The sequence below is a fragment of the Arvicanthis niloticus genome, chromosome 14 (genome assembly GCF_011762505.2).
Source record: "Arvicanthis niloticus isolate mArvNil1 chromosome 14, mArvNil1.pat.X, whole genome shotgun sequence".
Classification (NCBI taxonomy): Eukaryota; Metazoa; Chordata; class Mammalia; order Rodentia; family Muridae; genus Arvicanthis; species Arvicanthis niloticus.
In genome coordinates this window covers 41372665-41433696 of record NC_047671.1, presented here as the reverse complement: position 1 = coordinate 41433696, position 61032 = coordinate 41372665, and the positions used below count along the sequence as shown (strand labels likewise).

Genomic DNA, 61032 nt, shown 5'->3' with positions numbered 1-61032 from the left:
GTTAAGGAGGAATCACATATGCATTGATGCATGCATGTGTTTAAAGTCTCAGGGAAAGGATATATGGGTAAACCGATCAAAGTGCTGACAGGACCTGCTAGTTGGGGCACTGAGAATGGAGGGGCAGATACAAACAACTCTCTCCTCTGCGCTTCCCCCTGAACGAGCATGTGTGAGCAGAAAGAAAACAAGCATAGGGGTGCTTACATAGAAGCTACAAAAAAAAAAAAAAAAAAAAAAAAAAAAAAAAAAAAAAAAAAAAAAAAAAAAAAAAAGAGCTGCATGTATGTGTTTTCCACCCAGAAAGAAAGAGAGAAATGCAGTTAGTTGACAAACCTATAGCTGCAAACCCACTACTGAAGTGCAGCATGTGTGAACCGACTAACGGAGTATGGCATGCCTAGACCCAGCGACTAAGCGCGGTGTGCAATCCATTCCTAAGAGCACAGTTCTTAGCAGATAAGATTGTTTTAAAGAAATCACTGGGAAATCAATAACTAAAGTCTTGATCAGCTCCAGAATTTGCCTTGCTTCTCAGAATTCTAGTTCATTCCTTCTGTGCAGAACCAACTGTAGTGACAATTCTGGAATTTCGGTTTCTTCTTCTTTTTTTTTTTTCCCAGTTTCTTTTAACAACACAGAAATATTACAAGAATGTTTTATTTTAATCCCAGGTGTAGGGATGTGGGGCTGCATAGGACTGTCCACAGCAGCTGACTGCGATTTGCTTTGTGCTCTACTCAAGGTATGGTTTAGCCAGCTGAAGATAGTTTCTGTGATTGTGTGATGTTTAAAATTCCGGAAACTTTTCTTCAGAGGGTAAATAAATGGGAGGGTCCCAGGAGAAGCGTCCGTGGTTGTTGGTCGCAGTTTGCTATTACCCGTGGCCAAAGAGGAGACAAAAGGAAAGAAATGAGATTCACAGATTGTCCTAATTCCTCTCTCCCCTCTCCCTTGTTTCTCTCCTGTCAAGGGTTAGGGGGTGAAACTGGGTGGGGGATCAGGGATAAAGGGTCGGGAAAAAGAAGAACATACAAGGTAGCAAAGACCAGCTACAAGCAGCACCACTTTCTTCTAACTGAGATAACCATTTCTCCAAACTCTGTCCATGGAGTCAGGAATCAATGTGGCCAAGAAGCAAAAAGGTGTCACGTGCTTTTCGAACAGCAACACAGGGCAAGTCACAAGAAGGAGCTTCCGTCAACTTTGTGAAAATGTCTTACATGTACTCATAAGCATGGAAGAACAGATCTACCAGGGAAGAAGAGGATTCAGGGCGTGATAAATGTGAACAGGAACCATAGGAAAGAGGAACCGAAACCTATGTGCTCCCAAAGGATTCACATTGTTATTTTGTTAGCTGAATACTACTATAACGGCGAAATTAAGAATTGCAGGAAATTGTTGATAATCTGAAATTATCTGGGTAAATGCTGTTTGTTTTTGTGCTAGGGATTGAACCCAGAGCCTTGTACATGGTTAACTACATGCTCTACCACTGAGCACGAAGTACATAAATTTTTAACTAGTAAGGACGAAGAAAGAATAATACCCATATTTCAAGAAAATCCAAAATCCTTCAAGACTGTTTAAATGTTTCTTTTTAAAACATTGGCTTTTTTTTTAAAAAAAAAAAAAAAAAAACTGTTTAAAATATGAAGTGAGGATTAAAAAGGTGCTTAGCTCAAGGACGTAAAGAACACTTTCAGAAAATCATGGTGCTGACAGACACGAATCACCACACTCATCCCCAGGGCCCTGATTATGTGCTATGGTTTCTAACAACTGCCATGTTAAGAAAAAGTAGTGAATTTTGAGTTCAGTGTTTGTCTCTTCTCTCAAGAGAAACCTACCCTGGTACATCACCCTTCATCATTCCACAGGAGGAAAGTAAGGACAGAGGAAAAGGAGCGATGAAGGAAAGGGTGGGCTTTCCTTGCTAGGACCGAGAAGGGGCATCAACTGTATTTAACATCCACTCCCTAAAGAGCATTCAATTTAGCAAGAACAGCTCAGCGAGACACTCATCCTCATCCTCTGCCTTCCCAGAATGAAAACAGGAAGCTCCCACCTCAAGCCCTTGGGTGCTACCTTGGGATGAGATGGTGGAGGGGTGCCAGTGGAGGAGAGGATGTTTAAATCCCAGACTGGCTTCTAGCCTCGCTTCTATTGGGGTCAACCTAATTTCACACATGGCCTATATACCCTGGTGCTCAAGTTAATTTGTAAGACTGGCCTACATTTTCCTTTGGAGGGCAACTATTTGAAGGCACTTCGTCATCAGGGCACAGTCTTCTCTAAGCCAGGCCTGTTTCTGCTAATTAAGGAACAGTGAATGCAGGAAGAAGCCAGGAGGGCAGTCTTTCTCACTCACTCTGTGGTCTCTTTTGTCTAAGGACCATGGAGATTCAAGGAAGAAAAAAGATTTTTTTTAAAAAGGCTGGCATCACTGTTGGGCTTGTTGGGAAACATCTGAACATGGAGTCTGACCCAGAAACAAGGTTTCCACAACTGAAATGTGTTCACTCATCTAAAACAAGTCTCTGCCTCTTCCCTCTCCCAAAGTGTCCCCGGAGCCACAAAAATCTCAACTCAGATATTTCAGAACACCTCCCCTTGGCAGAGTAGGACCAGAGCTGTCTAATTTTGGGTCTAACAGTTGGCATGCAATTAAAACTATATTTATATGGGCTTTGGAGGAGAATAATTTATTTATGGGTAAATTAAGATCATTGCAACATAAACATGTTCCCACAGATCAGGAATTAGCTCTGCTCCCCCAGGGGCCATGAGAACTCTGCTGTCTTTTACAACGTGGAACTTATTGTGTAAAAAACAAGCCAACCATCAGGTACCTCTACTGTCTGAAAATGGATCTGGAGTCCAGTTTCCAACATTTATCCCAAATGTTACAGCATTTTAGTATTCAAAGTGATTCAGGCATGGGTTTTTTTCTTCTTTTCCTGAAAAGCCATGAAATTATATTAAAGTTCAGACAGAGTATTTTTATTTCTGTTTTGTTTTGTTTCTGCCAGAGATATAGACTGGCAGAGAGTAGAAGACAAGTCTACATGAAGGCTTATTTTGTGTCATGGATTTTCTAAAATAGAGTAGAGGAAAGCATGCCTTATGCTTAAATGAGGGATGACAAAAATAAGACTGTCCACAGTAAGGCCCTGCTATCCTGTGGGTTGTGGCTGTATTCCTCTGTGCTGATTCAGCGTTACCTCTAACCTCTTTTGTTTCCCAGCCTAATCAGGGTATCTCTCCATCCCCTACACAGCAACTTTATACAATGCAAATACAATGCACGCAGTATGTGCTGCTCCCAACTATTTAAAAAAGGTTTCTCCTGTAACCTTAGTGGACATCATGTCGCTTTCTTCAGCTTCTTCTTTATGTTGTGATGTGAAATTGTTTTTCCATATTTTTATTTCTTCATTTGTTTTTATCAGGAGTGACCAAAATAAAAAATATAATTGAGTCCCATCATTCTTGTCATTATGGAAATGGCTTTAAGAGAAAACTGATCAGAAGAATATTATTGCTTCCCACTTGTCAATTGGTAAATAGTTGCCACTGATAAAACAGACAAGCCCAGAGAATCTGTCCAGAATATTCAAGATATGGTGTATTATACAACATGCCTGTTCTCGGGGAGAACACCTAGGACATAATTATGTGTACTTCTTGATCTCATCATACAAGACAAGCACCACCCATGCCTCTCAGAACACTGGACCATGCACCCTTGAAAAAAGCCTTGCTTCCTTCACTACGAGCAATCTTCCGCCAGCAGTCCAGAGCACCTGGGTGATACCAGTGTCTCTTCGTCCCAACTGCATCATCATACAACGGCGAAGCGAAGCATGTCAAAAGGATGGGAACTCAGGCCAGCAACATCAATGACATAGTGCACAATCACGCAGCTGATGAAGATGGGAGTATTCTTGGGATCTGGGAGCATTCCCTTTGCAGCTCAGTAGATAATAATGCCCTGTACTGACACATTAACGCCTGGGTACAGGCCATTAACCCCATCAGATTTGTAGACCTTAACCAGACAGTCAACAAGGCCTTTGAATTCCCTTTCAGCTCTAGCTTTGCCCACATCAGCTGCTAGATGGGTACAGGGAAAATCAAGAAGGTACATAAAGCACAAGGATGTGGCCCCAGCGGCGCCACTTGATGCCAGGTTCCCTGCAAAGTAGCGCCAAAACTGGGTCCTCTTGTCCACACCATTCAGAAAGATCTGCTTGTATTTATCTTTGACGGCAAAGTTGAGTGCCTGGGTGGGGAAGTATCTGATGACATTGTCCAGGTTACCTTGCCAGAAGAACAGGACTCCCTGTTCCTTGGGGATACGAACCACGCAGTCTATAATGCCCTTGTATTGCTTATCTGCCGTGATTTGCTTGCTGGCATGCTGTAACTGCAGCAGCAGCTTGACCCGCTCGATGGGCACTACCGCCATCTTGGAGAGGGCCGCAGCCACTCCACCGGCCAAGAAATCCTTGGCAAAGGACACGTCATGTTGAAAGCAAAAAAGAAGAAGCAGGTGAGTGCGGGACAGGACTGGGTTGACAACCAGCTTTGACTCCCGGACTCTCGTGATGTAAAAATCCTACAGCATACAACTAAAATGCAGTTTTGAAGCTTTCTCTATCCTTCATTTTATTATTCTCAAGTCGAACACTTTGGAGTAACCTGTGAGTAATTCTGTGTCTCCTTTTACTGCCCCACACTGTATCGTCACTGGGTCCTGGCATAGGAACTTAAGCATGATTTCTACAACAGGTCTTGCCGCCATCAAACCATTCAGCAGAGGAGCAATGGACAGCTAGGATGAGCCCTTAGCATCCATCCCAAATGTACGTCCAGGCACATAGCTCGGGCTTCTCATCATTGCAGCCCCCGTATGGGTTTCATGCTGCAGAAGATACACACGTTCGTTTAGTTGAGTGTTGTTGAGGGAATATCTAAGTCATTGCTTTATTCCCCAGCATGGAGAAGATAACCTGCTATATAACAGATATCTACTAAATGTGTGACTAATGACTTCTAGGAATGCAAACAAAACAAACAAACAAACAAAAACCCTTAGATCTCTTAAAAATGTTAGACTCTTCTAGAAGGAAGGATTCCTATAGGCAGTAGGTGGTAGATACCCTAGGCTTGCGGGTCACATGGTGACTACCAAAACTACTGAGGTCACTGCTGTAGCAAGAAAGCCATCACAGACAACAGGTGCATGAGTGACAATGGCTGTGAAGTCACAGAAATGGTCACATGAGCTAGTCTGTTGGCCGCTTCCAGGCCGACGGTTCTCCAGGGAATTCTATCAGCATGGGTGATCAAAGGAAAATAAAAGAATTGACTGAGGACTTTTCTGTTAATAATTTTCAATCTAAAGACCACCTTCTCCCCACTTTTCTTTGAATGTGTGTTCTTCTCCTATTCTTCTTCTTTTTTTTTTTTTTTTTTTATTGTCGTTTTGAAACAGACTTTCACTGTGTAGCCCTGGCTGACTTAGAACTCCACATAGACCAGGCTGGCCTCCAACACACACAGATCTGCCTGCTTCTGCTGGGATTTAGGGTCTGTGCTACCACACTTGCTTGAGAATATTTCCTCAGTGTAGGGAGTGGAGGCCCTGAGTGTGTTAAGGGTTGAGTGTGTGTGTGTGTGTGTGTGTGTGTGTGTGTGTGTGTTGGTGATGTGATCCAGCCATATCAAGGTCCATAACTTTAGACCTATGGAAAAATGACAAAGCCTCCCCATCTTCCAGGAGGCTTGGAAGGATGGCAAAACCTTCCTTTGGTGTGTGTAAAGTATTGTCAACCATGACAAAATGTCCACCATGGCATTCTTCCCCAGGATATTGACAGCATGAAGACAACCACTTCACAAAAATTGCTCTTACTGAGATAATCTGAGACTGCCTTCTTGATTCAGCTGTGTAACCTGGTGCTGGCTAGTTTGATGTCAACTTGACATAGCTAAAGTCATCTAAAAGGAGGGAACCAAAAGAAAATGCCTCCATAAGATCAGGCCGTATGCAAGCCTGTAAGGCATCTTCTTAATTAGTGATGATGAGGGTGGGTCCAACCCTTTGTGGGTTGGGCCACCCTGGGCTGGAGGTTCTGGGTTCTATAAGAAAGCAGGCATAGTAAGCCATGGGGAGCAAGCCCATAAGCAGCACCCCTCTGTGGACTCTGCATCAGCTCCTGTCTCCAGGTTCTGGCCCTTATCGCTTCTGAGGATGGAACTTACATGGAACCGTGAGCGAAATAAGCTCTTTCCTCCCCACGTTGTTTTGTTGTGTTGGTTTGGTTTCTGGTTTTTTTGAGACAGGGTTTCTCTACATAACAGCCCTGGCTGTCCTGAAATCTACATTGCAGACCAGGCTGCCCTGAAACTCACAGAGGACCCACCTGCCTCTGCCTCTCAAGTGCTGGAATTAATGGTGAGTGCCACCATGCCCAGCCCAAGTTGCTTTCAGTTTGTTGTATCACAGCAATAGAAACTTTAAGAAAACCATAAACCTTGGCTCCTTGTTTAAATGTACATAATAACCTCACCTCCCTGTTCAACTGTGTATAATAAACACACTGAGCTTCCAGGGTGCTGAGATGTCTCCATCAGAGAGACCAGACAATGTGATTCCAGCTTTTCTGTGTCTGTATTCATTTCCTCCACACCCCACCAAGTCAGGTCTGTCCCTGGAACAGTCCTGGAGGCAGCACTTTAGCTAAGTTGAAGTCATGTTAAATTGATTTTGTATTATGATCCTTTTTTTTTTTTTTGGAGAAGCAAAATGTTAACTTTTGAAAAATTCAAAGAGCTGACAGCCAGCATGCCTTTAGCCCATACGTGTATGCAGACGGTTACATGTGCGGTCAAAGGGAGCCTTTTCTGTCTAGGGGAAGAAGAAAAAGATTCTCTGCCTTGCCTGCTGGGCAAAATTTTGATGCTCCCCACCCCCACCTCCCACAGCCCATGCGTCTCTGAACTCAAGTCCATTCCTCCTTCCCCCTCCCCCCCTCCCCCACCCCCTCCAACCCCCGCTGCTGCGCATCGCAGCTGAGACCTGGTGCAGAGCCTGCATGCTGATGAGTGGAGAAGCCAGCGCTCAGCTCTCTCTTCAGCTGATGGCACCGGAGCCTCGGCTCAGGAACACACGCAACTTCCAGGAAGAGCGGAGGCCCCTTGACCTTCAGCTCCTGTGCGAAGGAACTTTGCAGCTTAACTATCATTTCTTCCTTCCTTCCTTTTTTTTTGTTTCTGTTTTTGTTTTTTGTTTTGAAGAAAAGCAGTGTCTGAAAAGATGAACATTTGCTGCCTACTAATGAAAACAGAGAAGTAAGAAACTGGTTAACTATGCCGTTCAGAAACCTTCCTGATCAAGGCACATGGTAGGAAAAGACAGGCAAAAAGCCCATCATTCAGTCATTATTCTGTCCACTTTCAGACAGATCCTTAAACCCCAAAATTCAACAAAGTGTGGTCCAGGTTGCTTTGAAGAGATGAGGGACACACACATACCTTGAAAATCTGAGGAATGTCAATGTAGCCACTTGTTCCAGTTCCCAAAGATTCTCTTTAAATAAACCACATCTACTTATCTGTTGAGGGTATTTTCTGTGAGATAAAAGCTGTAAACACAATTGTAGCAGCATTCTGCCTTATCCTGAGAGTGAGGGAACAACAGTCTCAACAGTGGCCATGTCAATATAAAAGGACTGAAAGGATGCTCATTCTTTTCATATACACACTCGTGTGTGTGTGTGTGTGGGGTTATGCCTGGGACAGTACCTTTTAAAAAGGGAACAACTTCTAAACAATATGCCCTATATAGATAGGATTCATTTATTATTATCCCTTTATTATATATTTATAGTTTATTAAGTTCAAGGTAGCTTTTAAAACATGAGTCTATTATTTCTTCTTATGAAGCTGACCACTGAGTGGACAATACTTAGTAACAAATGATGGTACAAACACTCCCAAAAGCCCAAGGATTCTTGGAAATATTAAGAAGACTTTATCCTCTGAAGGAAGAAATGTGGCCACTGTGTACATATGAAGTTTGGTTTTCTGTGAGGGGGAGAGGAAACTGGTAAAAGTCTAAGGGAGTTCACTGCTTTACAGAGAAATAAAACACACACACACACACACACAGAGGCTAATGTTTGCTGAAAATCTGATTTCAGCTGTGTGCCCAATTTCTTAATAAAATCCAAATGGCCAAAAATATGATCTGTGTATGTTTATGTAACCAGTTCCCTCCTTGACTACAAATACACTTAAAAGTCATGGCCATTGCCTTTTCTAAGAAAACAAATCAGAACAAAAGATGTTCAAGTGTTTGCAACATCTAATGTCTTAGTCCACTGTCAACTCTAACAAAATACCATAGGTTGGAGGGTCTGAGCAACCAAAATATCGTGGTTTCTGCAGGCTGGAGGACTAGGCACAGATGGAGCGGTAAGTCCCGAGGACCCATGGGTTAGTTCATAGACTACTGTCCTCTTACTGTGTCCTCACAGGTGATGGGGGAGGGGGGTCTCTGAGTCTGTTTCACAAGGGAACCAATGTCATTCATCATGGGGCACCCTCATTACTTACTCCCCAACCCATCTGCCATTAACATCCCAGTAGGACCAGGTTTCAAATTACGAAGTTTAGGAATCTGGCACACAAATGTTCAGTCTACAGTAGCAGGATAGAGATGGCTCAGCGGTTAAGAGCACTGACTGCTCTTCCAGAGGTCCTGAGTTCGATTCCCAGTAACCACATGGTGGCTCACAACCATCTGTAATGGGGTCTGATACCCTCTTCTGGTGTGTCTGAAGACAGTGACAGTGTACTCACATACATGAAATACATAAACCTTAAAATATATATATATATATTTGAAAGACAAAGGATCCCATGATAACTAGAGGTGTTCTGTGTGGTAGAGTCACCCACCCCCTGCAACTTCTGTTAAGCATTTCACTTGTAAAAGTGAAAAACAAGGCTCTAAAGAGGTTGAAGCAAGCTTTTATTGAATTAACATCTTTATTCTTCCCTAGGACTCATGGTCAATTTCCAATTGAGGATTTTTTTTTTTAAACAAGGTATCCTTATGTGGCCCTGACTGGCCTGGAACTCAATATGTAAACCAGACTAGCCTCAAAATCAGAGATCTACCTGCCTGTGTCTCCCACGAGCTGGGATTAAGACCACCTTCAGCCACCAATCAGATTCTTTAGAGCCTCGCCTTGATGCTCCGAGACCTCCTTCTCTGCCAACATTAAAGACACTATCTGTGGTGACCTCCAAGATGTTTTATTCAGAAACTCATTTTTTAAATCATTCTTGTTCATCAGTGTCTCATTGCAACTTAGTCACGTTCATAAAAATGTTAGTGATAGGACAAAAAGTTGGGTTTAGTAGCTAGAGAGTAAAAAAAAGGGGTGTCACCAAGGGATGGAATTAGAATCAGGGTGTGTGGTCATTCCAAATTCAGTGTCCCAGGGCAGACTGAAGCTAGTATTTGCATAGGTATTTGGAACTGGGCCACAGCCCTCTCTCCTCATATCTATTTATGTCTACTGACCTAGATGGAGAGCAAGAATGCCCCAGAAGTGAGGTTCAGACACAAACAGGCTGGCAATCTTCTGGGCTCTGACAGGCCAGGTAATGGGCTCACAGGGCTTCTGGTACCATTTGGAAACAAGCAAGTATATCTCGTAGCAAAGCTTCATTATCTAAGTGCTTCCTGAAGAACTTTTGGATCCATCCTGACTCAGCTGCCAAAGGGCGTATCTGCACCCTTTAGGCATACGGTTGGTAAAGCTGCCCCCAAACTGCGAAGTGCTCCAGAATCCGTGCTCATGAAACTATTTTTATTTTTTTATTCCCTTTATAGTTATTACTTGATATGTGGTACCAGAGCTTTGAGCATGCTAGGCAAGCATGTTAGCACTGAGGTAAAGAGGGTTACCTTGGACTCCTGATCCTCTCATCTCCATTTCCTGAGTGCTAGAATAATATAAAACTTTTAGTTATATAAAACAGAAAGTTCCCAAGAGCTGGCAGTATCTAAGCAGAGAATGAACATACACAGGAGACTGTGATCCAGCCAACCTTCAAGGTCCCTCTGAGGGTTCTAGGCTTTCTGGCTACAGAGACTCTCCTTGCCAGCTTTGTTCGGTCCACATGCATCTAAGAGAATGTTAAGGTCACTCCAAAGGTTATGAGAGGTCTCTTTAACATGTTCAGGCTGTTGAAGGGTGCCTGTTTGTTGAAAGAATAAACGAAAGGAGATGGTAGTAGCTAACCATATCACCTCTATCCTCAACTCACACGATTCCTTTTCTAGTTCAGAACCGACTCCTTCCAAGGTCTCAGTGTTGCTCTATGTCCCGCCTTTCTCTACCCATACACTCTGCTACTCTCCCACTGTTCTTCTTACTGTTTCTAGAAACCCAAGCCAAGCCAGGCCTTTGCTCTTACTATAGATACCCTCTGCAAGAATCATTCTGCCTTCAACTCTTTCACACAGCATTCATATCTCAGTTTCTTTCTTTAGATTTTTATTTTATTTTATTTATTTATTTATTTATTTATTTATTTTTGGTTTTTTGAGACACGGTTTCTCTGTGTAGCTCTGGCTGTCCTGGAACTCACTCTGTAGACCAGGCTAACCTCGAACTCAGAAATCCACCTGCCTCTGCCTCCCAAGTGCTGGGATTAAAGGCGTGCGCCACCACCGCCCAGCTTAGATTTTTTTTTTTTTAAGTTTAAATCTTTTAAAAAACAATTTAATTAAAACAAACTTTCCACACGATATAGTCTGATCATAGTCTTTCCCTCCTCCAGGTCCTCCCAGATCCTTTCCACCTCCCTACCCACCCAGCCTCACGTTCTTTCTCTCTCAAAGAGGAAAAAAACAATGGAAACAACAAAACGATAAGCCAAAACAATGCCAAACAAAAAGTGCACAAACAAAACAGTCTGCTCTGTGTTAGCTAAGCTACTCCGGGGCGACTGTGGCTCCATTAAAGAAATCTGACTTCTCCCTCCCTCACATTAACCGAATACCAATAGCTCCTCCCTAGGTCCACCTCCCTTCCCCCATACTGCCATTCTGTCTGGTTTGAGCTTATGCAGGTCTTGTGTTATGTTGTCACAGTCTCTGGGTTTATATGTGCATCAGTCTTCTTTTGTTGTTTCCCTGGGGCCATCCACCCATCACCTCCGGCTCTCAGAATCTTTCTGCCTACTCTTTTGCATAGATCCCCAAGCACTGAGGGGAGGACTTTGATAGTCATCCCATTTAGGGCTGAGTGCTCCAATATGCTCAGCACATTGTCCAGCTGTGAGTCTCCGTGTTAATCACCATCGACTACAAGAAGCAGCTTCTCTGATGAGGGTTGAGTTGTGTACGCATCTATAGGTATAGCAATATGCCATTAGGGGTCATTTTATTGCTATGTCCTATAGATGAATAATAATAGTAACAGATTTTCCTCTAGGGCCTATCTAGTCTCAAGTTCTTGGACACGTCAGCAATGTCAGGTATGGGCTCTAGCTCATGGAGTTGGCCTTAAATCCAACCAAGGCCATGCCTCAGTTTCGATGTCACCTCCTCGGAATATCTCCTAACTCTACTATCTGTTCCTTTAATACCTTCCCTCCCATATTCTGATGTGGATTTGATTCCTCATGATGCTTATGGCTGGCTTAAAACAAACTGCCTCCCAGAGGAATTCTACCACTGATTTTCTGGGTCTGGACCATGGATCCACCTGCAGAGATGCTGCCTCATTCCTGGTGAGCCCAGAGAGCTCAGGTCAGAGACCCAAGTCTCCTGCAGTAGCTATGGGGTCTAGGCCTGAGGCAGACATACATAATGCATGAGGGCACAATGGATGGAGAGTATACCTGTTTGGGAAGCTGCCAGACCAAGGGGAAATATGGGCTAGATCACTATCTTCTGTGATCAGATAGTCAGTCCTTCAAAATAAGGAGTACAGAGGAGGCCAACAGTGGAAATCCTTAGTAAAGAGACTGGTCAGGGTACTATCCTCTATCAGTTTTGTTTTTTTTTTTTAAAGTCTGAGACAAGTGGCTGAATTGCAAGGAGTTGACTAATATACTTCTCAAAAACTGTCTTCCAATCACAACTCAAAGATGTCTCAGCAATCACATCTAACACCTTGCTTTTTATATAGAATGCTTCTCACACTTTACTAGTACCTGGCTTATGTTGTGTTAAGTCCACATTGACTCCACAACACCCCTTCTGCAGGAACTAGATCGCATAAGTAAATTATCTTCCTACACCCGTCTTTCATGTCGCTTACAAATTAAGTAGTTCTTCACCTTGGTGGCATTATTTTCGGTCTACTTCTTGTGATTATTGTCTTTAAATCGCATGTAGATCCTTCATTTCAATCAAGACAGTATCTTGGAAGTAAGAGGCTTGCCTTGCAGAATGACATATTTTAAAAATAGATAAAAGAGGCGCTCCTTTCCTTCCCCCATCCTTCAGAATAAACACTCCTCATTCCCCACATGTTGGATGCTAGGACAAGCATAACTCATGCCTTGCCAACAAGCATGTCTACATGTCCTAGTCCTCCCAATGTGCCTTGTAAATCTGAGCTAGGATATTGTAATTCTCTTAGTAGAGACTCAGAACAAAATGACAACAAATAATGAGCGAATGCAAAGCCAGAAAGGACAGTGCAAGCTGAACGTGGACCTGTAAGAAACTGGATAAGGGACCGAGCTGTGGCTTCAAAACAATATATAAAGACAGCTTGGGGCATGAGAACATTATTGCTTTAAATGAGCAACAGTCTCTCCGTCAAAGTCATGAGAACTGATGATGTGCAACCTATTTCCAAATACACAGATCACGCTGAAGTCATAACTAGAATTAGATATCTTATAAATTAACTTCCTAACACTGACAGTATATAATTATATAATTAATACAAAATTAATTATGTTAACATAGTAGCTCAGCATAGGGCTGGGGACAGACTGCTGCCTGTAGGACACCCACCCTGGTGAGTTCTGTCCCCTTTTCCTTTGCAGCAGTTTCTCGGTGCACATGCCACATAGTTTACAGTCTTGCCCTTCATCACCAGCCCCTACCTTATGGTTTATGCTCAGCCTCTGTTCAGTGAATAGCTATCAGTCTGACATCACTATCTGTTGGGAGCCGACTCCTAGCAGAAAGCGGCTGCCATCTTTGCAGCCATCTCTGACCCTATACCCTGACAAGAGACTTGTTTTCAACAGCCTACAACAGCTGAGCACACTCTGATCAACATTCTTGTTTTATCCCACATATCTTGTTTTGCTGTTTCGTGCCCCAAGCTGCAAGGTACACGTGGTAGAGTCTTCAGCTGTGTTCCCCTGCTTGTGCTTATAAATACTCATGATTTCCTTTCAGTAAAGGGGACTTGATCACACACCCTGTCTTGTCTCCATCCCCACTCTCTCTCTTGCTAGACCCTGTTGTCTGATCCCCTTGGACTAGAGCACTTAGCCCCCAAGCGTGGGGCTGAACGGTCCTCAACAACTATCATCTTCCCCAGGAGCATGGCTGTCATGTCAGGAATCCCCTAATGGGTACCTCAGTGTTTCTCCGGACAGACTCTCTACAGGCCCACCTTTTATTGTGAGGTTGACTTCTGTGTTCCATGTGAACCAACAATCACTTATTTAAGCTTCTTTTAGAATTTTTTTTTTTTTGGTTTTTCGAGACAGGGTTTCTCTGTGTAGCTCTGGCTGTCCTGGAACTCACTCTGTAAACCAGACTGGCCTCAAACTCAGAAATCCACCTGCCTCTGCCTCCCAAGTGCTGGGATTAAAGCCGTGCGCCCCTACTGCCTGGCTTCTTTTAAAAATCTTATGATTTACAGTTTTGCTTTTTTAAGGCAAAATTAAAATAACTTTTATTTATTTATTTATTTATTTATTTATTTATTTATTTACTTTTTGGTTTTTCCAGACAGGGTTTCTCTGTATAGCCCTGGCTGTCCTGGAACTCACTCTGTAGACCAGGCTGGCCTCAAACTCAGAAATCTGCCTGCCTCTGCCTCCCAAGAATTAAAATAACTTTAATGAAACATTTTTAACTCTTTGACTTTTAGTATCCTCAGTTCTGTGATACACTGCTTGTTACTGCTGCTGTGTTCCAGAGAGGCACATTTTTAGTTTACACTATTAACAAAATGACATCTGGGGCTAGAGAGATGGCTCAGTGGTTAGGAGCACTTGCTGCTCTTGCAGAGGAATCAGGGTTGGGACCAGCACCCACATGGCAGCTCATGACAGTCTGGAACTCTAGCTCTAGAGGATCCATCTTCTGGCTGCCTCTGGCAAGTGGTGCACAGACACACATTTGGCTAAATACCAACGCACATAAATAAAAATAAATCTTAAAAAAGAAGAGAGACAGCTGTCTAGCATCCCTGGTTTTGTCTCTTCTCCCTTTTCGCACTCAATCCTTTAGGAGTTCCTGCTAGGCATTAGCCTATACCCTTGTACTTCCCCTTAGTCTTGCCAGCATCCTTTAGCCTCCGTCTCCTTCATCTTCTTTATGGACCACCAGAAGAGCCTCTCCTGAGGTTCCCCAGCTTTCATTTGTAACAATGCACTCTTTGGCCTGCAGTCGGACTTGTCTTCCAATAACACAGAGCATGCCACTTTCAGCTCAGGTCTCCTCATGGCCCACAATAAAATCCACTCTCTTCCAAATGGGCATCAAGAGCTTTTCCCCCTCTTGAGCTGTGTTCTGATTCCAGAGCCAACAGAGTGGAACCTACCTTAGGGCCCTTCTACTGTGCCTGCTGCCCACTCAGAGCCTACACAAGCCTGCACAGTCTGCTTCTTCCCACCTCCTTCAGGTCTGTTTAAGTGGCAGGTCGCTAGAGAGCCATCAGTGACTCATCACCCATTCCTACTCACTCTGCATCACTCTCCACTGCACAAGAAAACAACCACAGATCACTCAGCTGAGAGTGGCTTATGTCTCTCTTCCACGGGAGAACAAGCTCCATCAGAACAAGGATTCGTCCTAATTGCTGTTGGCTATTTCTTATAATGCTGCCCACCTATCACATAATACCCTCAATTAATTCCTGTTAAAAGAATGAATCTTACTATGTCTAAATACAGCGTTGATTCCCACAAGCTATTTATAAAGCCAGCTATCAGGACTTATTTTTTGTTCATTGGTGTTTTGCCTACAAGTGTGAGGGAGTTGGATCACCTAGAACAGTAGTTACAGTTATGAGCTGCCATGTGGGTGCTGGAAATTGAACCCAGGTCCTCTGGAAGAGCAGCCGGTGTTAACCTCTGAGACACTTCTCCAGCCGCAAACACAAACTATCATAATGGAGAAAGCTGATGTAAGTCTTGAAAAGGTAAGCATGAAAGGCAGAAAGCAAGGGGATAGAACAGCAGTGAAGTAGGAGCTCTGGAGATCCCAGCTCTCTGTAGGCAGCCCCCACCATGGTGCCAGACTGCAAACGTTCAGTTCCTTCTGTATCTCTGGCAAATCTGCCTATTCAACTGAAGATATAGTACCTTTAAGTGTAAAAACAAAAATGAAGGAACTCCTGTTCTTTAGAAATAAGAAACCAGAAACAGAGGTACTCTAGGCCTGTGTCTGCATGTTTCAGAGTCTGTCTCATCTCTCTGCAGTGGTCTGACTTGGCCCCTCTGGCTTCTAACAATGGAGCTAGATGCCTTGTAATGAAGCGTTCAGGACTCTACATCTGGGCTCAGGAAATACAGGCTTGAAATTATGAGGACAGGTACCTCTAGCCTTGTAACTTTGGTTAAATTTTTGACAATCTCATTTGCTGAATGTGAAAGGGGATATCACACACAGGCTATGGTGGACAGTCCTCAGGACATGGCTGATACATTGCTCCTATGGAAACACAGCCTGTGCATTTCCTTCCAGCCTTCAAACTCTATAGCTCGGTTCTTTGGGGCTCCCAAACACTAACGTTTGCATGGTTTGCATGCTGTATGTGTTTCTAGAGCCAACGTGCAGGCTCACAATCGGATAAGCTATGCCCGACCAACAAGAGACGCCCTGGCCACTAACAACCTTAGTTTCTGAAAACACTTTGCCTCTGCTGCATTTCATTGTCTGTGCTCTGATAAATGACAAGCTGCTTTCCTCAGAATGGATCAGAAATCCTGTTTCTTAGCAACACCCTTTCCACAAGCAATAGAAGACAACACAATTCCCTTTGGGCATTAAGAATCTGCTCATAACACTGAATATGTGGCCAATTTTCCCTTAGATGCAGAATTTGAAATCGGTTCTCTACTTATAAAAGAGAACACAATTAAGATCCTTCAAACGACAGCCTTTGAAAACGTTAACTCATTTCTTATTCCTGGTTGTTGAGAGTCATTTTTAACAGATACTGCAGAATCTTGATGTCATCTCATGGCCTTGACTGTCATGATTCAAAAATTAAGAATGACGCTTTTCTAATTCTAAGCTATTTCCTCCTACCACCTCCCTAGTTCATCTTTCAAAGAAAGCATATCAATTACTTGTTTCAAATACCAGCTGCATTCTTCAGTTTGATATTCTAAATTATATTTAAAAAATTATGTTTTTCCAAGTATAAAATGAGCTCATTGTAAATCTAAGACCCATGTAAAAGTTAAGAGTTCTAGCATCTAAAATATTTTAGTGCTCTATTTTTCTACCAGCCATTGCACTTACGACATTGTGTGCAGGTACTCTGCTTAGCTATGTTATTTATACCTCATAAAACTCTTAGTCTCATCAATATGGAATTCAGACTTCAAGGTTATACACTAGGAGACAAGGAAGCAATGGTGTCATATTTGTTTTCTGATACTTTATCCATTCCTGACCTTAAAATTTTGGTGGTGTTTTCAGCTTGTCACCTTCTTTGACATTGTTTGTTGGTTGGTTCTAATTAAACAAACAGTTAAAGTTACACAGAAGTTTGAGCTTCTAGAAAAGACATCCTTTAGAAGCTCTCCAAGAGAACTTGAATCTATCCAAAATTAACATTTAACCCTTTCATGCTCTATTGTATATTGTTAAGGACCGGTTGAAAGCATTCAATGAATGACCTTATGAACTGTGAGCTATTTTTGAACAGATGAGTTTCTTAAACCAACCAGGGCCAGACTATTTTTCAGCTATTTGATAATCAGAGTAATTGACCATACCTTCTCCATGACTGCAACTCCGTCACGTCCTGTCCCTGTGGGTTACTAGGCAACCAGCAAGCAAAACAGATACGGTCATAATTATTTAAAGTGTGCTCCCATCTGATGGATCTAAATTTTCTAGACACCTGTCACTCAATGGACTCCATTCTCTATGACTAAAAGTAGTTTTACCATTATGAATGTATAATCTCAACAACATGAGAAGCCCAGGAAATGCAGTCTGTAATGCTGTTGGCTCTATCCAATAGTACACTTTACTATTAGATCTATGTGAAATAGTGGCTTCAGAAGGTGTTACTCCTATATGTATACAGAATACACACACACACACACACACACACACACACACACACACACACACACACGTACCAGAATCTGACCACTATCATTTTTATGTTGTGTTCTTGTTTATGACAAATCCTATTTGGGTATTCCCACTTGGATTATAACATGGTGTTAGCTTTTAGAATTCTTGTGTATGTATGGTAGTAAACTTAATACATTTCTCAACATGAGTGAAGCCCATATTTTGTTGGTCTCAGTTTCAAACACTGAATTTTTTTTTTATGAAAACCTGAGATCAGAGACATTTACTGAATCATGTACTTAAAACAACAGACCCATTACTTACTCCATGTTCCCTAAGAATCCTAAGCATTCTCAGAGCCTAAAACTCTAGAAACTATCTCAGTCATGGAGGTCAAAAATAGGATAACTCAGTTGTAGCCAGTTGTTCTCTCCCAGAGGCTTTGAAGAAACCACTCCCCCTCTTTTGGCTTATGGCAGCTGCCACCAGACCTCAGAGTCCCTTGGCTGGAAGCTGTCACTGCCTTCATGTGTCCTTCTCTCCTGTCTCTTCTGTAGAACATGTTGCTACATTTAGGATTACCCTAATCCCAATGACCCCATCTTGGGATCTTTAATTTTCCTGCAAAGAGCCTTGCTCCAAACACATTCATGCTCTCAAGTTCTGGGTGGGCAAATCTTTGGGGTCCCAAACATGATTCCACCCAGTACTCATGCTAAAAATATAAAGGTAGCCAGATAAAAAAACCTAAGAAGTAGAATATGTAAGGTCTAAGCAAGTGGAGGAGGGGAAACATCCACAGAAAGCAATTTCCTTAAAGGTAGGGAAGAGGAAAAGAAAGCCAAGTAAAGGCAGGTAAGACAATAGTGGCAGTAATTATAAACAAAAGTTGTCTGAAATGGTAAGATACAATTATTGAAAGACTGTCAGATCAGACTAAAAACGAAGCAAAAATAATGCACAGGGCTGCTTTCAATGGTCCTAGGCATTGGTCTCAATCTCCTTAATACCTTCCCCAATGCACTGGCTTAACAAAGCTGTAATGTAGTAAATGTACTATCTGACAAAGGCCTTCACACCACCTTTGAGTATGGTGGTCTTGGGCTACCATACACACCTCTGGAAGTGTCTGTTCAGAAGAATGATCAATTCAAAGGCTGCAACTGAACACTGGAGGAAAAGGGCAAATTCGATGAGTGCCAAAGTCCCTGTTCTCAGCTTCCTGCTCTAATTCGAGCAAGCAGCCTGTCTCTATACATGCCCACAGCAGACTGTACCCTCAAACCAAGAGCCAAAATACATCCTTCCTGCAAACTGCTTCTTGTTGTGTATTTGGCCACAGCGACAAGAGAAGTAATACAATGTGTGACAATATTGAGAACAGACTCTATAGAAATTACAGAATAATAGTCTGAAATTAATTTTTACAAAAGGAAAAGCATTTTTCTTGAAGCTAAAATCTCTTTCATAGGCAGAGACTAAAGAGCTGTTTCTTCCTGGGCAAACTTCAAGGATTAAGTGTTAATTACTTCCAGATAGTTTAAAAGATTAACAAAACTTTAAAGCCTTAAAGATTTGTTTTTGATGTCTTCCTCCTCTTAATTTGTAAATTCCATATCTTAATAATAAATTCTTTGAAATCCCTAACTGCAAAGAACAAACAGATCTGAGTAATTTTCAACTGTTAATAGTGAACACAGTTCCCAGCACTTGGGAGGCAGAGACAGGTGGATTTCTGAGTTCGAGGCCAGCCTGGTCTACAGAGTGAGTTCCAGGACGGCCAGGACTATACAGAGAAACCCTGTCTCGAAAAACAAAAACAACAACAACAACAAAAAAACAAAAAACAAAAAACAAACAAAAAAACAACAACAAAAAATAGTGAACACAGTTCAGAAATACACAAAATACACTAGTTTTAATGAGTTCATTTTTAAAGTCATTTGCAAACTTACACACATATTCAAAAGACAGTTGTATGATTTTTGTTGTTTTGAAACAAGGTTTCCTGTAGTTCAGGCTGGCCTTGAACTTGCGGTATGATGGAGGATGAGCTGCAACTCTGATCCTCCTGCCCTCATCTCTTAATTGCTGGACTACAGGTCTTATAAGATAAAATGCAAGTTGCAAAATAAAACACAAAGCACAGATTTAAGCATAATGATGATGTCTGGAAAATAAAGACAACTGAGCTAATGAAGACTAGGTATGTACTACTCACAGAAAGTAGAGGAGAGTCTGGGAAACAGGAGACCAGAAAAAGAAGAGAACAATTTGTAAGGAGCGACAGGATTCCACTTCAACCGTCTTTCACATATTCCGTGGCTGTTGTGACGAGGAATCTTACATCACTTGAGTTACTCACTTTGGGTTCTACAGTGCCTATTTAAGAAGTCATTAATGGAGCCGGCAAAATGGCTCAGTGAGTAAAGGTACTTGCAGCCAAGCTTGATGCTTGAGACCCACTTGAAGGAATGAGAGAACTGACTCCTAAGGTATTCTGACCTCCATATGCACATGGAGGCACATGTGCAAGCACACACACAACAAACCAATCATAACTTCCCTGTAAACAGTATGAGTTTAGCTTTTCTCTGGGAAGACAGTGGAGTGGGAATCAGAATGAATCCGAAGGAGCTAGGAATTAGATATACTAGTATAAATTAAAGTCAGGCTTATCAATACATAGGCAGAGTTGGACACTGTGACCTGCTTACAATACTGGCAATGGGGCTGAGCGGGAGGGATAAGAATTTCAGGTCAACCTAAATTACATTAACAGACTCTATTTAAATTATACTAATTTGTACTAAATTGTATTAAACTGTACAAAGCAAACCTAAAACAGACATTTCTGAGGTACAGTTATGCTGGGACTCCTAGCTTTCCTAGACTGGCTGGCTGAGGTCAAGAAGCAATGATGTCCCACTGGCACCAATCACATCAGCATACAGGTCTGCTCTCCCGTGAGAGGGACGTGATGCTCTGGAGCAATGACTGATTCCAGAGCTGACACAGACAAAATCCAATATGACCCTAAGGGATTGGTAGTAGTCACAAAAGCAGTTTTAAAGAGTGATCACAAAAAGCAGATAAACTCTGGTCCCTTAATCTGTTCTTCATTAAAACATGGTGCCCTTGTGTCCTCATCCTTGGACCCTTCAACAGTTTTGTATGAGTACCAGGGTAAACCAGGCAAAACAGGTACATTTACAATGGTTATGAAAATGACTTCAGGAAGATGCCAAATTCCTCAAAATTATAGGGTAAACAAAGATAAATGGAAAGAGACTGTAGTAGAGGAAAAATTTCATCCCATAAAATGGCCCAAACATACCAAAGTCAGGTCTGCTAGAGCAAATCACTGCCCTTGACTTCAAAGTCTTCAGTTTTAGAGGCTGTACAGCTTAGTAAGACATTAGATACTTAGTAAGCTTTCTAGTATCTTTTTTTTCCCCCTTGGTTTTTCGAGACAGGGTTTCTCTGTGTAGCCCTGGCTGTCCTGGAACTCACTCTGTAGACCAGGCTGGCCTCGAACTCAGAAATCTGCCTGCCTCTGCCTCCTAAGTGCTGGGGTTAAAGGTGTGCACCACCACTGCCCGGCTGGCTTTCTAATATCTTTGTAGTAGATCATACCTGACATTTGAGTTATGACAATAGTTACCTACATTACTTTGCAAAAAAAAAAAAAAAAAAAAAAAAAAAAAAAAAAAAAAAATTAAAGGCCACTTGTGCTACAAAAACTGAGTTTACTCAAACGTAAAGATGCTGATGGATTACTAAAATGAGACAAAAAGCCCCATCAGCCCCATCTGTCTTCCTATGGTGTCTGGCCTCTGCAGGCTTACCTGGGTTAGATCTACTTGGCTCTATATTGATCACACACTCAGGGTTAACTTGGCCAATTGGAGTTGGCACGCTTTCACCTAACCTTAGTATTTTCTCAGCAGCTCAAGTACCTAAAGTCCCTTAAGGCTATCACAAGATCCAGGCAAACCCTGACTAAGACATTTAGGAACACAATAATGATCCAGCTGTACGGGTAATACATGGTTCCTAGGTTAAGTCAGCCATGTTTTAGTCTGCAAACTGAAAGACCAGAACACTTACAGAGGAAGGAAAACATCCTTTCAAGCTGCCCATGGATAATGAAAATTTACTGAGTATTAGTCCCCACCCCTCATTCCCAATGAAAGCTTGAACAAAAGGATTGGCCCAATCACCTCTTGATCAACATTTGCCCCTTCCTGTAAAAAAGGTAAAGCCCTAGTGAAATTGCCTGCCTATCTGGTTCATAGTATATGGCTTGGTTTCATTACGAATGTCTCCACACCACAAGATCCTAATATTATAGGGGACAGGGAGGGCCTGAATCCAGGATTAAGTTTGTATATTATCATTGAGAATTCCAGCCTTGAACATCTTAAACTGGCTCATTTTAGCAAAATCTGGAACAATCTATGCAACAAAATACCATTTTTGAGCTACAACAAAAAGAACTAATAACTTACATGGAAATATAGAGGATAAATGAGAAGAATTGAATTTACATTTGAATTCTACATAACATATGCAAATGGCCCTTTCTAGAAAGTAAAAGTTAAACTCTTCCCTTTGGCAACTGTTTGGACTTAGTGACTTAGAGAACAAGATGTGAAGTGAAAAAAATAATAACTTTAAAAACAGAGAGGCCTGGTAGATATGTCAACTGAGTGTTGATGTTCACATCATCAGTGATGACAGGTCGAAATCAATATACACTGAAAAAGCAAGACCGATTAACATACTTCCCTAGACAACTCCAGTCCTTGTGCAATACCAAATAAGCCTGAATTAAGGAAAGTTATATAAAATATTTTAAACCACTATTTTAGAAAAAAAAGAGGAAAAGATAAGAGACTGTTTAGTTAAATAAACAAAATGAGTAAATGCAAGCGATCTTAAAACAGATCAGGTACAAAGACACTAGAAGAAAACTGGTGAAATCTGAAGTGTCCACCAGTCAGGCTAATGGACACGCACAGTGCAGGGTACATCCTCTACTAACACTATGCAGTACAGGGTACATCCTCTACTAACACTAAACACTTTAGATGTTAAGGTCATACACAAGTCAGAGTTTGTATTTTATAACAATGTAGCTACAATTTCTTTACAAAGTTACATTTGTATAAACCATACATCTTTTAACATTGGCTACCAGAAAGACAAACAGAAATGGTCTATGCAGGCAAAAAAGGTAGACTTATTAACCAGGCTCATTTCTGCAAAAGAAAACAGATACACAATACACTAACTCAATTATCTTGTATCAACAGAACTCGCACCAAAGATTGATTACAGAGAAATTTTATGATTTATAAATATAAGAGACTGAATGATCTTTCCATTTTCAGTTTTGGCATTACTGTCAAATCCTGTGTACCTCTCAATTCCCACCCACAGAATACAAAATAGTGCAGTACAATCCCAACTGCACTGACAGCCACTTGTCATTAAATCCTTCTTTAAAGGGACTCACTGGGAAAACAACTAAACTCACATTAACAGTAACATGCAGCTGTAATTTAATGAGGAAATCTTACTTTAATGGACCTTTTATGATAAACATAAAGTAACATGGCACTTAGGAACCAATTATTCCTCTTAAGTCCCAAAGCTCAGACTTCAACAGTGATATTTTACCCAGCAGCATACATAAAAGCTTGAAAAATGGCATTGTGAAGTACAGCATCTTGACATGTACATTTTGTTGTTCAAACCCTTAAAATAAAACTATTCTTTTCCTTGTAAGTTTGCTAAGTTTTTTTTTTTTCTTCTAAGTATTTGTGGTGATGAAGACAACCATAGTTAACACACAGCTGGGAATGAAGACAACAATCAATGTATGCTCACATGTCATACATAGGTCAGGCACACCAATGATCCCAAAGTGAAAAGCTGGATCACTGGATCCTAATTTATACTACATGAGTTTAGAATTATGAACAACTTTCCAGGTCAACTGAAATCTTATATTAGGTAACTTAAGACATACGGAATGAAACTTAAATTATATTACTTGAAATATAAGTATAGAAAACTTACCTCCATTGTATACACATCACTAAACATGTTTTTAATAATACCACCTATCAAAGACAAGAACACCTTAAAAGCAGTCCTTCTGTGCTCTTCACCAAGTCTTCCCAGTCTTTAGTTCCTATGTATTTACCAGGAAAAAAAAATTACAGTAAACTGTACACAAGTCATCTTATTGACACCAATCGCAGAATCGGTAATGGCATGGGTGAGTTCTAACTGGCTGAAGTAATCAAATAGGCATTTTTTCAAAAAGGAATCCAGGAATTCATTTAAATATATTTCAAGGTAACACTCACCAAGAATTAAGAGTTAATAAGAGCACACTTAAATTTGGTGCAAATTTAATTTTATTAAACCTTACAATGCTGTGGCATATTGTTTTTCCATTGTGTGACAATTTATTGGCTGGCATCTGGATACAGTACTTCTCTTTAAAAATACACAATGGGAACCAACAAACGGAAGAGAAATAGTCGTTTAGTGATACACAAGGGGAAAAAGTAAAGGAAAAAGATGACAAGCAATTCAAGTTTCTTAGTATCTAAGATATTAGGACCTTAGATACTAAGTTTCCTTCGTATCTAACTTTAAAGTGGTTCAAGTTCCAAGCAATGGTGCTGTTGTACAGGGTATGAGATCGCTATCACTCACGCAGGCCCTGCTGGGAACTACTTGCAGAGATTAACACACCTGTGCATTCAAGCTGAAGGGTTTTGCTGAGCAATTTGGTTTTAAAAAAGCTAAATTTCCAAATATAACCTAAACAGTTTCTCAACTCATAGTAAATGGGCTTTTAGAAAATATTACAAATTACTTCTTGGCAAATAAGCAATCGCTTAACTTCAAAATCATTAAGAGTACAAGTTATCTTCCACATGTCTATGCTTGTCAGACGTAAGGACAAAAAAATTACATTTTAAAACCTGTAATTCATTTGCATTTGGAAAGGAGACTGGTATCTAAATAAAATAACCATTTCTTTTACAGAAATGATCAAAATTGTAGAACATCTGAAATTCAGAGGCATTTCTGGAGAAACAATGTTGAGACCTGTAAGTTAATTCCAGCCAATACCACCACGTGTCCAAGTTAGTTTGATTCAAATGAGTAAAATTAGATCATTTCCTCACCACGGACAAAAATAAACCCACAAACTTCAGAATTTTTATTCAGTCTCACACTTTCCCGATGAAGCCCCTAACAATTATCTGAGGTTGCACTTCTGAACCAACTCACTCTAAAATAAAATCAAGGCTAATTTTGAGCTACTAAACTGCTTTTTTCAAGAGCTCCCAATGGCATTTCTGGAGAAGGCAAACAAAAAAGGGAGAGCCGCATCCTGACTGCAATACAGCACTACAGTTTTCAAGACTAAGTAAGGACCAGTTCTGTTATCTATTTGTAGTGAAGGAAGCCACTAGTAAAGACATCCTTATTTCATACAGGGCTATACAATTCCAGCGCACCTGTAAAACAGTGTTAAGATGTGCTCTGATCTACGAGCATGTGAGCCAGACTCTTCTGGGCAAAGAGGGGAGGCAAGACATTAAATCCCTAAAATAAAATTGTCATCTTTTACTCAAAAAGTAAAATCAACCAATGATGATTCATGAAAATGGACAAGTTTAATTTTCTTTAAAAAAAAAAAAATAGTGGCTCACTCATAGATAACTCTGACAACACCCATTAGAGGGAGATGATTTCAAAATATTATTAGGATATCTGTCTAGATATATTACCCTTATATATAGCAGCTCAAATATTTTATCAGACTTGCCCAAGGTAAATAAAACATAGTAAAACCTTCTTCATTGATGAGTTTAAAGAGCCCACTGATAACTAATCCATTTCTCCAATGGCAAAATGTAATTTAAAATGTAGTAAAATGAGTAAGAATACATTTTAAAGAATTAAACCTCAATTGTTTAATGAAAAAGTCTAATGTTCTTTATTTACTACCCATTACAAATTTTTACTGAATAAAGATGAATTTCATTATTTGTAATTCTTTAAGTGGCAATTCATCAACCCTCAGAATAAAATGTCATCCCTAAATCCAAGTGACTCAGATCATGAAGTTCACAGGCGAACTGACTCTTTGCTAGAATCAATAAGCTTTTCATTCAGAACAATTTCTTTACATCTGCAAGGCAATGTACCATTCATTGTAAATCCTACTGAGTAACGGTAAAGTGCTGAGTGATTACCTGAATCTTTTTAATTTTCACTTATCTTCTCTTAAGTCTAAAGAGCCCTTTCTGCGGCATTAATAAATCTACAATAGGGGAAAAAAAAAGGCAAGGGAAGGAAGAGCTGGGAGGAGGGAGGTGGCAGGGAGGGGAAGAGGAACAGAAGGAGGCGCTTTCATTAAGGGGACAAAAATCACTGTGCAATCTCTTGTGTTTAATAGGGTGACAAATAATTGAGATCAAAGTAATTCATGCACGTTATCTTTAAAAGATATACATAAACTTGAAGAAAGAAAGAACACTGTTATTGACCTTTGATCCTATGGCAGTAAACTGCATACTATAATACCTTAATTATCTTAGATGCCTAGATCTGGCTTGGCAAGCATCATGCCACTGACATGCTCCAGCCTTTTTGTAACTAAAAGTGGTCTGCAGTTCGATGACTGATAGCTCAATGTGAGTCCTAGGCTGTGTGATAAAGTCTGAGATTAAACTGAAGCAGATTCTCTACACCATCACACCATCAGCACAAGCAGGACAGCGCTGGAGCGGTATGAAACGCAGGTCACTCTACAAAGGTCTTCCTTTACTGAATGATATCCTAAGATGACAGACCTAAATTTCAACTGGGTTAATGAGTTGTAATAGATTTGTTTCCCAAATTTAGCATACAAAATTTTCTGTGGATTGAAGAAAGAAACCTCAGATGTGAAGAAATAAAGCAAAAACAACCGTAAGATCTGAAAAAGCTTGAGCTCACAGCTTACCGGCAACTCTAGAAAGTGACATGCTCTAGGAGTGCTTCTGTGAAATGAGCTTCGGAACCTAAGAAAACAGTGTTCTGAGGCGAAGTTGACCAACTGCTGCATAGAGAATATGCCAACACACAACAGTCCCAGTTTAAGCCGGTGCATAGAGAAGATAAAGCACTTATGGTAACTGCAAATGGTGAACAAGTCCATAAGGTGTATGACTTAGCATGGACCCAAAGTTCAGGGAACACTGTAGCAGAAATGGTTTGGGAGAAAAAAGTGGAAACAGGCAAAACTTGAAGACAGAAGTAGGAGCCAGGGGAGGATGACTTTCAATTGTATAAAATTCACAAACTAGTAAAATATAAAGACATCACTGAAAAACGGTTAACTCTGTCCCAAACACCCAACAGAAAACAAAATTAGAATGGCCTTTGGCAGACAGTTTTAGAAATTTGAATATGACATTACATTTCTCAATAATTCACAACAATATATTATACGGTATATTTATATTAAATACTGGGAAACCAATCCTGCAAAGTTGATGCTTACAATGCTTTAGCCAATGAGAGCACAATGATATCAAGCTAAATGAATGCTGGTGTTATCACAACAGTGCTCATTATGAAACAACTGTTCCCAAGTCGTGCTTTAACAGTGCTGAAGCACAACCGAATTATCATCTATGAAGTGAAACAAAGGTCTCTAGCTTTTCTGGGATGTTCCCTTTGTAATAGATTCTATGATTTACGATGACACGAGCAGCGAGACACTGCAATGTGGTATGATTTATGGGCTGGATCAAATTTTTAGCTATCTCCTTCTCGTCCAGCAAGTCACTAGCAGTCTGTTTGTGTAAGTTTGTGGCATCAAAATGTGCACCTGATTTAATAAGGAGATTCATGATGTCTGGATGGTTGTTCAGAGCAGCGATATGTAGGGGGCTGTTGTCATCAGAGTCTCTGACATTCACATCAGCACCACATTCTATCAGTATCGCAGTAACTTGCAGAGATGGGAACTTACAAACAGGGTACCGCCCTACACATGTAGTATTCTTGTCCACAGCCAGATGCAGAGGGCTGAAGTTATTCTTTCCTCTTGGATGCAGTTTAAGAAACCTGTAGATGGTCTGCTTTTTGAAATGATCCTGTTCTAGAGTACAAGGAACTTTTTCTAATAAGCAAATTAAGTGCAAAATGATGGAAAGAGCCTTATTTAACTGCAATGGGTCAGCTGGACACTGAGTTTGTTTGATAGCTCGCTCAATTTCAAGGACACTTTTGCACAGTATGCCCATGAGATCATCAAATGTAACAGTAGTCCCCAGCAAGCCTTTAGCCCTGTCCTGTAGCATAAAGGAGAACAGTTCTGCAAAAGACAGTAAGCTGCTGGCAGTCATTGGGCTTAAAGGGTCCAAATTGCTTTGCTGCATATCCAAAGCATACTTCCATAGGTTGATGCATCGCTTAAAATTTCCAGAGTCAGCGTAGACAGCACCCCTATATCTAATGTAGTAAGAGGTATCAGGGTGAGAAGGACCAAGAATCCGTTCTCTAATTAACAGCGCTTGCATTCTCATCTCATCAGGATCAGCAATAAGACCTTCTAACTCTTCTGCACTGTTTACCTCCTTGGCATAATCATAAGCCATTATTAGTGTCTGTGGGACTGGTTTACTAATTATGTTAGTCCTATCACTGTACCTCATGTTCATTGCCTTTTTCCAGTATTTCAAAGCCCCAAGTAAATCTCTTTTTTTATCTACAAACGTAGCTCCCAGAAGCTCTAGAGCATTAATACGTTCTGTCTTGCTTGTCTGGGCATGGTGTGTAAGAAAATCCACAATATTAGTGTGACCAGTCACACTTGCTGAGAGAAGAGGAGTCATTCCGTAGCCATCTTTTTCCATCTTGGCACAATACATAAGCAGCATCTTCATGATGTCCAAGCTTCCAGACTCTGCACAATCATGCAATGCAGTATTGCCTTAAAGAGAGAGAAAAGAACATACTTTGAAGCACCAGGATATAATGTAACCCCAAAAGAGTGCAGGCAACTCTAAGCCAACCATAAGACATACTGTAATTACCTTCAGCACCTAATATCCATGTCTGATACACAGCAGGAGCTAAAGAAAATACCTTATTAAACTTCCTGAACAAATAACTTGACTAAAATAAATACGAAAAGGAAAACAAAACAACACCAGAGTTGCCAGATAAAGCTTCTTAGTCAACGGCCCTTGGCACTTTTCATCCATAGTCAAAAGGAAGTGAATATTTTGTGACTCAAAAGCATATTCTCTAAACAACTGTGGGTGAAATAGAATTCCTACGTTATTTGTAGATTTCTGGGTCAGTTTCTCCATTTATAAATGAAAAATCTAGTCTTTAAGATCTAAGATTCTGCCGAAGTGGTGGCACACACCTTTAATCCCAGCACTTGGGAAGCAGAGGCAGGAGGATTTCTGAGTTCCAGGCCAGCCTGATCTACAGAGTGAGTTCCAGGACAGCCAGGGCTAGACAGAGAAACCCTGTCTCAAAAAACAGAAACAAAAACAAGATCTAAGATTCCTCCACTTGACTTCAGTAGAGGACAAAATTTTTTTTTCAAAAGTCCTGATTATCAAATGAGTTTTAAAGCCAATATATGTTACATATTTTTTAAAACACTGCTCTCATAGAAAAAATAAGTCCACTAAGACCTGAAAGTATGTGGGTGGTATGATGTGACCCTTCAAAGGATATATACAAATTCCTCTGAGAATAGGATTATTCCTGTTATAGAATTAATTCCTGTTATAATTTTTTTTTTTTTGGGTTTTTCGAGACAGGGTTTCTCTGTGTAGCTCTGGCTGTCCTGGAACTCACTCTGTAGACCAGGCTAGCCTCAAACTCAGAAATCCGCCTGCCAAGTGCTGGGATTAAAGGCGTGCGCCACCACCTCCCAGCATAATTTAATTTTTTAAATATTGATTTAAATGTACTAAATGTCCTAATATTGTTCCATTACCCCTCACATGAATTAAAACTGACAAAGGCACTGACATGTTATTAACAACCCACAGAAACAGTATGACATAAACATCAAATATTATATATAAGGGCAATAACAACTATTTGATTGATGATCAGAAGCAAAGCCACTATGCAGATCTTTGGTATGGATATGCAATGTTGAACAGTGTTCACAATGCATCATTCTGGGCATATTTATAGAAAGTTAACAAAGCAGGCTAAAACTGCCACTCTCAGAAAGAACTTTCTCACAAGGTTAAGCCTCAGACTGGCATCTGGAAACTTGTTCTTTACACTAGCAAAAACCTAAATGATAGGGGTAGCTCACTGTATTAAACTGTAGTTTATGAAGTTTGGGTTAAACAGTTGGTTTTTGTCCAGGAATCTGAAATTTGGGATATGGTTAGGCAAAAGGTACCTGTATGACCCAGTCCTTAATAACAACCTTAAGTGCAAACTCTGTCACAGGTTTCCCTATGCCAAAATACTATGAGTCTTCTCATTATTTTTCTTTGTGAAAGGAGAAAGTATGAAGAGGCCTGCACATGCCCTTCTAGACCACACCCTTGAATCTCCTCTTATGATCAGCTGTGTCTCCTTTATGATATCACTATATAAATCTTACCTATGAATAATATTCTAGTGAGTCACCTTCAAACATCAGGGTGCTTTTGAGGACCTGCAACATAGTATGTACACCAGAAAGGGGTTTGGAGATGAATACTTTAAATAACAAATTTACTTTAGAATTAAAGTTGGGGTTGGGGGAGCCTCAGCGATGGTTCAATAAGTAAAGTGTTTGCCAACCATGCATGAAGATGTGAGTATGAACCTTCAGAAACCACGTAAATCCCAGCTCAGTAGTGTAAACCTGAAATCCCAGTGTTTCTACACCAAGATGGGAGGTGGAAACCAAATTCCACAAAGTTTGTGGATCAACTTGCCTGGCATATACAGAACACACACACACACACACACACACACACACACACACACCCTAAAAACAACAAACCACAAACAGACCCTATAAACAAGTAAGCCATGGTATACATACATAGAAGCAAACACAGGCACATATATACATACAGAAAGAAAAAACATGGGTCATCATTATGGCTTTGACCAGGTGTAGTGGATCATGCTTTTAAAACCCAGGACTTGGGAAGCAGAAGCAAACAGATCTCTGAACTCAAGATCACCCTGGTCTACAGAGTGAGCTCCAGGACAGTTAGGGCTGTTATACCAAGAAACTCTGTGTCGAAAACCAAACCAAAACAATATAAAAAAAGATAGCTTTGCAAGTAAAAGATAGCTTTTGCTGTCAGTCCTGGTGAGTTCTATCTCTGGGTCCTAGAGGGTTGAAAGAAAGAGCTGACTCTCTCTGGTTGGCCCCTCACCTCCACACACAGGTCATGGCACACAGCCCACCACCCCAACTAGCAAATAAGTAAATGTCATGTCAAATAATTTTAAGTTGTTATATACAAGGACTTTGAAACATTTCATTAGTTGATCTTGTTTTCTTGCCCACAATATCTGTAAGTACTATATGATTATTTAGAATCTGTTTATTCTGTCTCAGATTTAGTGATCTACAACAAAGTTTGCCAACCACCCAGGGCACTCAGAGGTTCTGATTACTGATTGTCATTTGTTTCAAATTCAATTAAGTAAAAATGACTACTACTCTAAGTACATCTTAAAAATGTTTCAAATTATTCTGAAGTGAGAATCCCTATTATTTTCATTTTTCCCCAAAAATAGATGTCATAAATTAAAAACAAACAAAAATCTGAACCAGAAGAAAAGGCTTAAATGCCATTTCTTCTACATTAAGAGTAACATAGAATCAAGACTAGAGATGTACAAGTCAGTTTTAAATGAACTAAAATTCTGCATTTATTGAAAAATTAAAGTATGTGTATTCTAAATACAGCCATGTACAGCCCACCCACCCCCCAAAAACTGTGACTTAGAAAGAGAAAAGGAGGCTTTTTTTTTTTTTTTTTTTTTTTTTTTTTTTTTTGGTCTAGTAATGGCAGTGACAATGCAGTGCAATCACCAAGAGAGCCAGGTATGACTGTGTACATCTCTAATCCACCACTTGAAAAGTAGAGGTGGGAGTCTGTACTTTCAAAGCCAGCCAGGTCAGCATAGACAATATGCTATCTCAAAAAACAAAACAAAACAAAACAAAACAAAAAAACTGTTTTCCTTTTCTCTAGTCCTTCTGTCCTTCCTTCGTTTTTGTTTTGTTTTTGTTGTTGTTTTTTGGTTTTTGTTTTTGATACAGGCTCAGGCTATCCTCAAACTTTATCTCCTGTCTATACTTACTGAATTTAGGGGTTACAGGCTTGTCCCACCATGCCTAGCAAAAAATTTAAATCTAAAACTTTGCTTAAAGTACTTAAGAGCCAAGAAAATAATCCAGGAGAAGAAAGAAAACTAGAAAAGTCAAGAATTGGGCACAACTTTCCAAATTGTCTTTACTGGCTTTAGAAGACAGGTGAAAACCAGGCTTCTCAAAAGCTTGCATTGCAGACTGGAGACAACTGCAGTCACAGTCTATTGGGAGGGAGCTTTGGAAACTTGTTCCCTACTTCAGGCTACAGTCCCACAGGTAAAACTGAACTACAAATAAACAAGCCATCACAGAAAAGGAAATCAAATTTAATAAAATAGCTGAGGATGTTACTACATGTACTCAAACACTCAAATACTGATACTACTTGGAGGATCAAACTGTTACAGCACCACTCAAATCTGTGTGTTCATTATCAGGGTATGAGTGTGTACCTGTGGAAGCCAGAGGGATCATCCTTCAGGTGCTGTGATGGTAAATGTCACTTTGGTGCACCTAGAATCAACGGGCCTCTGGGCATATCTGTTTAGGTATTCTGGGAAGGTCTAAATGAAGAGGTCAGAATCCTCACACCAACTGAGGGGCAGCACCTCCTGTGACATCCTAGCTACTAGAGGTGAGAAGAGCAGGCTAGTTTGGCTGCTTGCTTTCACCCCTTGTTTGTGAGGACATCTATCTTGTTTCTACCACTGCTACTATCAGCCCACACTGACACCACAACCTATCTCTTCAGCCCTCCAAGATGGACTGAAAATCAGTGTCTCTCCAGGAATTCTCCCCCCATTTCTGGATGGAACTCCAGAGGCAATCCAGCTTCCTGGACTGAGCAGCCTGTCTTCACACTAAGGCAGCCACTGCTCAACTCCTCAGCCTCTACACTATGCGCCAATCTGATGAGTTCCCTTTACGTGTTTGTCTTCATCCTTCTTGGCTTTTGTAAGATGTATCTTTCATTAACTTGAAACTTTTCTCAAACTCTTTCCTTAGATACTGCTGCTGGCTTTAGGCACGCTGCCCTCGTGGCCCTGTTCCCTTTGTCTCCTATAGACCTTTTCCATCTATCACGTTCTCTCTGTATTTTCATCTGATCCATCTAGTTCAGATGGGTCAATCCATTTTTAAAAGGCACGCACACTGAATTTTCTTGAGTTCTAGAATGTCTATTTGGTTTTTTGTAGTTTTCAGCTGGTTTGTATGCTATTTTCTCTTCTGTACACTGAATGACAACAAACAATGATCTGAGGGATCTAGGGAGAATGCTCAGTTGGTAAAGTGCCTGCCTTGTAAGCACAGAAATGTGTTTGATCCCCAGAACCTTAGATAGAGCTTGGGGCTTGCTAACCAGCCAGCCCAGCCCAGCCCAGCCTACTTGACCCTTTAAAGCTAAGGAGAGACCTTGTCTCTAATATTAGGGCTTGATAAGGGAGAGGAGGGGGAGGGAGAGAGAGTGTGTGTGCAAACTAACTCCAAAGAGAAAAGCATTAAACCATAGAAAGGTTCTATTCGTTCTCTGCTAGGAAGCAGCAAGAGCAAAAGCAGCAAAAGTGTCCCCACAAACAAAAGCTGAGACACGGAATCTCAGTGAAAATCCCTAATGGAAAAGAACTCCCAGGTTGTACTTCAAGACCACATCATGGATAAATGAAAATAACAAACACTGTAGATGAAAAAAAAAAAAAAAAAACCTAAAATATTTGTTACTAGGAAAAGCCAAAATATCTTTGGAGTATTTACTAGCAGAAGGAATAAGTACCTAGAAACCAGGAGACATGAACATACATCCTAAAAAAAGGGGGAAATCTATATAAATATAGCTTTTTCATTGTGGGCTTGAAATACTACATATGGAAGTAAAATACTTGGCAGCGATAGCACAGAAATCAGGAGAACTGTAGCCCGAGTGAGTGCCTAAGGCCGCACTATAGGAAAGGGAGTAGAAATGTAGGCCAAAGTCGCACTACAGAAACAATGCAAGAACATATGTAGGAAGCCGCGGTTAGCGGTGATATATCCGCCATTCCAAGATGGCGTGGACATCGTGTCCTCCCCACTAGTAAACAACTAACTGCGCAGGTGCAAAGGCAAAAAAGCGCGCCAAAGTCACTGCCCATCCCGAGGCGTAATATTGGGTGATGAGTGAACAGCCAATCAGAGGTGCGCGGAACAAACATACATGTAATTAGTTTTTTCTTAAATTACAGAATAAAGAGAAATAAAGGATAATCCAAAGGTTAAAAACAAAAACAAAAAAATCCCCATAAAACAAACTAGCAAGTAAGTAAACAAAAAACACAGAGAAAACCCAAAAGGAACCAGATAAAAATCCAACTACAAGAACATATGCTATTAAATGGAAATGAATGAAATGATCCTACTAGAAGGAAAACACTGACTAAAATGCAAACAAACGTCCAAGACAAATGTATGCATGTAATACACACCCCCAACATAAAGACAGAACTCATGGAAGAAAAATATTTCCCTCAAAGATACGTGAAGTATGTGAAGTAACAAATACTGACCATAATCTAGGCAATGAAGTAAGTTTTAAAGAACATCAAAAGAGTGACATAAAACTTTGCCATGATGGCACATGCCTTTTAACTCCAGCACTCAAGAGGCAGAGGTAGATGGACCACTAAGTTTGAGGCAGGCCTAGTCTACAGAGTGAGTTCCAGGACAGCCAGGGTTACAGAGAAATCCTGTCTCAAAAAACATAAAATAAATCAGTAACATAAAAAATTCTCTATATTTCAAATTTTAAAACTCATTTTAATAAATAATCCATGAGTCAGAAAACTAAGTCAAAAGGTTATTTTATGTGACTGGCAATGAAAGTACTAAATAACAAATCTTATAGCTATAACCAAAACTGTGCTCAGAGTAATGGATACCTTTAATTGAACACATAACAAACAAAAAGACTTAAAATAGCTATGATCAATCTCAAGAAATTGTGGCAGGAGAAAAAAATAAGGAGCATATTAAACTCAGAAAGTAGAGCATGTGTGAATATGCAAAAAAAATGAAAAAATAAATTATATTGAGAAATTAGGAAGAAAGAAAAGTAGTAAATTAAAACCAGAGAAAGTAGCAAATTTAAAAAGGGAGGGAAAAAGCAGAAATGACAAAAGAAAAAAATCTACTAGTAAAATGTTTATTTTCTTAAAATGTATTAGCTGTTGTCTCTTTTAATCTTTAACAGTAACATGTGAGGCAGAGGGCTAAATTCAATTCTACACATGAACAGGAAACCAAAAATTAGTGGCAAAACACAGACACAAAATTAATTAATTAATTTTAAAAAACCTCATAGAAACAAATCTCCCAAATGCCACCTCAGTGCCATTATTTCTGGGACTCCATTTTATTATTTTTTTAATCAATCATTTTGTTTTACATTTCAAATGTAATCCTTCCTGGTCTCCCACCCACAAGAACTCCCCTCCCATCCCCTTCCTCTTTGCCTCTAAAAGGGTGCTCCCCCTACCCACCCACCCACTCCTACCTCACCCCTCTAGTATCCCTTTTCTCTGGGGAATCAAGCCTCCACAGGACCAAGGCCCCTCACCCCCACCCCACTGATGCCAGATGAGGTGGTCCTCTGCTCCGTATGTAGAGGGAGCCATGAACCAGCCCGTGTGTGTGTGTGTGTGTGTGTGTGTGTGTGTGTGTATGTATGTATGTATGTATCAGTCTTTGGCTGGTGGTTTAATCCCTGGGAGCTCTGAGGGGTCCAGTTAATTGATACTGTTGTTCTTCCTATAGGGTTGCAATCTGAGATTCCATTTTAAAAGTCAGTCATACTACACTTGTAAATGTTGTATCTAACAGTAGTCAACATTCAAATCAAAGTTCAATCAATGACATCTTCCTAATTTATGCTTCCTCTTCAGCAACAGTAGAAAATCTTCAAGATTCTTAAACCACTATAGAATGTAGAAAATAATCTGTAGTTTTAGAAAGTATTTTATTTGGTTAAGTGGGACACAGGTGCACTATAGGAGCAGACTTTACATGATAATACCATGTTCGTCATCTCTCTGGCCTTGCTTCTAAGTATCTCTGGTAAGAGTCTAACCTAGAACCTAGCAAAATTCACATTTTAGGCTTCATAGGTCAAAAAGTTACTGTCTTAACCTCTGAACTATGCCACACAGCACAAAGGAATTCAGAAATGTTAAATTAACAGATAAGACTGTACCATTAATACTCATAGACTTGAATTTCATTTTCACATATTAAAGGTTTTTATTTCATTTTCTTCAACTATAATTTTTGTACTGTTTCTACAAATCTTTTTGTATACTATATTTTGACAGTTATATTCAGTATATTCAATTATTCATGCTTTTCACCTGTATGTTGGAATTCTGTCAAAGTTTCAAGTCTGCATAGCCTCTGTAAATCACTTTGATATTGCCTAATTGTTTTTAATGGTTTTACAATAAAAGCTAAAGTAAGGAGGTATGTCATAATTCACATAAACATTTCCTTATCAGTAGGCATTTGTGTTGCTTTAAAATATTCACTACTAAAATAGTGCCTATAATAAATACAGCAATGACAGATAGCAGACCAATGATTGCCAGGGGCTAGGGTTTGAAAGAAGGGTAAATAAACTGCAAAGGGAAAAGAAGAAATTTCTGTTCTTACATTTATATGGCAGTAACAATGCTTACCAAAAATTACAGAAATATTGACTAAAACACTGACTTTATGAATTATACCTCAATAAACACGTGCCAAAAATTAGCACCTTCATAACAGTTAAGAGGATAGTAGAACACATGATATCAAAGTAGAGAGAAGTGGAATAATACTGAGGGTTAAAGGTTTAAGGAAGAAATGATGTAGAGGAGACAGAGGAGAGGTAGTTCGGGAGTGGATTAACCAAACCTAAAGATGTATGAAAAACAATTATGGTAAAACTTAATACTTCACTTAGTACTTCAAAAGCTATTTAAAACCTGTAACTTTAAAAAAAGTTTAAACATAGATACCCAACATACAGTGACAATGCAGGTATAGCCTAGAAGGTATAGGCTAGTAAATTGAAATTTCTAACAAGGGGATACCTCCCTTATGGAGTAAGGGAGGTTACGGAGGGCCCCCAACCAATACAGGTAATTGCCATTGCTCTAGGCTGCCCACAATAGCTAGACGGGAAGACCCTATTGCTGAAGATACAACAGCAACACTATGGTAGGATACAGAGCAATCAAGCTGGAACTGACTTGAAGCTTTCTCCCTCATGTGTAGCTTTCTAGGTACCAGAAAGTACCATGAAGCCCGCTGAGAGAGAAAACTCATAAATAGACCAACCCAGCTGTATAACCTCTAGTTACAACACTGACTTGCAGGGCAAATGTGCACAGGGATGCAACAGTGGCATGACTGTTGTGGGCATAACCAATTGCTTTCTCATTAGACACTTGAAAGGAGGGAAGTTGGGCCAGGTACTGAAAAGCTGGCCTAAAGCCCATGGCTCTGGAGCTCATATGGCCTAGTGGGGGGGGGGGGGGCAACATTGTCAAACTACCTTCTAAAACTTTATGTTCATACAAATAGATTAGTGTTGCCCTCACCCTTGGCCAGAAAAGCTTCTCTCTGCAGTATCCAAAGTTAATGCAGAAACTTAACTACTGGTCATATTGAGTGCTTAGCCCTATATGAGAAATCTATAATCTCACAAGTTTCAGGAAACAACTGAGCCAGAGGATGAGGAAGGTGTGTTGCAAACTGCTGATTTCTGGGCATGGTCATTACGCTCATGAACTCACCACGGTTACAATTATTTGCACAAGACCAATCCAACAAAACACTCCAGCAGGCAGCATTAACTAAATTCAGCTGATTATGGAGAGAGGAAGGGAAAGGGAGCATGAAAGGATGAGGGGGACAAGGATTGTCCAAGAATTAGGATAGATATAATCAAAATATATTGTATAAAAGATTAAAATTTGGAAGGGAAAGAAAAATAGTAAGTTCCACTTTTATAGTATTTTAAAATCATTTTTTAATTTGATTTCTATTCCTAGTTAATGAAACTTTTTTCCTGTTTACAAAGTTTCAGAAAAAATTAATGAAAGCCAGAGCAGTAGCTACTAATGCCTTTAATCCTAGCACATTGGAAGGCAGGTGGATCTCTGTAAGTTCAAGGTCAGTCTAGTCTACATAGTGAGTTCCAGGACAGCCAGAGCTACACAGTGAGTCCCTTGCCTTAAGGAGAAAAAAGAAAAGGAGGAGGAAGAAGAGGAAAAGGAAGAAGAGGAGGAGGGGGGAGGGGAGGAAAAAAAAGAGCATCTATTTTAGACTGAGATTGGTCTATATAAAAATTCTTCATAATATAATAAACAATGGTTTGTTAAAATAACTACCAGACATTTAAATGTTAAGTATTTTGTAAAAAGTCTTACCCAAATTTAAAGATCAAATCATTATGTTCATTCTAGTCACCTGTGTTAAATTATATGCCAAAGACCATGTTTTTGAAACCTAATCATCACTGATTTTAAACAATATATGCCAATTACTACATATTCAACTCAAAAATTTGCTACATTTTCTGGCTCTTAAAACTCTCACAATATAACAACTGAGATTTAGCAAGGCTACCTTATTGTGCCTCCTACTTTCAAAGTAAGAAACAATGAAAAATAAATGCAATGCTTAAAACATAAATACTTCCAAGCATCCTAAATAAAAATAAAGGTATTTGACATTGAGATTTCATGAATTAATCTTTAAAGAAAACAGAAAGCAAAATAAACTCATGTGTTTGAGTGACTGGCCCATGGGGAGTGGCACTATAAGGAGGTGTGGCCTTGTTAGAGGAAGTGTGTTACTGTAGGGGTGGGCTTGGAAGTCTCTTCCTATGCTGAAGCTCCACCCAGTGTGGAAGAGCATCTCTTCCTGATTGCCTTTGTCTCAGTTCATTAATCAGCACTGTGTCTGCCTGGACCCTGCCATGCTTCCCACCATGATAATAATGGACTAAACTTCTAAAACTGTAAGCCAGCCCCAATTAAATGCTGTCCTTTAAAAGAGTTGCCTTGGTCATAGTGTCTCGTCATAGCAATGAAACCCTAAGATACTAGCTAATGGCATATTAAACATCAAGTCAAAGACTTTCTGTAGAAAGTTAATATGATGTGATTATGTTAATCTTCAGCTATATAACCTCAAAAACAGAACAAAGAATATTTAGAAGAATGAATAGTAGCCATCTTCAGTGGAATGCTTTTTGGTACAGATATTAAGATCAGGAACCTACAACGCACTTATAACATTCCCTTAAGAAGTACTTCGTGGGAGCATTTTAAAGACTCCTATAATTAACTGACAGCAAGAATATAAAATAATTCAAATGATATATGAAAGTTTTTGCCAAACAATGAAGTCAATATGTTTCTCAAAGTCAGTAACCCAAAATATACCAGTACTCTGGGTAAGACGTAGTTTGAAGCTCAAGAATTCTCTGTATTCAGCCCTGCCTGGTGGTACAAACCTATAATTCCCCTATCTGAATGGAATGCAATATTTACACATAAATGTTATCAACATGCTACCAAACATCCTAAATCAAAATAAAGGGATACAGACATATGTGTCCCACTGTGTACTGCTATTTTGTCTAAATTTGAATGACCCATAGTGGAAATATAGTATATATTATGATTAGGTCACAATTTTTGTCCTTGGAAAGGTTCTTAAGCCATAAACAATTTTAGTAAACCCTGTAACTTTATCTCTGACCACCACACATGTGCTGTGGTATCCGTGTGCCCACACACACACATTTAAAATAAATAAAAATATAACAAGCAATTATCTTGTTTAAGTCAAATATTACACACAACTGATGTACAATGGATATTTTTTAAAATCTACAATAGATATTCTTTAAAATCTGCAACATAATTCAAACTGCTATGAGCAATACCATCAAAAATGAAAAATGATCCACAAAAGGGAAAAAATACTTGTAAATACATATGATACAAGACTTGGATACCAAATATATAAACTCTAATAGAACTCAATTATAAAACATACAAAAAACAGGAAACACTAAGATACAGAAATGACAAACAATACATGAATTAAGCATATGAATAGATATTAAACATCATTAGCCACAGGAAACTATGAATCAAAATCACAATTCTAGAATGGGTTGGAGGCATTTAAACAAAACAGTGCTGGTGAGTGCAGAAAATTAGGCCCTTCCTATATTCTGAGGAATATAAACCATGCAACTGCTCTGAAAAACAGCCTGGTGCTTCCTCAAAAATTCAGTGACCTCTGTAGCCTTATTTTAATTCTTAGGAACACATACACCTGAGAGAAATGAAAATATATACTCATGGAATTTTTATATAAATGCCCATAAAGGCATCACTCATAAAGCTGAATAAAATAATGAAGCGCTCACCAACTGCTGACTGGATAAAAATGGTAGGCTCTAGACCCGCCTTCCTAATACTCTAACAGACCCCCTCATGTTGTGGTGATTCCCAGCCATAAAACTATTTGCACTGCTACTTCATAGTATTTTTTGCTACTGTTATAAATTTTAAGTATTGTAAGTAAGTTTTCCAGTGGTTTTAGGTAGCTCCTGTGAAAGGGTCATTTGACCCCCCCCCAAAAGGGGTCACAACTCACAGATTGAGAACCAATGAGCTATACAAAGACATATTATTTGGTAATAAAAATGAAACTGACACGCTACAATTGAATGAACCTTGAACACATTATGCTAAATGAAAGAAGCAAATCATGAGAGACATATGTTCCACCTGCACTCATACAAGTTTAGAACAGGTGGATTTACAGGGACAGAAAGAAACTCAGTAATCACTTGAGGCTAATGCAGTAGACAATGAACATGAAGTTTGGGGCAGGATGATAAAACATTGCTGTGATAGCTATCTAACTCATTAAACTCACTAAAAAAAATCCCACTGAATTGTATGTTTTAAATAACTAAGATATATGAATTAAAGCTCAATAAAATTAATTGAAAACTCAGTAACACTCAAAACAGTTGTTTTCCTGATAAAATATATTTTGACCAACAAGAACAAAGACCAGTATGATTGAAAATACACAAAAATGACTGTTAAATTCCTAAGTTTGGATGTAAAAGCAGACATGAAGGGCTTAAGTAACTTCATTTGAGAGCAGTAAAGTAAAAACTCCAAGCATAAACAAAAGCAATCTCAAACAAAACGAAACAAAAAAACAAACAAACAAACAAAACGACCAAACAATGGTCAATGTGAAGTACTGAGACAAATGTAATTCTGGGGAGTAATATAATCTCTTCAGATTTGGAGATCATTGGTTTTAAAGAGGTACCAACTTGTCTCACAAAACAATTGTTATAGGCCTGGAGAGATGGCTCGGTGATTAAGAACACTGGTTGCCCTCCCAAAGGATGAGTTTCATCTCCAGCATCCATATGGCAGCTCACAATTGTAACACCAACGCCAGAGGAACCAATACCCCTGCTGATCTCCATAAACACTGAAAATACATGATGCAGAGGCATACATGCAGACAAAACACCCATAAACATAAAATAAAGTTAAAATTTTTTTTAAAAAAATCAATTTTATGTTAAATTAGAGAGATACTCCTGAATATCTGAAGAATTTTCTCCCATTATAGAATGCTATGGGAAAGAAAGAACCCACTGCACTCCTCCTCAGGTTGTTTGTTACTAGGGATAAAGTTCTTTCCATTTATATAATAATATCTGCTTATGAACCTGTCTCTGAGATCAAACTTTAAAGGCAGGGATCAAGACTAGGTATCTTATCTTACTGATAATGCACTCTCAACTAATGAATAAATTCTACCGATTAAACATGTTCAAAAAATGTCAACAGCCTGTTAAAAAGTAATGAGAAAGCTTAAATAGTCAACTACTTGTTAAGAAGTAAAGGAATGAAGAAGTCATAGGCACTTTAAAGACCAAGTATAACTGATTGGTGTTATCTTTTTCAGAACTTTTTCTCTCTCTCCCTCTCTCCCTCTCTCCCTCTCTCCCTCTCTCCCTCTCTCCCTCTCTCCCTCTCTCTCTCTCTCTCTCTCTCTCTCTCTCTCTCTCTCTCTCTCCTCTTTTCCCCAAGACAGGGTTTCTCTGTGTAGTTCTGGCTGTCCTGGAACTCACGCTGTAGACCAGGCTGGCCCGGAACTCAGAAATCCATCTGCCTCTGCCTCTGCCTCCCAAGTGCTGGGATTAAAGGCGTGCGCCACCACTGTCTAATGCATGACATAAAATATGTCTAAGACACTGGAATGAAGATGTAGCTCAGAAATAGAGCACTTCTTAGCATGCATGAGACCCCGAGGTCCCCACCACCACTACTGTTGGATTCTACCTCTAGTCTTTTTATTATTTTTAAGGTAGAGCTAAAAATTCGAAGAAAATTCTTCACCACCAAGTCAAATATGCTGCTCTTCCAGTCCAACATCAGTTTTAAGTAGTTCTTTTCGATTACCACTGTTCCTTTCCCCAACCCCTATCCCCTCACCCAAATATCTCAGGATCAATCAAAGAACAATTATTGAAGAATCAAAGCTTGAGGATCAGAGTACAGGCAGGTGAGGGTGTGTATACACTGGAATCTGGCCCTACCATCCATAAACAATCCCAGACCAAATGAAGTAGCATCACAAAAAGGTTACACACAAAATGAGAAAATCTTTTATTTCTGTATGGCTTTAAAACTGAAGGGATCTGAAACATTTGGTGTAACTCTTTCCTTACTTGTCTTCTTAAAAAGATGTGTCAAGAGGTTGATACCGAGAAAAATATGACTTAAGACAGCAGATCATCTGGCAAAAAAAAAAAAAAAAAAAAAAACCAAAAAAAAAAAAACGGGGTGGGGTGGGGGGACCACACACATCCTCACATATAGAGCTGTGACAATGGTAATGAGAAAGAGAACATTCCTTTTGAATCACTCAAAAATAATCACACAGTAAGAGAAAGAGCTGCCAAAAATATGAGCTATCTATTATTACATTTCTCCTGTACAGTATATATTGTTTTTTATAGATGTATCTAAGTCAAGCTTAGAAAATATACGGCAATACTTTCAGTATTCACATCTCCACTGACTTAAGAATTTAAAACATACCCCAACTGGATTTCAATAATATGGACATCATTAAACTGATAAATAAAAAGAGCCCTAATCAAAAAAACAAAACCTAAAAGCCTCAACATGGGATCGTAATTTTACCCTCTTCCCTTTAGTTATCTTGAAGCATTCCTAATATTGACATGATTAAACAATAATTTAAATAAATATTCTTAACCAAGATTTAAAAAAAAAAAAAAAAGAGGCTGTTTCATCAGCCTACCTCTAAAGGCAATCAGGAACAAAATACTTAAGAATGCTTACAAAACATTTGTTTATCATTGAAAACACACAATCAATGTAAAGCTCAATTAGAAAAATATGCAGTTTTTCTTTTTTGTTTTTCAAGACAAGGTTTCTCTGTATAGCCCTGGATGCCCTGGAACTCACTCTGTAGACTCCTGAATGCTGGGACTAAGGGCATGCACCACCACTCCCCAGCTATGTGGTTCTTTAAACTACTTTGAGATTTCATCTTACACCCATCAGAATGGCTAAGATCAAAAACACAAGTGAGAGCTCATGCTGGTGAAGATGCAGAGTAAGGGGAATGCTCCTCCATCACTGTGCCAACTTGTACAGTCACTATGGAAATCGGATGACAAATGACCTACTGAAAGACGTCATGTCTCCGTGCTTCATCCTACCACGGAGACTTTTGCTCAACCATCTTCATATGCTGTTCTATTCGTAATAGCCAGAAATTGGAAACAAGTTAGATGTCCCAACAGAAGATAAACAAAATATGGCACATTTATGCAATGGAGTATCACTCAGCCATTAAAAGAAATGAAATAGGCAGGTAAATGATAGAACTAGAATTTTTAAAATTCTGAGTTAAGGGCTGGAGAGATGGCTCAGCGGTTAAGAGCACTGACTGCTCTTCCAGAGGTCCTGAGTTCAATTCCCAATAACCACATGATAGCTCCCAACCATATGTAATAGGATTTAATGCCCTCTTCTGGTGTGTCTGAAGACAACTACGGTGTACTCACATACATAAAATAAGTAAATAAATCTTTAAAAAAAAATTCTCAATTAGGTAACCCAGACCCAGAAAGACAAATGCAGTAAGTACATATCCACTTATATGAGGATACTGGCCGTTAAATCAATGATAACCAAGGTACTCACCCTAGAAGCATAGGTTAGGTATGGAGTAAGGGACTGGGGAGGACTGATAAATCTCATTAAGAAAGGGAATAGATAGCCATAGATGTAAATAACCATGGATGGATAGGATAGGAGGGTAGAACAGGAGGATGAAGTGGCGAGGGAAGGGGAAAGGGGGATGAGGGAGAGAATATGAGGAAAGACAGCTAAAGTTAAGGGTCACTTAAAGGGTAGTATGGAAACCTAATACAGCAGAAGCTTCCTGAAATATATACATAAATGGAGGAGAACTAAATGAAATACCCAAATAATGGGAGGGAGAGAGCCTGATCTAGCCATCTCGTTACTAAACAAAGTTTCTAGTACTGGAACTGAGTAACATCTAATTAGGCTGTTGGTCAAAGGGAGTCCATGGGAACCCCCAAACAACCCATGCTGTTGCCAAGACTATAGGTTGCTCACCACAAACTGATGGCAAGACCCCATCTGAAGACAACATCTACACAACTCATTGGACATGGAGAAGTTAAGCTGGTGCCTACAGAGAGCCTGCACCCTGTGTTCTAGCATCTTTGATATAGCACCCTACCAAAGCAAAAATGTAAAGACCAAGCAAACCACTAAGGAGTCTGATGTACAGTGATGTCCTGCCTACAAGATATGTTAGTGCAATTGGTGTCACAAAGCCTTGTGGGACCAACTAACCAATATCTGATTTGGCTTAAGTCCACCCCATGTGATGGAACCCCATAACTAACACTGCTTGGATGACCAAGCCCCTGAGACTGGCCAAAACCAAATACTACTGTCCTAAACAAACAAACAAACAAACGACTCCTAACAACATCATGTTCTACTATAGCTCAGTGCCTTGCTCAGCTGTCATCGAAGAAGCTTCTTCCTGCTGTGGATGCAAAGAAAAGGTGTCCACAACCAGAAATGATGTAGAGGGTTGTGAGACCTTAGAACACACAGCCCTAAATGGGATGTCTCCATCAAATCTTTCCCCTCAGGTCTCAGGGAACCCCAGGGAAGAGCAGGCAGAAAGAGTATAAGAGCCAGAGGAGATGGAGGACAAGCAAGAAAACAAAGCCCTCTAAATCAAGATGACTGACTGACACACACATGAACGCAGAGACTGAGGCACCATGAACACGACCTGCAGTTTAATGTTTGTATGGGATTCCCTGGTATATGAGCAAGTGGGTCTCTATTTCTTCTGCCTTTTCTTGGGCTCTTTTCTGTTTTTGTTCAATTCCAATGTGTTAGTTCTATCATAGTACAGTATAATATAGTATGATATGGTATAGTAGAGTATACTACAGTACAGTATAATATAGCCTATAGTATACTCCCTTAGAAGCCTGTCTGTTTTCTAATGAGACGAGTAGATCTAGATGGGAGAGAGGTGAGGAAGAACTGGGAGGAGTAAAGGAGGGGAAACCATAACTGGGATGTATTAAGTGAGAAAAAATGTTAAAGGAAAACTACTAAAGATATAGTGTACCCTGTAGTATCAACTATTCAGCCAAGATTTACTTATTTTTGTAAACATGAACATCTAGTCTACAAAAAGAAAAAAGAGTATGCAGTTCTTAAAATTAAGGAGCTATGGTTAAGAATTTAAAAATAACTTATTAATTTAAAAACAGGTTATAGGACAAGATATTAAATAAAACTGCATACTCATATCTGTATAAAATTTAGAACTATCTCTCAAAGGATTGTCTGAGTACCAGGATATTTTTTTTTAATAGTTTTGCGTTTGTTCTGAAAAACTTCAGGGGGAAAAGAAAACCCAATGGTCTTGTATCATTTCCATAAGCCCTTTTCAAAAAACACTGCTGTTGTTATAAACGCTCAGTAACAACACATCACCCCAGCAGTTCACCTTCTATATCACCACACATACTCTGCTTCAGCAATTCACCCTAGGCAGGCATTCATACCATAATTATTCTCACAGAAGTGTGCTAATACACAATTTTCTTCAAAAATATTCACAGCAGCACAGTCCTGGATCAACTAACTATATACATTCAATGAAAAACTGTATCAAACAACAATGAGCTAGCCATGTTTGCTGGATTGAATGACATAATCTAGGATTAAGATACGTGAGTATAGCCAGGCTTTTGGCTACTTTGTCAATTTCTTTTTCCACCACCCTTCAGCCATCCCTATTCCAACCTCCCAACCCCCCAACACCAGGTAGGAAAAATAGAAAGGGGACATAGATTTTGTTAAACTGCTTCCTGCTGATTAGGGGAGTCGAGATCCTTGGAGCAAGCTTCATCTTCCTAGTCAGGATATACAATTTCTTCTTGTCTGTTTCCACACGACCACTTGACAAAATGCAACAAACCTCAACCACAGCAACTAGCAGCAGGAAGAGGAATAGCAGCAGCAGGAGGAGGAGGAAGAAGAGGAGCAGCAGCAGCAGCCAGTGTCTCTTGGAGCTCTAGAATTTATATACCCTTTCAAGAGTCCCCAGAATTCCAAATGTCATACATATGCAGAAACTATCTCCAGCTGGTAAAATCACATCCCTGCTAGAGCATGAGGCAAATCACAGTCAGCTGCTGTGGACAATCTAAACGGCCCCATATCCCATACCTGGGATTAAAACAAAAACATATTCTAGAACAATTCTGTATTTTTAAAGAAACCACAATTCTCACTAAACCTGAGCCTGTATACCAAACACACACACATGCATTTACACACACATGTATACAAACATACATGCACACAAGTTGAGGTGTCACCCAACAGGAAAGGCAAAGCAGGGAGAGAGGGGTGCACAGTCTATCTCTAATGGAAAGATACAAACCATAAAAGATGGTGAACTTCTATAGAAGTCTAGAATGCAGGAATAAGACTTACTTTTCATTGTAAACAAAACAAGCCGATTTATGTTGTTTGAAAAACTCTTAGCCTGATTTACGATATTCTTAAATCTTAACAGCTTTTTAAAGTCAGGCAGTACAGTTTCTGACAATCTTGAAAGTTACACTGGACTCCCTAAACTGTTGCCAACAAATCCACACTGGTTTGACCTAGTCCTATTAGCTTTGTAAGCCCTGAGCAAGTCTTGAAAACCCATTTTCTGTCTTGCTACACTTAATATGTGTTCTACATACAAGGATTTTCCAATTGGCCTCTAGTACATGGAATCAGGGAACAAGTATCTCTTTCAGATTTAATCCTTTCAAGGCAATGTGGTTTACCCTTCTATGACAGAATAACAAATAAACTGCCTACCTAGAATAAATAAGATAGTAACTCACTACTCCAAAGCGACTTTTAAAGAGTTCAAAACAACGTATTTCACTATACTGCCAAACGGATCCAATTGTAACCTGGAGGTCCAGCTCTTCTGCCACTAGTATGTTCTGTAACTTCAGGAAGAGAGAAAATGCTGCTGAAGATGGTGACTGGGATCGTTTATCACATATGTTAATGCACTATCAGGTATCAGAGTCAAGGTAATCGGGAAGGGTTACCTAGTAAACACAGGTCTGTCAAAGTAGGCCTTACTCAGCAACGATGCTACCAATTGTTACCAAACTTCCTGAAAATAAGAGGCAGTCCCTTAAAACAAAACAAACAGAAGAAAAACAAAGCTGAACTCACCTTTAACACTTTTTCTATTAACATCTGCCCCCTTTTCAAGTAAATACTGAGCAATCTCTTTGTGTCCTTTGTAGCATGAAATCATCAAGCACGTATGCCCGTGTCGGTTGGACACTTCCAAATCGGCTTTGTGTTCTACAAGATATTTCACTATTTCCAAATGGCCATCGAAGCACGCAGCTCGAAGAGGAGTTGAGTTGGTTAAAGTCGTGTTGTTGACAGATGCTCCGTGATTTAACAAAGACTGGACAACCTTCAGATGTCCTGCGGCAGAAGCGGCCCATAAAGGGGGGGCCCCCTCGATGGTTTCCCCGTCGAAATTGACAGAGCCCCCGACTTCTATGGAAGCACTGCACTGCTCTAGAAGGAATTCTACCATGTCGAGGTGTCCATACCTAGCAGCCATCAAGAGTGGTGTGGCCCCGTTTGTTTTTTCCGAGATCAAGGAGGAAACCTCGGCTTTAGATTTGCTTGCCAGCAACTTGGTGAGGAGCCGGAGTTTGCCATCGCGCGCTGCGTTGAACACCGCTGTCTTTAGATCCATTTATGTCCAGTCGAGGCTAAGCTTTATTTATCGGTGAAAGCAAAGCTCCAGCTTAACTCTCCACGCAGGCAAGTAACAGGAGCCAAAGTTCAATGTTAGTCACTGAGACCCAGAACGGATATGAAACCCAGAGAGTATGTTCTGTCCTATCGCATTCCAACATCAGAGAAGCAGAGCACCGAACTAGAGAATTAAAAAAAAAAATTTTTTTAAAAAGCAGTTTTAGGATTTTTCATACAAGTTAGAAACACGATTTGGGCTTCCCTATTTTCTAATCTTGGGGGTGTGGGGGGAAGAAAAGGAAAAATTGCCGTACTCGGAACCATTCCTTCCCCTTCCTCCAAAGGAGGTGCGAATGGAAAATACAAAAGGGTTCACACGGAGACCAGAATGTTTCGATGGGAGGCAGTTTCTCCCAATGTGCGGAAAACGAAACACTACAGGCAATTGGTTTCCTCGTGTCCGGCTCTAGGCAGCCCAGCTTTGTTCTGGTTTTGCTTGCACACGCCCAGCGAGTACCCGAAAGCGGCAGGAGTCGCGGCGGGTTCAGAGATGTTTCTTTCTCGCATCTGCAGAGAACTCGCCAAGGGCGCGAGGCTGGAAGGCCTCACTGTGGCCAGGATGGGTTTCGACAAGGAACAAAAAGGTCAGACGCACCAACTCTCGGCCTGCTCACGCTAAGACCTCGCCGGAAAGGCTTTCTTCCCCTCAAACTACGCGAGGCGCTCAGGAAATCCGGCCGCCTTCCAGCCTTTAACTTCCCCAGCCGCCCCGTGCTCGGCGGCCACAACCGCCCTCCGTCACCTTCGCCTCCCACCCCTTCCAGCCGCCCGCTTGCCTTGGGTCCCGCGGCCCACACGACCCCGGCCGGCCGCCATCTGCCCCATGCCCTCATCCCGCCCAGGCCTCCCCGCTGGGCCCCAGGCCGCGACCATCGCTACCTGCCCCAGGGCTGGTCCTCCTGCCGTCGGCTGCTCCGGGTCCGGCCGCCCCTTCAAATGGAAACCGTTGTCCCCGACGCCTGGGATGCCCTACTCCGCCTGCGGCCGCACAGCTCCTCCATGCCCCGCGCCCCACAGGAATGAATCCGGCCGCGCTGCTCGCTCCGCCCCGCCCCGCGGAGCTGTCTGCACCCTCCCTCCCAGGCCGTTCGCGTTGCAGCAGCTGCCGCGGCGGATGGTGTAATGGGCTGCAGGCCCGGGGGCCGGACAAGTCAGTTCACTGCTTCACATTACTGACGCCGCAGCCGCGCCATTGGGTCGAGGGAGGGCGGCGGCCGCCGCCAGCAACCGCCTAGGGGCGGGGCAGGGCAGGGCGGCGGGGGCGGGGTGGTGGGGAGGGGGCGGAGCCTGCGCGAGCTCCAAGAACGATGCGCCTGCGTACTAAGGGAGAGGCGGGGCGCCGTAGGAGGAGGCGGGGGCCTGAGAGAGCGCCTTGAAAATTGCGCCTGCGTGCTACGGAAAGGGCGGAGCTCCTTGGGAGGGGGTGGAGCCTAAGAAAGCTAGCCAAAAGACGCGCCTGCGTGGTATTGGGGGGCGGGGCATCCTGAAAGGCTGCGAAGCCCAGAAGAGAGCGCCAAGGAGAATGCGCCTGCGTGCTGCGAAAAAGGCGGGGCATCCTGGATGGAGGCGAAGGCGGGAGAGGAGGACGCGCCTGCGTGCTTAGGGGAGGGTCAGGTCTTCTACCTTCTAGGTAGACTGCCTGACTGAGAAATTGTGGGAGTCTCGCGCGCTCAGTCTTTTCCCGTTTCCCCTCCGCGCTCTCGGAGCTCGGGTCTGGAGCTCCCAATCTTACTATCCCTCACCAGAACAACCCCGGACTCATTCCTTCTATCCTGTGGATGAGGGTAGATTGAGTTTGTCCAAACAGACACTCCAGACGAACATTTCGGAAAAAGGAAACTAGTTTTGGAGCTTGCCAAACGTAATTTTTTTTTTTTTAACGGCCGCTGAAAGACATGAATACTATATAAGAAGACTGGCGAAAACCAATTAGGTCAATAAAAATTAAATGATCAAAACTAAAAAATGAAATAAAGCTAAAAAGCCTCGGTGAAGGAAACGAAGTAACTGCTTCACACAGCAGGCAAGCTTATAGAATTCACGAGGTTAAAACCTGTTGTTTATGGTATTAAACTAGGTTGAGACGTGTTTCAACTTTATCTTGAGAAGCAGTGAGTCATAGGAAAACAGGTTTGAAAACAAATGTTCAACCTCTTCAACACTATTTGGCCAGACCCACATGTGTGACTATGCACCACATGCATGCCTGCATGTATGACTATGCACCACACGCATGCCTGGTACCTGAGGAAGTAGTGAGCCTCCATGTGGGTGTTGGGACTCGAACCCCAGTCCTTCAAAAGGACAAGTGCTCTTAACCACTGAGCAGACTCTTTAGCCCCTCCACAGGTTTCTTGAGAGATAGGTAGACTCTTAGTTTTAAGGCCAATTCTGGTTTCTGAACCTTTACTTTATGTCTATACTTTTTCCTAAAACCTGTGTGCTAATGGACTTATGACATCTTGCCAGTTCATTCCCCAACTCTTTCCATCGCTTCATCTTCCCTAGTTCATAAGTAAGACAGGCATACCTTTTACTCACAAGAATCATAAAAGGTTATGTTACTCTGGAAGGCAAGAGCCTCAAGGAACTTTGTCAATTCACTGTCAATTGAAAGTATTGAGCCGAATTGAGACAGTATCTATTAGCTGAGCAACAAATTGTCTTGTTAAATGACACCCAAATAGTTGCTTTCAACAAGATGTGTTATAAATCGCAGGAAATGGGCATTCATACTACTTTGGAGAGTGTTAGGTCAGTGTGCCACACCACAAGGGGATGCTACCTAATCCTTACTGGCACAGTATATGCAAAATGGTGCCACAAAGTTTCTCAAATTTACCTAGCGATCCTTTTGATTTTTTTTTTTTTTTTGTCTCTATGATCTATAATTGGTAGCATTATTTTACATTGTTCTGAGAATTTTCAAATTTTTTGGATCCCCAACAGCTTTGAACCACAGCCTTAATGAAGCAACCTGCACAGTATCAGTAAACTTTGTTAATGAGATATAATATGAGGAAAGGACAGAATGAATCAAAAACATCTCTAGTTCTTACTAACTAACTGGGCAACAGGCCAATTTAGAAAAGCATAAAAGGGCTAGGATTGTTAGCATTTTGTCTAGGCTCCTCCCCACAGTTACCAGGCAACAGCCAGGTGTGCCGACTCACTATAAAAGGGGCTGCTTGGCCCCTCCTCTCTTTTGCCTTCTTGCTCTAGCTCGGTCCTCTACCGCTCTCCTTCTTTCCCCATTTCCCTCCCCCTCTCTCCACATACTCATGGCAAGCCTCTTCTCTCTCTCTCTCCCTCTCTCCTTCTTCTTCTTCCTCTCCCTCTCCCTTTCCCCCACCTCTCTCTCTCTGCCTTTCTCTGCTTTCTCTGTCTTGACTCTCTCAACTCCCCTCCCCATGCCTCCCTATTAGCTCCCCCCCCCCCCCCCCCCCCCCCCCCCCCCCCCCCCCCCCCACCCCCGCCCTGAATAGTATTCTATACTAAACCGATGTGTGGCTGTCCCTCAGGTGGAAGGATGACTCAGCATGGGCCCTGCTGAGGCACCTCCTTCCCCCACACCTGACTGCACATCCACCAAACATATTCTCTCTCTCCCTATCTTTTCATAAAACACAACAAGAACAGTTACCTAGCATGCATGAGGCCCTGACTTTGATCCACAGTTTTGGGGAGAGGAGAAGAAATGTGGGGGGGGGGGGGGGGGGAGGTTGGTGAAAACTGACTGGGGTCTATTTCTAGCTGTAAACAAATGGATGCAAGCCAAGCATAGTGGCTCACTCCTTTAATCTCAGGACTGGGAGGCAGAAACAATAGAATCTCTGTGGGTTCAAGGTCAACCTGGTCTACATAGTAAGTTCCAGGACAGCCAGACCTACTCTCTGAGACCCTGTCAGTAATAATAGTAGTAGTAGTCGTCTTAGTAGTAATAGTAGTAAAATATGTGCAGAAATAGCAGTGAGAGCCCAAAGGAGAAAACTTGTAACCACACTGAGGCAAATCTGGGAAGGAGCTGAGGGTTAAGCTGAACCTTAACCAGCAGGAACAGGCCCAGCTGAAAGGCAGGAAGAGAGGTAAGGAAACACAATTTGAAAGCAGAGTGCATGGGAGTCCATGAGACAGCTCCTTCTCCGTTTCTTCTTCATGCTGTAGTACCTCTGAGTGCACCAATGTCCTGGCTCCCCTCCCTCAAGCAGGTCCTAATGACTTATTTCTTCTCTCTTCGGCTTAACTGGGATTCCAGGAGTCACGATTCACGTTCTCTGTGCCGCTGCTTCCTTGTAGTTTTTAGGAGTGCAGTCTGATTAAAGAACTCATAAACCCCAAATTACCTTAAAAATTGTAGAAATATTCAGGGCAGAGTTCTTTTAAAAGTGAAAATTCTGGGTTCCCCTTTTATATTTCGAGTTTTGTTTCTCATTCCCTGGATGGCGTAAGATAAGCAGGTAACAGGTTGCTCACCAAATTCTGACAATTTCTCTTGGTTCTGACTGTCTTTGTTATGGTGCTATCATTTTCTCATTATAATGGGGTAGAAATCTTGTATCCGTATGAAAATATGTTTCTTCCCTTTGCTGTATAATTTACAGAGGCCCTCAGAGTCCTGGTTCTAGCCCCCTAGATGGTAGCACTGAGAAAGGATCTAAAATATCTTCAGAATCACCTTTATCTTCATCTTCAGCCCAGCCCGAGCCCAAGTTGTCCAGGGCTGTAGGATCTCAAGTTTCTTCAGAGGGCTGAAGATACACTTGAGAACTGGGGATATGATCTTATGATTCTTTATAGCTTAAAGGAGTTGCCCAGTGAAGCAGGGAGGACCAGAGGTCAAGGGAGAGAGTCAGCCAGAGCCACTCCCAGATAAAAGGCTACTTACTATCAGTCTCAGACTCCTGCCAGCACACCGAGAACTGCTGAGCAAGATTTCTGGGTGTTGATGACCTTGGCTGCAGTTTGAGCCTCAGTCTTTTCTCCTATCCTGATCTCTAGCCATGACCCTGTCTGGCTCCCCATGCCTATGCGAATGTCTAGCCTAACAACCAGTAATGTCTAGGCCAACTATCCCCAACCTTACCAGTAATTCCATAGCCTCAGCTCCATTCTAGCTGACAAGAGAGAACCAGGAATTGTCCTCAGTAGCTATTAATCATATCTCATTTGCTATGCAGTCTGACTGACCATGCCTCTTGCAAACTCCTCATAACCATATTTCCGTTGTTTGACCAAGTCCTAATAAACTGAAAACGCCACTTCTGGCGGAGACTTGGCCTCTGCGTTGCTGCTCCCTGGAAAGTCAGACTCACTAGTTCTGAATGTGTGCTTTTAGTAGTTTTATTATTTTAATAAAATAAAACTAGTTAAAGTGTGCATGTTCAATAAATTCTAGAAATGGTTCTTACGCCTGCTAAGTTTGAGGCAGTGGCCCATATAAGATCACTATCTCTGTTTTTCCAAGCAAGAGACATCACTTATGTGAATCCGGGTCCTCTTGGCGGTTACTGTGGGTTTCAGTCATGATTGTTTCTTATTAAGTTAGTATCTGAAGAGAAGGAAATCTAGGTCTGCTATAGAGTTCTTATTCAGTCCTCAGAGACACAAGGCCACCACCAATGTTGTGAAATTGCGTGCGAGTGAGTGTGGTGGTTTGAATAAGAATAATCCCTGTCAGCTCATAATGTTGAATGCTTCCTCACTAGAGAGTGTAACTGTTTGATAAGATTAGGAGGAATAGGTGGTGTGACCCTCTAGGAGGAGGTGTGTCACTGCAGGTGGGCTTTGAGGTTTCAAAAGCCCAGAGAAGAGAAGAAGAGAAGAGTCCGACGATCATTTATAACCCAGTAGTCTATCAGGTCCTACTAGAGCAGTAAATACTGACTGATATGTTTATATAAAGATAAAAAGATATGGGATATGTTCTGTGGGTGTGTGTGGTGAGGTATGGGAGAAGGGGATGTCTTGGAGGGCCCATGCTAAAGCATCTCTACCTCCTGAGGGACCAGCCACACAACGATATAGTATAGAATAGAGTTTATTTAGGGCATGAGGAAGGGAGTTAAGAGGGTAGTAGAGGCAGAGAGAGGCAGAGAGAGGGAGATAGAAAGTAGAGAAGTAGAGGCCAACCATGAGCACATAGAGAGAGGGGGAAGGGAAGAAGGAAGGGATGAGAGGACAGAGGGATCAAGAGAGATCAAGAGGGCAAGAGAGCAAGAGAGAGCAAGATAGTAAGAGAGTAAGAGAGAGAGGAGGGGGCAAGCAGCCCCTTTTATAGTGGACCAGGCCTACCTGGCTGTTGCCAGGTAACTGTGGGAAGGAGCATACCTGGCTGTTGGGTGACTGTGGGGGTGGAGTTTAGACAGAAAGACTAACACTGACTGCCTCCCTGCCTGAGTCTTAGACACTTCTAGACCTTGTCCAGGCCCTGGGGAGAAAGTTTGATGCAAAGGCCTTGTTGCCAGTCCCTAAATGTTTGAATGATCCTTTAGTACTTCTTTCAGAGCCTTCTCGATCAATACACCTTGTAAATTTAACTTATACTATATTCAACTTTGAAATTGCTTACCCAGACTGAAGATATGCTTCGTGGGAGAACACATACCTAACATGGGCAAAGGCCTGGGTACCATCTCCAGCACTGGAAAAAGCAAAGGCAAGCAAAGTAGAAAAGCAAAAAAACAAACAAAAACAAAAAACAAAACAAAAAAACCCCAGAGCTGTCTTCCCACATATCACTAATACAATGCCCACACAGGAGCCCATAGCTGCTTCCTCATATACTCAGCTTGAAAGCCCTCCTCCCACCATATGATTGGGATGAACCATTATTGGTGATGTGCCCTCTACATGATGACTACTCCAGATTGCAGAACTACTTCAGGGCCCTAGGTACTCACAGCTCTAGGATTATCATTCCATTCATCCTCTCAGTGCAATCTACCACATCCCTGCTGTGGAATTCTGTGAGGTCATTCTAACCTAGAATCAGCTCTAATGCATCCCCAATCCCTCCGATATCCTGAGCATCTGAAACAGTAATTCTCTCTTTTTTTGTTGTTTTTGTTTTTCCAGACTGGGTTTCTCTGTGTAGTCCTGGCTACCCTGGAACTCACTCTGTAGACCAGGCTGGCCTCAAACTCAGAAATCCGCCTGCCTCTGCCTCCCAAGTGCTGGGATTAAAGGCATGAGCCACCACTACCCGGTTTGAAACAGTGATTCTCAATCTTCCTAGTGCTGTGACATTTGATACAGTACCTCATGTGGTTGACCCCCAACCACAAAATGATTGTCGTTGCTACTTCATAACTGTAGTTGTAATGTACCATTATGAATTGTAATGTAAACATTTGATATACAGATGGTCTTAGGTGACCCCTGTGAAAGGGTCATTTAACCTCTCCCCACCCCCCAAAAGGTCATGACCCACAGATTGAGAACCGTTGATCTAGAGACTGTATTCACTGACTCTATGCCTTCCACTCCATCTTAGGTTCTTCCTGCACAGTCCCAGCATGCTTTGCTGTTAACAACTCTTACGACTTCAGCAGGGTCTGTTTCTTTATCCCTGCCCCTCAATGCTACCTGCTTCTGGCTTCTTTCTCCTGTTGTTGCAACAATACCTGTAGAAAGAATATCTTGTGTACTGTATGGTTACATTACCTGTCAATGAAAAAGCCCATGGCCTATGGCTTAGGTAGGAAACAGAGGTAGGAGTCCTGGGAGGAAAAAGAATTCTGGGATAGAGCCAGGTGGGAGATTGGGCCAGGAAGATGTAAAGACACAGGTGCATGGTGCCTGTGGACAGGTAACAGCTATGTGGCAGAATGTAAATTAAAATAAATGCGTTATTTTTAGTTATGATCTAGTCAGAGAAGAACCTAGCTTATATGGCCAAGGCATTTATAAATATATTTTGAGTCTGAGTCTTATTTTGGGAACAAGGGGCTGGGAGGAAGAACCAGGACCTAACTTCTACAAATACCTTATTGTTGCCTCTGGCCTGACCTCAACCCTAATAGTAGGGAACTTCCTCTGGACTTTCTTGCTGAAGCCAGGCACGAAAGCACATCTTTGAACTCCCAACCTTTCTGATTGGGAAATCCCTTGCCCATTGTCTCCTGACTGAAGCCATTGTGTCTCTTGATAAGAGTGGCTCCCACTGACATTGTTCTGTGCTGTGTGGTTAGTAAGGGGGCTTCATGCCAAGTCTTGGCCTTGCTTCCTGCCCAGAGTAGCCATTCATACTTCCAATCCAGTCTTAGGTCACAATTCCTGTTTAGAGAGTCAGTCTTTGAGTATAGTTCTTTGTGCAGCCCCTCAAGGAGCCATCTAAAGATTGACATTATGATGATCTAACATATAGTCCCAAGGGACTCCCTTTGAGAAGCCTGGATTACATCCTCAGGAGCAGGAGCAGGGTGTGTCTTTGAAGATGAGGGTTGCTGTGCAAGCATCCTACTTGGACTTGGTTCAATCAGGTTACCAGGAACCAGTTTATTACTGTTGCTATTCTAAATATTCTAAGTTTTCCATATCCTCTATACCGATGACTTAAGGATCAGAAATACCTCTTGTCTTTTGAGTCCCAATAAAAATAGTCCTATGATTGATCATTAGTGGGCAACTTGTATCCATGGATCCAATTCGTGTGTGTGTGTGTGTGTGTGTGTGTGTGTGTGTGTGTGTGTAGTGTGTAGTGTTAAGGGTTGAACTCAATGCCTTTCACATAGCAGACAAGTGTTCTACTACTATGATCCCAATCCTCCTTTCACATTTATTTTAAGGCAGGATCCAAGTTGCCCAGACTAAACTCAAACCTTATTCTGTTTTTCTAGTAGGCCATGAACTGTTGATCCCTTTGCCTCAGCCTCCTGAGCAGCTGTGATTACCACCTTGTGCTACCACACTCAACTTCATTCTGTCAATAGATATTGACTGCAGACTCGGTGTATCTCCCAGTGAGGAGCCTACGAATCCAGTGTACATGAGCAAGATCATGTTGTACGTGTTCTGCTGGAGCATTTGAAGCATTGCATGTGGGTTGGGCAAAGAGGAGGCAGTGATGACTAAGCAGAAGCTGAAGGGGAAGTGGATGTTTTCACCAACAAAGAAGGGATATGAGGAAGCAGGGGAAAGGTTCCAGGGCAAGAGAGGAGCTGGCTATTAAGAAATTTAAAAAGTCTCAGCATGGATATTAGCATACATCTGTAACCACACATGTCAGCACTGGGAAATGGACTCAAGAGGATCAGGTCCTCAAGGCTGTCCTTGGATACATAGTAAGTTTGAGATCATTCTGGGCTACACATGTGTGCACATGAGCATGTTTACACACACATACACATGAACATGTATATACACCACATAACACATACAGAGTGTAAACATACACACAAAAGAGCATGTACATATACCACATAACACATATGCACATATTTGTATGACTTAAACAAACAAAAAGAACAAATAACCACAACAAAAATGAAAGTCCCAGAGCTGAAAGATGCTATGGCTGGATAGTGTACTATGCACCAGGAAACAATGGGAATCGAAGGTAGAGAGTTTGAAGCAGGCAGGCTATGAAACAGGGCAGGGTAGACCTGGCTTCTACTGTCCTCAGTGGTAGTCACCAACTTCCGACTTCACCTAGAGTGAGCAGACACAGAGCTGGAACCTGCCTGGCTAAGCCACAGGCTCTGTAGCCACCAGTTCACAGGGCTTTTAGAGATCTCAAAATTTGCCCTTGATCAGAGAATTTTTAAAAAAAAAAAATGTAATTTGCCATTATTATATCTCCCTCTCAAAAATAAAATCTAGACAAAACTCATAATGTACACACCCTACTAATCCAGTGTGTCTATATAGCAGGTTGTGGCAGTGGAGGCCTGTTTGTCTTGACTAGACAAGCCCTGCCTGCTACAGGTCTTCATCTTGATACTAGAATAAACAGCAGTTCTCAGGCTGTGTTTATTTTAGTAAAACCACTAGCCTGGGTTCCTCTGTTACCACAGTGTGAAATCCCCACCTACTCTTTCCTCAGCAAAGCATGAAGCTGCTATAATTCTGATTGAAATTATTGTGCCAGGAAGCGTTCGTGAACCCCAAAAGATCACCAAGGAGCCAAATTTGATGTAATCACACTAGGGTCTCATTATTTAAGCCCAAGCTGGGGCCACACCACCATCTCTAGGCCACTTTTCGGCAAGCATTTATAGAGGCAAGAAGGGGATATCTAGCCAGACACACATCTGATTAGGGAGTCATTATATCCTTTAACATAATTGGCTGGTGCTGGAAGCCAAACCATAAACTTAACTTCTGCTTTGCTCCTGATTGGTAGTTGTTAGAAAGTGAAGTATCAGGGGCAGACTTGTAACCTGGAGGTGCAGATTTGCTGGGGAATAACCTGGAAACTGGTGCTAGATGCAGGTTTTGTTGGAGAGTAACCTGGAAACTGGTGCTAGGTACCGACCTGTTAGTTATCTCGAGTTCAACCTTAGGTCAGGTTCTCTAAGATGGAGTCTGAACCCAAAAAGTCTGGTCTCTCGAAATGATAGATACATTGGGTAAGTAGAATACTTTAGGCAGTGCCCTGCTGCCATACCTAGGGAAGAGAGAAAGACAGGTCTAAAGTTAAGAGCTTTCTTCTAGAGGAATAAATAGATCAATAGAAGTGTAACTTTGCCTAAAACAAGGCTTGTTATTACTCTTATTATTGCTTTTGGGGTCATGTACAGGGCTTGATAGAATTAGAGAAATCAGAGCCTTCTTTGGTAAAAGAGTTTGTAAGTCTTACCTCTGTATGGGAAGGTTTCGGCTGAGACCCAGAGTCCCCAGTGGACCCTCTACTATCTACGGTTATGCTCCTTTCCACCAGTGTCCTTTGAAAGCAAAATGGTGATGCCCTGCTTTTGCCGTTTACAACTTCCTGTCAACAGTCTTCAGATTCAATTGTGCCCGTCAGCAGCCTTGATGCAGTGGTAATAACCACGATGACTGTAACAGCCAGTCTGTGTCTAATCCTGCTCCAGCTCCACTTCTATAGTCATGGCTACTGAGTTACGTAGTTAGCACATCAAGCTAGATGATAAACCATACGTGCATGTGTGATAAGCCACACATGCAGAAAACTCAGCTCAACAAGGTCTATTGCCTACAAAAAATTCAGACAACTTCTTTCTGCATGGTCCCCAAGGCCATCGTGGACATCAGACATCAATAGGCAAACTATTTTGTTATATTAATTTATTTTGTTGAAACAGAGTCTCCTGGTCTCCAACTTGCTATTTAGCAGAGAATGACCTTGGACTTCTCCTCCTCTTGTTTCTACCTCCCGTGTGTTGGAATTCCAGGAGCATGCCACCATTACTGACTTAGGATATGCTGAGGATCAAACCCAAAGCTTCATGCACGCTGGGCAAGTAATGCTCCTCCAACTGAGCTACATCTTCAGCCAGCAAACTCACTTCAATAGGTAAGCCACGAGAAATGACAGAGTGCTACAGAGAGAACCAGGCTTTCCTAGGAATTGTTCTCAGGAAGGCAGCGTCTCTCAGACACCCCACTTCCTCAACCTTAAGATGAGGACAAAAGTTCCAATTGCCAAAAGACTGTCTTGAAAACTAGGTGAGATAACATTCATAAAACACACAGTAGGGACTCAATATGTCTTGTTCATCTAATTACCTAGTAAGACCAGAATACAACATTTTTATTCTGTGTAAACACAGGTCTATTGCCTACAAGGTTCAGTAAATTTCTCTCTGCATGGTCCCCAAGGCCATTGTGGACAACAGACATCAATAGGCAAACTATTTTATTATATTAATTTATTTGTTAAAATTTATGCCTGCTAAATGTCTGTGTGTGTGTCTTCTTCCACACACCAGATTTATACAACCCTGTACAAGGACAGTAAGTGTAACAATAGCCCACTGTAATCTTTGCCCTTGCTCACAAGCAAGTCTGAACAAGAAATGGTGACCACATCAGCACAAACCCATGACTGCCATTCGCAAATGCCCCAGAAAACACTGTGCTGACAGCAGGCCAGAACAATTGTTTTAATGTGTGAAGAACAAAATGTCCAGATTATCCTGTAATTTCTCCCCTTGTCCTCTTCTTGCTATTATCCTGGCCTGGTCAATTTACTGTTCTACTGCCAAGGTTATATCTGGCTTGCTATTCCAACAATTTTAACCCTCTGCTCCCTCTGCTCAAAAATCTGAAAGGCTGACTCTGAGTGGGAACCAGACTCATAGGCTTGTCCTAGGCTTTGGTTGTCCATCTGCTACAGTTCATTAAGGGCATTCTCTCTATGTCATCCATGTCAGCCTTCTCCAGTCTGCTCATGACCTTTTCCACAGGCCCCACTCAAGATAGCCTTGCATAGATGCACTCTCCAAGACTAAATGTCTACAAATCTCCCTAATGACTCTTACATGTTGGATGTTGTACCTTGATTAGGTCTTGGGGAATCTCATTCCTCTTGTTAGAAACTGACTGACTGGGGCTGGAGAGATGAGAGATGGCTCAGTGGTTAAGAGCACCAACTG

At 41.2% G+C, this 61032-nt stretch overlaps 1 protein-coding gene and 1 pseudogene across 1 annotated transcript; both read right to left on the bottom strand.

Moving 5' to 3' along the window:
* Window positions 1–2682: 2682 nt before the first annotated feature.
* On the bottom strand, window positions 2683–4810 carry LOC117719616 (ADP/ATP translocase 2 pseudogene; annotated as a pseudogene).
* A 19154-nt stretch (window positions 4811–23964) lies between these two features.
* Window positions 23965–49797, bottom strand: Fem1c (fem-1 homolog C). Its single transcript, XM_034518172.2, has 3 exons — window positions 49355–49797; window positions 47870–48596; window positions 23965–28571 (listed from the first exon to the last, which is right to left on the bottom strand). The coding sequence occupies exons 2-3, from the start codon at window positions 48411–48413 to the stop codon at window positions 27262–27264; spliced, it is 1854 nt and encodes a 617-aa protein (XP_034374063.1). The 5' UTR covers window positions 48414–48596; window positions 49355–49797; the 3' UTR covers window positions 23965–27261.
* Window positions 49798–61032: the final 11235 nt, after the last annotated feature.

Bases quoted from the DNA above. Each gene is read 5' to 3' on its own strand.
- Fem1c (XM_034518172.2), bottom strand. From the start codon at position 48,413: ATGGATCTAAAGACAGCGGTGTTCAACGCAGCGCGCGATGGCAAACTC. The intron at 28,572-47,869 runs GTGAGTTCAGCT...TCTCTCTTTAAG, and splicing joins TAATAGAAAAAGTGTTAAAG to GCAATACTGCATTGCATGAT.